The following is a 72089-nucleotide window of genomic DNA, read 5'->3' as shown; positions in this document are numbered from 1 at the left end:
GTTGCCCAGGCTGGTCTTGAAATCCTGGCTTCAAATGATCCTCCCACCTTGGCCTCCCAAAGTGCTGGGATTACAGGTGGGAGCTACCGTGCCCAGGCTTTTTTCTCCAAATTTTTTTTTAAATATGCCAAGAGAGTAGAAGTCTATGTAACTCCCCAGGTGGTCTCCTACAGAAGTCAAGATACATCTATCATGATGCTTACTGTGTTTGGTTGCAGCAAAACTGGGTTCTCCAGCAGGTTGAGCTCCATGGGTTCAAGAGGAAAGAGCTTTACTTTCTCCCCTCACTGCCTTCCAACATGTCCTGTGATCTTTCCCTTCCCTACTGCTTAAGTACATTTCATGCAGAGCCACAGATTTTCACTCACTTTCAGTGAGCAGAACAGCTTTATTTAGGGGATAGTAAAAAGGCCAGTCCAGTATAGACCAAAACCTCAATCAGTCCAGCTCCATGAATCTCCTCTCCCAGTTCAGGCTTGCCAGTGGTTTGGGGATACTGTGGGGATGGGAACAGGGCCCAGCTCATTCTTCCTCCCAGTTGATCTTCTGCTCCTTCTCTTTCCCTAGCTAGGTTCTCCAGAGTTGGGAAGGGGAGAGGGGATTCGAGGGACAGCAGCAGTGTCTTGCAGAGTTGGCACTCTAGTGATCTACGTGGCAAGCCCATCCTCAAAAGACTCTTTTGTGGAAGTTCTGGAGCCAGCTCCAGCTATGTACGGTGCACCAGGCTGAGACATCCTCTCTCTGACTTACAGTAGAATAGTTTGGTGGGCAGAGGGCTAGGGAATGGGTGTTGCTGACTGGTTAGGGATGCAATCATAGTGGGGTGGAAAATGGTCCTTGTGCACTGAGCCCACTTCTGAGTGGGACCACAGGACTGGTTGAGAGGTTGAGTCTTGAGTCTCGGGTCTGGGTGGAGTTATTCAGTCCATCAGAAATGCAAAAGTCTGAAAAGGCATCTCAAAAGGCCAATCATGGCTTCCACAATAGTGATGTTATTTACAGGAATAATTGGGGAAGTTACAAATCTTATGACCTCCAGACCAATGGCTGGCAATTATTTAACTACATCTACATTTTAGCAGAATTCAGGCCCCTCTTATAATCTTGAACTTGGGGCCTTTTATTAGTTTTATAAAGACATTTAGTTTTGGGAAGGGCTAACATCATTTAAACTATAAACTAAATTTCTCCCAAAGTTAGCTTGGTCCACAGCCAGGCATGACCAAGGGCCATGTAGAGGTTAAAGGCAAGATGGAGTTGGTCAAGTCAGATCTCTTTCACTGTCCTAACGTTCTCACTGTTATAATTTTTGTAAAGGCAGTTTCAAGGGGTTCAACCTGGGTCTCACTGAACTAAAATCAAGGTGTCAGTGGGGCTGTTGCTTCTGGAGGCACTAGGGGAGAACGTATCTCCTGGGCCTTCCAGCTTCTAGAGCCTGCACTCCTTGACAGTGAATCCTCCACCAGGCCCATCTCTGAAGCCAGCAGTGTTGGATTTCTCCAGCCATTCTTCTGTCGTCACATCCCCCTCTCTGACAACAGCCAGGAATGGTTCTCCAATGGGATTAGATTGGGTCCACCTGAAAAATCCCAGCTACTCCATCTTAAACTCCTTAACGCAAATCACATCTGCAAAGTCCCTTTTTTCATGTGAGATGGTATATTCACAGGTTCCAGGGACTAGAACATGGACATCTTTGTGGAGAGGGACGATACTTTTCTGTCTACCACAACCCATTGCTTGCACGAACCCTCCTGCAAATTTTTTGTTTTATGTAGGCTGGAGGAGGGCAATGGAGGTGAACACTGATGGAATGGACTCTGCCATGTTTCAGTAAATTCTTCAGGGGCTTGTCTGCAGCTCTCCTTAGAAAGTGGGGCACATATTGTCTGTCACCTTCAGCCTTAAGGCTTTTAAACCAGTATTCCAAACATCCAGAAGTCACATTCCATGCATGAACTATGTGTGTGTTCCTCTCCTGCTCCAGGCTATGAGATCCTTAAGGGCAGGGTCTGTTTCTCATAGTGCCTACAGCTAGCGAGCCTTCTGGAAAAGTTTGTTGCTCTAGGACACAAAAGAGGGTAAAAAGGTTATCTAATTTATTGCTTAAAGGAATTAAGGATATATGACACTGGTCAAAACCCTGCTAAGTAAAGTATATTTATTTAAAAGAATAGGTGGACTTTACACAAACATTAGGCCACATTAACTTGCCAAGAAGGGACAGGGACTTGTGACCCTCCTGGACTGATGACGCTATCCTTGTTATTTAAATTAACATGCCAAGTGTGGGACAACACCTGACAGAATTCCAGCCACCCTTTGCAGAGAAGTTTTTCTGCACAGTGCACATCAATTTGCTAGGGACACACTTTTGGACTCCTGGTGTGGCCTACAGCATTAAATCCCATTTCTCCTCTTAAACAACAGCAAAGTTTACTGCAGGTAGATTATTTTCAGTGCTGCCTTCAGGGTCCTGGGAAGGTTGGAAACCCTTTACATACTGTTAACTCGCAATGGAATTGGGCATCAGAGCACTCAGACAAACTCACGCTCACCCTCCTATTGTCAGTTTTGGACACACTCGAGTTATAGAGTCATTTAAACAACTCTGACTGCTCCCTCTCATTTATGTTTGGCCCCCAGGCAACCTGAAATTCCTGCTGTGAATTCTAAACAAAGCCCATGGAGGATGAGAAGTATGGGCTGGGGGCCAGATGGGGATGGAGTCAGCCTTTCACATTCTACCTTCCTTATTTTAAATGCTGTGAATTCTGGAAATTTTGTCACACTCAGGTTTAAAACACAGTGAAGGCCAGGCATGGTGGCTCACGCCTGTAATCCCAGCACTGTGGGAGGCCGAGGCGGGCGGATCACTTGAGGTCAGGAGTTCAAGACGAGCCTGGCCAACATGGTGAAACCCTGTCTCTACTAAAATACAAAAATTAGCCGGGCATGGTGGCTAATCCAGCTACTGTAATCCCAGCTACTCCGGAAGCTGAGGCAGGAGAATCACTTGAACCCGGGAGGCAGAGGTTGCAGTGAGTCGAGATCATGCCACTGCACTGCAGCCTGGGTGACAGAGTGAGACTCCATTTCAAAAAACAAAACAAAACAAAACACAGTGAAAATCTCCAAATAATTCTGCGTGTGTGTGTGTATTTATTTATGCCATTTTTCCTCTTTATTTGGTGTACTATGATGAATAATGGCTTCCAAAGATATCAGACCCTAATCTCTGGAACCTTACATGTTATCTTATATGGTTTAAAAAAAAATGACTTTGCAGGTGTAATTAGGCTAATGATCTTGAGATGGGAAGATGATTGCACCAGATTTTCACAGTGAGCTCTAAATGCAGTCACATGTATTAGAAGAGGGAGGGAGAGGGAGATTTGGTTGCCACAGAAGAGGAGGCAGTGTGACCATGAGGCAGAGACTGGAGTGATGTGGCCACAAGCCAAGATGCCAGGAGCCCTCAGAAGCAGGAAGAGGCAAGGAATGGATTCCCCACTGCAGTTTGCAGAGGAAGCTTGTCCCTGCCAGCATTTTGATTTCAGCCCAGAAACACTGGTTTTGAACATCTGGCTAGCAGAATTGTCAGATAATAAATCTCTGTGTTTTAAGGCATCAAATTTGTGGTAATCTGTGTCAGCAGCCTTAGTAAAGGAATGTATATAGCTGAGAACTCACCAAACACATCATTCATTCAGTCAACAAATACTTACCCTAGGGCAGGTACATTAGAACCAGGGGCAGGCAGGAGAAGGCTAGGGAATGCTCACAGTCCCCATCCCACCATCACAGGCAAAATGTTCCAAAAGTGTGCATTTTTCTGCAAAGAAATTTTATAGTTTGCATCAGGCTCTAAAGGGTCCACGCCCTCTGAAAGTGGAGACCCCTTGATGTAAATCTCAGTGGTCAAAGTTTCTTAATTGGCTAAGCGACTCCCCGGTGTGAAACCTTGAAGACACTGTTGGTAAGAGAAGGAAGTTAATGGCATGATGTAAAAGGGCATTCTCTATCTCTCTTGGTATAGACAAAGAGATAGTAATTTAAATATGGAATCATATTGTTTACATCCGAGAGATCATTTATTTACACAAATATTCACTGAGCACTTGCTATGTGCTGTCTGCTACTCTCAGGCATTGGGGATACAGTGGGGGAACAAAAAGGATCAAAAAGTCCTGCCCTCAGGAAGTGGACATTCTAATTAAGAGCATAGACAAAAAAACAAATCGATATATGATAACTCAGGTGGCACTGAGTTGGGGGCAAAGGGGATAGAAGCTAGTGGTAGGCCTTGGGGGCATGCTGTCTTTACAGAATAGTCAAAGGAGGTTCCCTGCAAAGGTGACATGTGGGCAGAAACCTGAGGAAGGCAAGGGAATGAGCCATAAGGATCCACCGGGAAGAGTTCCAGACAGAAGGAAAAGCTCGTGCGAAGGCCTAGAGAGAAGAGCTTGGTTGCTAGGGGGACAGCAAGTAGGCAAATTGATTAAAACTAGTTGCTGATTTAGTTCAGCTGGTAAACAGACTAGCAATAAGCAGAAGGAAATCATTCCAATTGAAGAGATTTTTTTGGCTGGGCATGGTGGCTCATGCCTGTAATCCCAACATTTTGGGAGGCTGAGACAGGAGGATCCCTTGAGGCCTGGAGTTCAAGATCAACCTGGGCAACATAGTAAGAACCCGTCTCTGCAAAAAAATTTAAAACATAGCCAAGCATGGTGGCATGCACCTGTAGTCCCAACTACTTGGGAGGCTGAAGCAAGAGGATCGCTTGAGCGCACGAGTTTGAGGCTGCAGTGAGCCATGATCGTGCTACTGTACTCCAGCCTGGGTAACAGAGTGACACCTTGTCTCTAAAAAAAAACAAATTAAAATTAAGATGGACTTTTTTCCTGGTGATATTAGATATCAGTGACACTCATTAGAGGGTGACTTATCACCCAAAGGAAGAAAGGGAAGTTCTGTTGAATTATTTAGACTTTTTCTTAGGGAAGGAAGAAACACACACACACACACACACACACACACACACACACAGAATGTTGACAGGGAAAGTGAACTAAAGCAAACCAGAATCCAAAATGGGATGTGGACTTCTAGGTAGAGGTGAAGCAATAACGAATAGGCTCCAATAAAAGAGGTGAGATAGGGTGTTGGGTGTTTTGTCAGATATTTTTGTTTTGTTTTCAGTATTTTGTAACTGAGCCTCTGGACCATGTTTCCAACTTCCCTATTAAACAGCAATACACAGATAATAAGCAATTGTTCATGTTCAAGAGTTTCAGATAGACACAGGCTCTTGAAGTTTAGCTGAGGAACGTGACATGGAAAAAAGGCCTCTAAGTCTGGCAAGTTGGCCTTTGGAAGACCAATTCCAATGATCCAGAGAAGAGCGTGAAAAACATTGATCCCTCGAGGGCCTGGACCAGCAGAAATGAGATTTCTAGGGCCCTGGTCTCTGAAATGCTGTTAGGATGCCGTGCCCAGCAATTTGAAGGTAATAAAACTCTGATTCAATTCCACAAATGGAGACAACTGAGAGTCAGTAAAGGGTGGTTATTCAGAGCTTTGTGCTTGGAGGGAGAACAGACCTGGGCTGGGAGTGACTCTTCGTACCTTAGTGTCTGTGGTGGGATGGGGAGTGTTCCCCTAAAAATTCACGTCCACCCAGAATCTTAGAATGTGATCCTATTTGGAAACAGGGACTTTGTAGATGTCATTAGGTAAGATGAGGCCACATTGAATTAGGGTGGGCCCTAAATCCAATGACTACTGTCTTTATCCAAGAAAAGAGAGGGAAATTCAGATACGGAGACACAGACACAGACAAGGAGAGGGACACAAAATGACTGAGGTGGAAACTGGAGTGATGCAGCCACGAACCAAGGAACACCAAGGATTGATAACAACCACCAGAAGGTTCGAAGAGGCAAGGAGGGACGCTCCCTTCAGCCTTCAGAGAGAATGTGGCCCCACCAACACCTGGATTTTGAACTTCCAGCCTCCAGACTGTGGGAGAACACATTTCTGTTGTTTTATGCCAGCAAGTGTGCAGCAGTTTGCTATGGCAACCCCGGGAAACTAATACAAGATCTTCATTTGTCAGTTGCAGAAGAGAAGCTGACACCTTGTGCCCACCCTGTACCCAGCAAGATGCTCAGAATCATCTGTGAGGGCAGCTCAGCTCTGCGTTAGTCCTTAGTTCATGGAGCGTTGTGGCAGTGACTGACAGGCATGTGGTACAGGGGTCAGCCCATGGTGGGCACTCGGGAAACAGTAACCAAAAAGCCCACAACAGCAACGTGGCTGATTTAGCTGGTTCATTTGGGGTCCAGCAGGCTTCCATTCTGGTGGGAGACTCTGACGATAAACAAACAAATTATACAGCTATGATGTGGGATCAGGTAGTGATCAGTGCTATGAAGGAAAATTACCCAGCATAAGGAGATAGAGAGGGATGGAGAGCAGGGACTCCATGCTGTTTTTAAATGGGGTGGTTGAGAAGGTGACATTTGAACAAGGACCTGAACACCAAGTGGGTGGCACACGGTAAGACCTCCATCTTACCATGAGCTACTATCATTCACATTATTACTTTGTTCGTTCTTTTGAAACAGGCAGATGTGATGTAGAAAATGTAGTTCAGCCTGGGCGTGGTGGCTCACGCCTGTAATCCTAGCACTTTGGGAGACTGAGGAGGGTGGATCACTTGAGGTCAGGAGTTTGAGACCAGCCTGGCCAACATAGTGAAACCTCGTCTTTACTAAAAATACAAAAAATTAGCTGGGCATGGTGGCAGGCACCTGTAGTTCCAGCTATGTGGAAGGCTGAGGGAGGAGAATCGCTTGAACCCGGGAGGCAGAGGTTGCAGTTAGCCGAGATTGTGCCATTGCAATCCAGCCTGGGCTACAAGAGTGAAACCCTGTCTCAAAAAAAGAGAAAAGAAAATGTGGTTCAAACCCAGCCTCTGTGAATAAACAATATGGCCTTCCCTGAGTCTCCTGGAAACAGAGGGTGGCGACCAAAAGGAAGAGGAGCAGCCATCCCAGTTCGCCCAGGACTCAAGACTTTCAGGGCCAGACGGAGACAGTCCGAGGCCAACAGCTGCAGTGGGTTGCCCTGGCACTGTTGCCCCAGCAGGCACTAAGAGGGGTAGACAAGATGGCCCATGTGGATAACTGCCCCCTACACTGCCCCAGGCACACAAGTGCCCAAGGGATGCTTTTTGAGTCTGCGTGGAGTGGATGCCTGTGTAGAGGAAGTGGGGATATTTGCCCATGCCTGCTGGGTCTGTCTGTTTTCTGACCCCAGACCAGAAGAGGCTACTGCAGAGCTCGGAAGGCTCTCTATTTTGCTCTGGGAAACAGCCCCTCAGAAGGAAGCTGGAGATGGAAGACCACCATTGCCAGCACCCTCTGGCATCCTCTTTCTGCTCAGCGGTATCCTTATCATCCCTGGAGAGCATCCCAAATAGCTGATGCTGGGAAAGTTACGAGACGTCCCAGAGCCTCACGTTACTCATCTGCAAAAAGAGATAATGATACCCATTTGATGTGGTTTGGCTGTGTCCCCACCCAAATCTTGCCTTGAATCGTAGCTCCCACAATTCCCACGTATCATGGGAGGGGCCTGGTGGGAGGTAATTGAATCATGGGGACGGGTCTTTCCCATGCTGTTCTCATGATAATGAATAAGTCTCACAAGAGTTGATGGTTTTATAAAGGGGAGTTCCCCTGCACATGCTCTCTTGCCTGCCACCATGTAAGACATCCCTTTGCTCTTCCTTCATCTTCTGCCATGATTGTGAGGCCTCCCCCAGCCATGTGGAACTGTGACTCCATTATACCTCTATCCTTTATACGTTACCCAGTCTCTGGTATGTCTTTATTAGCTGCATAAAAACAGACTAATTCACCATCTGATTTGGTCTGGGGTGGCTTGGGTAAAATAAATTATTCGCTTAACACATTTTTTTTTTTTTGAGACAGAGTCTCGCTCTGTTGCCCAGGCTGGAGTGCAATCACGTGATCTTGACTCACTGCAACCTCTGCCTCCCAGTTTCAAGTGATTCTCCTGCTTCAGCCTCCCAAGTAGCTGAGATTACAGGCTTCTGCCACCACGCCCAGCTAATTTTTGTACTTTTAGTAGAGACGGGGTTTCACCGTGTTGACCAGGCTGGTCTCAAACTCCTAACCTCAAGTGATCTATCCATAGCCTCAGCCTCCCAAAGTGCTGAGATTACAGACATGAGCCACTGCGCCTGGCCTACTTAACAAATATCTATCAAACAGCCACAATGTGCCAGGAATTAATTATACCAACTATATGTATTCTTTGTATCCACATAGGTTGAACAAAATACACATATTCTTACCCTCAAGTACAAGACAGTCTAGTGGAGAGGGCAAATTCAAACAAGTAAATTACAAACCAGAATAAGTGCAATGAAGGAAAAAATGAGAAGAGGGAGGGTCTACTTTGGGTTGAGTGCAGGAAAAGCCTCTCTGAGAACTAAAAGGTGAGAAGAAACCAGCTTTTGCTCTTTTTTAATAGGAACCCATGAAATATGCCGGTTTATGGAGGAATGATGACTTCTTTGTAATACTGATTTTTCCCATCTAAGAGTGGGCCAGCTTTCCCATTAATTCAGATTTATTTCATGCTAACAGGAGTCTGTTTTCTGGCTTTTGTGTGTCATGTTTTAATTTTTGTTTTTAGTAGTGTACTATTTCACTCACGTAAAAGAAAAGAAATAGGATGAGCAATCAGGGACTCCCACCACCAATGGGCACCCTCGCAGGGCCCTCCTAGATAGCCAAGATCTTTCCTCCTGCCTCTATCCCATGGGGGAAGTCACACCCTGAAGATTTATGATTTTTTTGTCTTCATTTATAATTTTATACATTTCTATGAATAGCAGAATAATATATTGTTCACTTTTGCTTTTTGTTTTTTAAGACTTTTTTAAAGGGTAGTTTTAGGTTCATGGCAAAATTGAGAGGAAGGTACACAGACATCTGATATACCACTGCCCCACACATGCATAGCTTCCTCCCCCATTATCAACATCCCCCGCCAGAGTGGTACATTTGTTACAGTTAGCTAATTGACACTGGCACGTGGTTATCACCCAAAGTTCCTTGTAATACATTAGGGCTCACTCTTGGTGTTGTACACTCTCTGCGTTTGGACAAACGTGCAATGACACGTATCCGCCATTACAGTATCCTACATCTTATAGTTTCACTACCCTAAAAAAAATCCCCTGGGCTCCTCCTATCATCCCTCCCTCCACCCTAGGCTCTGGCAACCACTGATCTTTTTTTTTTTTTTAATATTATTTATTCCTACATTGGAACAGGAGTCACCATCAACATTTCCTTTCTTTCTCCTTCCTTCCTTCCTTTCTCTCTCTCTCTTTCTCTCTCTTTCCTTTTCTTTCCTTCCTTCCTTCCTTCCTTATTTCTTTCTTTCTTGACAGAGTCTTGCTCTGTTGCCCAGGCTAGAGTGCAGTGATGCAATCTTGGCTCACTGCAACCTTCACCTTCTGGGTTCAAGAGATTCTCCTGCCTCAGCCTCCTGAGTAGCTGGGACTACAGGCACACATCACCATGGCCAGCTAATTTTTTAAATTTTTAGTAGACATGGGATTTCACCATGTTGGCCAGGCTGGTCTCAAACTCCTAACCTCAAGTAGCCTGCCCAGCTCAGGTTCACAAAGTGCTGGGATTACAAGCGTGAGCCACTGTGCCTGACAACCACTGATCTTCTGTCTCTATAGGATTGCCTTTTCTAGAATGTCGTATAGTTGGAATCACACAGTATGTAGCCTTTTGAGATTGGCTCTTTTCACTGGTAATATATATTGAAGTTTCCTCCCTGTCTTTTCATGGCTTGATGGGTCATTATTTTTTAGTGCTGAACAATATTCCATTGTCTGGATGTACTACAGTTTATCCATTTACATACTGAAAGACATCTTGGTTGCTTCCAAGGTTAGATAATTATAAACAAAGCCGCTGTGAGCATCTATACATAGGTTTTTCACATAAGTTTTCAACTCCTTTGGATAAATACTAAGGAGCATGATGGTTGGATCATATGGTAAGAGTATGTTTCGTTTTGTAAATAACCACAGAACTGTCTTCCAAAGTGGCCGTACCATTCCCACTAGTAATGAACGAGATTTCCCATTACTCCACACCTTCGCCAGCATTTGGTGTTGTCAGTGTTCTGGATTTCAGTCGTGCTAGGTACATAGTGATATCTCATTGTTGTTTTAATTTGCATTTTCCTGCTGTGGAGCAACTTTTTATATGCTTATTTGCCATCTGTATATTTTCTTTGGCAAGGTGTCTGTTAAAGTCTTGGCCCATTTTTTAATTGGGTTGTTTGTTTTCTTATTGTTGAGTTTTAAGAGTTCTTTGCAAATTTTGGCTAGCAGTCCATTATTGGATATGTCTTTTGCAAATATTTTCTCACAGTCTGTGACTTGTCTTTTTATTCTCTTGACAGTGTCTTTTGCAGAGCAGAAAGTTTTAATTTTAATAAAGTCCAGCTCATCAATTATTTCTTTCATGGATTGTACCTTTGGTGTCATATCTAAAAAGTCACTGCCAGGCCGGGCACAGTGGTTCATGCCTGTAATCCCAGCATTTAGGAGGACGGGAGAATCACTTGAACCCAAGAGTTTGAGACCAGCCTGGGCAACATAGTGAGACCCTGTCTCTAAAAAGTAAAAATAAATTAGCTGGGCTTGGTGGCACAGGCCTGTGATCCCAGTTATTTGGGAAGCTGAGGCAGGAGGATCACTTTAGCCCAGGAGTTCAACACTGCAGTGAGCTGTGATCACACCACACACTACTGCACTCCAGCCTGGGTGACAGAGAACCTACTGAAAAAAAAATCATTTTCAAACCTATAGTAATCTAGATTTTCTCCTATGCTATCTTCTAGTTTATAGTTTTGTGTTTTATATTTAGGTCTGTGATCCATTTTAAGTTAATTTTTGTGAAGAATATATTAAGGTCTGTGTTTAGTTTCATTTTTGCATGTAGGTTTCCATTATTCCAGCAATATTTGTTTAAAAGACTGTCTTTTTTCCATTGTATTGCCTTTGCTCCTTTGTCAAAGGTCAGTTGACTGTATTTATGTGGGTTTGTTTCTAGGCTATCTATTCTGTTTCACTGATCTATTTATCTATTTTCTTACCAATACCACTGTCTTAACTACTGTAGGGTTTTTTTGTTGTTGTTTTTTTGTTTGTTTGTTTGTTTGTTTGTTTGTTTTGAGACAGTCTCACTCTATCCCCCAGGCTGGAGTGCAGTGCAGTGGCACGATCTTGGCTTACTGCAACCTCCATCTCCTGGGTTCAAGCGATTCTCATGCCTCAGCTACCCAAGTAGCTGGAATTACAGGTGTGTGCCACCGCACCCGGCTAATTTTTGTATTTTTAGTAGAGACAGGGTTTCACCATGTTGACAAGCTGGTCTCCAACTCATGACTTCAGGTAATCTGCCCACCTTGGCCTCCTAAAATGCTGGGATTACAGGTGTGAGCCACCGAGCCCGGCCACTACTGTAGCTTAATAGTAAGTCTTGAGGTCAGGTAATGTCAGTCTTCCAGCTTTACTCTTCTCCTTCGATGTTGTGTTGTCTATTCTCGGTCCTTTACCTCTCCACATAAGCTTTAGAATCAGTTTGTAAATATCTACAAAATAACTTGCCTGGAATTTGATTGGGATTGCATTGAATATATAGTTTAAGTTGTGAAGAACTGACATCTTGACGTTATTGAGTCTCCTTATTCATAATCATGGAATATCTTTCCATTTATTTAGTACCTTGATTTCTTTCATCATAATTTTTTTAGTTTTCTTCATATAGACCTTGTTCATATTGTGTTAGATTTATACCTGGGTTGTTTACTTTTGGTGGTGTTAATATAAATGGTGTCATGGTTTTCTGTGTTTTTACTTTTGTTTTTTTTTTGTTTTTTTTTTTTTGAGACAGGTTCTTGCTCTGTCACCCAGGCTGCAGTGCAGTGGTGCCATCACAGCTCACTGCAACCTTGACTCCTGGGCTCAAGTGATCCTCCTGCCTCAGCCTCCCAAAGTACCGGGATTATAGGCATAAGCCACCATGCCCAGCCAGTATCATGTTTTAAATTTTAAGTTCTACTTGTTCATTGCTAGTATTTAGGAAAGTGATTGACTTTTAGATATTAACCTTGTATCCTGCAACCTTGCTGTAATTGCTTATTAGTTCCAGGATTTTGTTGTTGTTGTTGTTATTGTTGATTCTTTTAATTGTTTTACATAGACAATCAAGTCATCTGCAAACAAAGAGATATTTATTTCTTCCTTTCCAACCAGTAAACCTTTTATTTACTTTTCTAGTCTTATTGCATTACGTAGAATTTCTAGTATGATGTTGAAAAAGAGTGGTGAGAGGGGGCACTCTTGCCTTGTTCCTGATTTTAGTGGGAAAGTTTCCATTTTTTCACGATGAAGTATGATGTCATGTAGGTGTTTTGTAGATATTCTTTTCAAGTCGAGAAAGTTCTCCTCTATTCCTAGTTTACTGAGAGTTGCTTTTTTATTTATCATGAATAGACATTGGATTATGCCATATGCTTTTTCTGTGTCTATACGATCATGCGATTTTTCTTCTTTAGCCTGTTGATGTGATGGATTAAATTAATTTTTAAATGTTGAATCAGCCTTGCAGACCTGGAATACATCCCACTTGGTTGTGGTATATAATTCTTTTTTATACATTGCTGGATTTGACTTGCTAATATTTTGTTGAGGATTTTTGCATTTATGTTGATGAGAGATATTGGTTTGTAGTTTTATTGTAATGTCTTTATCCTGCGTTGGTATTAAGGTGATGCTGGTCTCATAGAATGAGTTAGGAAGTATTCCCTCTGCTTCTTCCTTCTGAAAGAAATTGTAAAGAATTGGTTTAATTTCTTCCTTAAATATTTTGTAGAATTCACCACTGAATCCATCTGGGCCCAGTGCTTTCTGTTTTGGAAGCTTATTAATTATTGATTCCATTTCTTTAATAGATATAGGCCTAGTTACATTGCCTATTTCTTCTTGTGTGAGTTTGGGCAGATTCAAGGAATTTGTCTATTTCATTTAGATAATCAAATTTGTGGACATAGAATTTCTCATATTATTGCCTTATTATCCATTTGATGTCCATGGAATTTGTAGCTATGTCCCCTCTTTTGTTTCTGATATTAGTAAATTGTGTCTTCTCTCTTTTTTCTTGGTTAGCCTGGCTAGTGGCTTATTGATTTTATTAATCTTTTCTAAGAACCAGCTTTTGGAGTCATTGATTTTCTCCAATGACTTTCTGATTTTTGCTCTAATTATTATTATTATTTCTTTTCTCCTGCTTGCTTCATATTTAATTTTCTTTTCTTTTTCTAGCATCCTGAGGTAGAAGCTTAAAGTATTTACTTTAGATCTTTTTTCTTCTTCTTCTTTTTGTTTATTTTTTTTGAGATGGAGTCTTGCTCTGTTGCCCAGGCTGAAGTGCAATGGTGTGATCTCAGCTCACTGCAACCTCCGCCTCCCAGGTTCAGGTGATTCTCCTGCCTCAGCCTCCGAGTAGCTGGGATTACAGGTGCCCACCACCACGCCCGGCTAATTTTTGTATTTTTAGTAGAGATGAGGTTTCACTATGTTGGCCAGGCTGGTCTCGAACTCCTGACCTCAGGCAACCTACCTGCCTTGGCCCCCCAAAGTGCTGGGATTACAAGTGTGAGCCACCACGCCTGGCCAATCTTTCTTCTTTTCTAATATGTTCCTTCAATGCTAGAAATTTTCCTCCAAGAACTGCTTTTGCTGCATCCCACAAATTTCGGCAAATTGTATTTTAATTTTTATTTAATTAAAAATATTTTAATTTTTGTTGAGATGACTTTTTTGACCCCTCTGTTGTTTAGAAGTGTTATATTTAATCTCCATGTCTTTTAGGATTTTCCAGTTATCTCTCTTATTGATTTCTAGTTTAATTCCATTGTGACCTGAGAGCAGACATTGTATGATTTCTATTTTTTTAAAAAAAATTGTTAAAGTGTGTTTTATGGCCCTGAATATGACCTATCTTGGTGAATGTTCCATATGATCTTGAGATGAATGTGATCTTGAGATGAATGTGCTGTTGTCAGATGAAGCAGTCTATAGATGTTCATCAAACCCAGTTGATTGATGGTGTTGTTGAGTTCAATTATGTCCTTACTGATTTTCTGCCTACTGGATCTGTGCATTTCTGATAGAGGGGTGAAGTCTGGAACTATACTAGTGGATTCATCTATTTTCAATGATTCCTGTAGTTCTATCAGTTTTTGCCTCATGTATTTTAACGTTCTATTGTTAGACACACACACATTAAGGAATGGTATGTCTTCTTGGAGAATTGACCCCTTTATCATTACTAATGCCCTTCTCTGTCCCTGACAACTTTCCTTGCTTTGAAGTCTGCTCTGTCTGAAATTAATGGAGCTACCTCTGCTTTCTTTTGATGAGTGTTACCATGTTATATCTTTCTCGATCCATTTATTTTTAATCTCTATGTGTCTTTATGGGCTTTCTGTAGATAACACATAGTTGGGTCTTTTATGTTTGTTTGTTTTTGAGACAGGGTCTCACTCTGTTATCCAGGCTAGAGTGCAGTGGTGTGATCATGGCTCAATGCAGTCTTGAACTCCCGGGCTCAGGTGACTCTCCATCTCAGCCACTAATCTAAGCTAACTTTTTGTATTTTTCATAGAAATAGAGTCTCGCCATGTTGCCTAGGCTGGTCTTGAACTCCTGGACTCAAGCTATCCTCCCTCCTTGGGCTCTCAAAGTGGGGTTATGTTTTTTGATCCACTCTGACAATCTTTGTCTTTTAATTGCATCAGTTACACCATTGACATTTGAAGTGATTATTGATATAGCCAGATTAATATCTACCTTATTTGTTACTGGTTTTTATTTGTTGTTCTTGTACATTATTTTATTTTTGCCTTCCACTCTTTGTCTGCCTTTTGTGGTTTAACTGAGCATCTTCTATCATTCCATTTTTTTCTCCATTCTTAGCATATGAATTCTACCTAATTTTCTTTTACTTTTTTATAGTGATTGCCCTAGAGTTTGCAGTATACATTTACAACAGATACAAGCCCACTTTCAAATAATACTATACCATTATATTTAATATATGTATAAAATATCACATGTTATATAGAAGAGGAAAGTAGAGTGACATATTAAGTCACTATACATTGATATAGTGTTGTTTGAAAGTGGGCCTGGATTTGTTGTAAATGTACACTGCAAACTCTAGGGCAATCATTATAAAAAGTAAAAGAAAAATAAGTAGAATAATAACACAATTGCCATTTCCCCATACCACTGGTTGTGTGATTACCTTAAAATAACAAAATAGGCCAGGCACAGTGGCTCACACTTATAATGCCAATACTTTCAGAGGCTGTGGCAAGAGACTCACTTGAGGCCAAGAGTTTGAGACCAACCTGGACAACACAGTGCAACCCTGTCTCTATGGAAAAAAAAAATTAGCTGGGCATGGTGATATGCACCTGTAGTCCTAGCTACTCAGAAGGCTGAGGCAAGAGCATAGCTTGAGTCCAGGAGTTTGAGGCTGCAGTGAGCTGTAATTACAACATTGCACTCCAGCCTGAGCAACAGAGCAAGACCCTGACCCTAAAAAAAAAAAAACTTAAAAAAAATCCTAATTCCACCTTTTCACTCGTTATATCATTGTCATTCATTTTACTTACATATAAATATACATAAACACTCACATTACATAAGATATAAGCATACATAACCAAATACATTGTTGCTATTATTTTGAACAAACTGTTATCTGTTAGATAATTTAAGAATAAGAAAAATAAAAGTTTTTATTTTACCTTCACATATTCTTTCTTTGATGCTCTTCTTTTATGTGGCTCTGAATTCTGACCTGTATTATTTTCCTTATTCTGTAAAACTTCTTTTAACATTTCTTGTAAGGCAGATCTACTAGCAACAAATTCCCTCAATTTTTGTCTGCCTGAGAAAGTCTTTATTTCTCCTTTACTTTTGAAAGTTAATGTCAAGGTTACAGAATTCTGGGTTGGTGGGATTTTTTCTTTCAACACTGAATATGTCACTTCACTTTCTTCTTGCTTGCATAGTTGCTGAGGAGGTAGAATGTAATTCTTACCTTTGCTCTTTCTGCATGTAAAATGTTTTCCCCTCTGTCTTCTTTCAGGTTTTTTCTTTATCTTTAATTTTCTGTAGTTGGAAAATTATGTACCTAGGTTTAGAGTTTTGTTTTGTTTGGGCGTTTATCCTGCATTGTGTTCTCTCAGCTTCCTGAATCTGTGTAACCATTATGTATGTTAGACCTTTTGTAGTTTTCCCGCAGTTTTTGAATAGTCTAAGATTTTCTTTGCTTTCTGTTGTTATTGTTGTCTTTTTGTTTGTTTGTTTTGGTCTGTTCTCTTTGCTTTTCAGTCCTGGAGATTTCTTTTTTCTTTTCTCTTTCTTTTCTTTTTTTTTTTTTTTTTTGAGGCGGAGTCTCGCTCTGTCGCCAGGCTAGAGTGCAGTGGTGCGATCTCGGTTCACTGCAACCTCCGCCTCTCTTGTTCAACTGCCTGAGTAGCTGAGACTACAGGCACGTGTCACCACACCCAGCTAATATTTTTGTATTTTTAGTAGAGACGGAGTTTCACCATGTTGGCCAGGATGGTCTCGATCTCTTGACCTTGTGATCCGCCCGCCTCGGCCTCCCAAAGTGCTGGGATTACAGGCGTGAGCCACCGCGCCTGGCCGGAGATTTCTACTGATACATTCTCAAGCTCGGAAATTCTTTCTTCCGCCATGTCCGGTTTACTAATAAGCCCATCAAAAGCATTCTTCATTCGTTACAGTGTTTTAGATCTCTAACATTGCTTTTTTATTATTTCTTAGGCTTCTCATCTCTCTGCTTACACTGTCCATCTGTTTTTGCATACTGTGTACTTTTGCATTAGAACCATTGGCATATTCATCATAATTATTTTAAATTCTCTGCCTGATAGTTCCAATATCTGTATTATGTCTGGTTCTGACTTACTCTGTCTCTTCAAACTGTGTTTTTATCTTTTAGCATGCTTTGGAATTTTTTCATGATAGCGAGATACAATGTCCCCAGCACTGGTTCCCATGGAGGTTTTTGCTGTAGTATGTTGTGATTCTCTGTATCCACCTGTCTGTCTCTCCAGTTCTGGGGACAGCAGTGTGCCCTGAGCTCTCATTTCTGCTACAGATCTAAGAGTTCTTGATTTTCTAGTTTCTTTAGCTTTTTGCTTGTTTGGATGGAGTGGAAAGTTCAAGTGTTCTACATTCAACACTGGAAAACAATTCTTTTTGGCTTATTTCTTCAACTTTGTATAAATTGAATCACATTGTTTGCTTTTTTTTTTTTTGAAACTTGCTTTCTTCACTCAACATCAGGGTTGAGATTCATACATGTGAATGGATGTGGCTGTGGTTACTTTATTTTCACAATAGCATTATATTACATTTTGTGACTATACTACAATTTATGCATCCATTCTTCCATTCTTGGCAAGTTGGGTTGAATGTGACTCCTGGTGCACATATGCAAGGGTTTTACTGGGTTTAGGGTATGTGCACCTTCCACCTTAAAAATAATGCCACGGCATTACCTGAGGTCAGGAGTTCAGGACCAGCCTGGCCAACATGGCAAAACCCCATCTCAACTAAAAATACAAAAATTAGCCGGGCGTGGTGGCACGCGCTTGTAATCCCAGCTCCTCAGGAGGCTGAGGCATGAGAATCGCTTGAACCCGGGAGGTGCAGGATGCAGTGAGCCGAGATCACAGCACTGTACTTTGGCCTGGGGAATAGAGCGAGACTCTGTCTCAAAAAAACAAACAAATAAACAAAAAAAGCCAAACGGTTTTCCCAAAACAACAATTTATATTCCCATTAGCAACATGTAAAAGTCCCCCTGGCTCTCTATCTTTGCCAACACTTGGTATTGCCAGATACTTTAAAAATATTCACCTGGGACAATGTGGTTATTAAATAGTAAGTAGCTCCTTGTCTTAAACTACCTTTTCCCAATATACTGAGGTTGACCATTTTTTCAAATGTTTATTGGTCATTGTATGGTCTTCTGGGAAAGACCATACAATGTTGTCCTTTAAAAGATTGAATTGTCTGTCTTTGCTTTATTGATTTGTAGGAGACTTCAGATATTTCAGATACTAATCCTTTGTTAAGTAGATGAAGCGGATCTCTTCTCTCTGTTTGTGACATATCTTTTAGTTTCTTTATAGTATTATATATTTTGATAGAAAAAGTTTACAATTTTAATGTAATCAAATTTATCACTCTATTCCTTTATGGCTTCCTCTTTTGCCTTGTTTAGGAAATCTTTCTGTATATGCTGAGGTCATATGAATATTCTTCTATAATACAATTTTTTCTATAATATGATTTTTAAACCATTTTAATGCCACGGACCCTTTGTCATGTTGGTAAAGGTATAAAATGAAACTCATAGAATTACAAAAAAAACCAATTATGCTGAAATATAGTTATTAAAATATTTAAAGTGATGATATATAACACATGTGCTTCTTCTTAATGCATTGAATATCAAGATTTAGCAGAATATCTAATAACTGCTATAAATTTCCAAGTACTGAGTGCATAAATAATATTATGAGATACCTGCAATAACTATAATATGACATAAACCTATCTGTATTTTTATTAGTGGCAAAGTCACAGATACTGCAAGGCTACTATGGTCTGTTGTCCGTGATCATAATTGAATCTTTAATTTTTCAGTTTGGGGATTTGTGAAAATAAATATTAATTTTTTTCCTATCCATGATCATGAACGTACTGAATTAGGCTCAACAACCCAGTGGATGTCTGTGGAACCCAGGTTAAAATCCTTTATAGAATATATTCTAAATTTTTAAACTGTTCATCTTTCTCTTTTTTTATTTTATCAATAAGAATTTGTTTCTTTATAGTGTATATATTTATTTTTCCCCCTCTTTTTGACTAATTTATCCTTTCCCCTTTTGATCTGCAATATTAGTGCTGGCTTACATCACACTTCTATATAATGGGTCCATGTGTTTCTGGGCTCTTTATTCTATTCTGATTTAGATTTTGATCTATGTAAATACCACATTGTCTTAATTACTATTGACTGGGAAGTAAGTCTGACATCTAATAGACAAGCCTCCCTACTTTCTTTGTTGGCTCTTCTTCGTCCTTTGCTTTTTTATGCTAATTTTTTTAAAAGCTTGTCAAATTCCATGAAGAAAAGTCTATTTGAATGTTGATTGAACTGAACTGAATTTATAAACCATTTATTTATACCTTTTGATGAAATTTTATGTATTTTTTTCCATGAAAGACTTGTACCTCTTTCCCCCGACCACCACCCCGAGATGGAATCTTGCTCTGTCACCCAGGCTGGAGTGCAGTGGTGTGATCTTGGCTCACTGCAACCTTCACCTCCCCAGTTTAAGCAATTCTCCTGCCTCAGCCTCCTGAGTAGCTGGGATTACAGGTGTGTGCCACCACGCCTGGCTAATTTTTTTTTTTTTTTTTTTTTTTTTGGTATTTTTAGTAGAGACGGGGTTTCACTGTGTTGGCCAGGCTGGTCTTGAACTCCTAACCTCGTGATCCACCTGCCTTGGCCTCCCAAAGTGCTGGGATTACAGGCACGAGCCACCGTGCCCAGCCATACATCTTTTGATAGATCTACTCCTAGGTTTGTTCTCTCTCTGTCTCGCTCTTTCTCTCTGCCTCTCTCTTTCTCTCTGCCCACTTTTCCCCTACTTATTTGCTGCTGTTGCAACTGGAAACTGTTTTTTAAATTATATTTCTTACCTCTTTGTTGCTGGTGTATAGAAAATAAACTGCTTTTGAATATTGATCTTTTATCCCTTAAACTTACTAAACTCACTTATTAATTCTAATAATTTAGCTGTAGATTCCTTGAGTTTTTTTATGAAAATAATCTTTTTTAATTTTTAAATTATTATGATACTTTAAGTTTTAGGGTACATGTGCACAACGTGCAGGTTTGTTACATATGTATACATGTGCTATGTTGGTGTGCTGCACTCGTCATTTAGCACCTTCAGTGAATATCTGTTTTGCTTCTTTGATTCCAAGTGTTATATCTTTTGTTTCTTTTTCTTGGTTTATTGTTCTGGCTAGTACCCTCAGTACAGTATCGAATAGAAGTGGGGATTAAAAAAAAAAAAACTGTTAACCTTTAAGTATGATGTTTGTTACGGATGTTTGGTAGAAATTCTGCATTAGGTTGAAGAAATTTCTACTTCTAGTTCACTAATTTTTTAAAAAATCATGAGTGGATGTTATTAGGTCTTTTGTTTGATTTTGTTCTTGAGGGCGATAAACAGGAAAGCATGTGTATATGCCAATAGAAAAGACCCACTAAGAAAAGGGAAATTCAGGATGCAAAAGAGAGGAAATAATCCAAACACAGAAAGTCATCGAGAAGGCTGAGGGTGGATTTGTATACATTTCTTTAATGATATAAAGCACTTAACATAATGCCTGGTCTATTAGTTTCCTATTGCTGTAACCAATTACCTCAAACATAGTGCCTTAAATCAACACAAATTTATTATCTTACAGTTCTGGAGGTGAGAAGTCTAAAATTAGTTTCACTTGGCTAAAGTCAAGGTATAGGCAGTACTGCATTTCTCCCGGAGGTGCCACAGGAGAATATGCTTCTTACCTCTTCCAGCTTAGAGGCTGCCAACAATCCTTGGCTTGTGGCCCCGTCCTCCATCTTCAAAGCCAGTTGCACAGCATCTTCAAATCTGCTTCCATTATCACATTGACTTTTCCTTATATAAGAACCTTTGTCAATGATTAAGCCCATCAGATAATCCAGGATAGTCTCTCCATCTCAAAATCCTTAATTTGCCAAGAGCAGTAGTGCATCCCAGTAGTCCTAGCTACTCAGGAGGCTGAGGCAGGAAGATTGCTTGAGTCCAGGAGTTTGAGACTGTAGTGTGCTGTGATAATGTCTATGAACAGCCACTGCATTCCAGCCGAGGCAACATAGCAAGACCCTGTCACTAAAATAAGAAAAAAAGAATCCTTAATTCAATCACATCTGCAAAATCCTTTTTGCCATATAGGGTAATATTCGCAGGTTCCAGGGATTAGGATGTGGACATCTTTGGGGTTCATTATTCAGCCTCCCATACACAGCATACATTGGATTAAACCATATACATTGGGTTTGTAGGTCAAAAAAGGTTCAATATTGGCGATTCCATGTGATTCCACCTAAGGGTTCTCAATATATAGGAGTTACTATTAATACCAATAACAAAAGAGGAGATAATTTTACCATAAACTGCCAGCTCTGGGCCTGTCCCTGTTGTCTGAGGAACAGTGTTTTGGGCAATTTCACCTGACTGTCTGTGTTTGCTGAGCCCTGGGTTTTTAGTACTTCCTGTACTTTAGTACATCCTGTACCTTAGTACTTCCTGTGTCACTGCCCTGGAAGCATAGGTAGGTTCCTCCCCAAGGCCATTTGCCTCTCTACTATCCTGGAAGAAGCCTGCTAAAGAACTGCAGAAAGAGACCCTCCCTTCTGCCCAGCTACAGGGCTCTGTACTCCATAGCATCAACACTGTTGAGGAAAAAGCAGCTCCCAAAACTGTCCGTGTTGCAAATGTGTTTGGTGCAGTAAAAAGTCTGTGGCACTGACGCACTGTGCCATATTAAAGCCTGAAGCCAAAGGAAAAATAAAAATCGGTGATATTGAGCTTCTCTTTATTTAAAATCTGATTTTTTTTTACCATGGTTATTTTACATTTATTTTGACTTTTAAAAAATATTGCATTAAACTATTATTTATCCTGGCTACTAAGTTTTTTGGCATTCCCTTAAATTTTGCACCCAAGATTTCATTCTCCTCACCCTAATTCCCAACCTGGTCTGTGAATTGGTATTTGCAGATATTCTGTCTGATTGATGATAGTTTTGGAGGGACACTCCCGGCAAAAGTTCAAACTTTATCTGTAGAGGAAAACAAGGTGGTTAGGATTTACCGAAGTAATGAGAAGGAAAGTCACCCTCAACCTCTAAAATACCCCTTTTCCGAGTGACTCTCTTGGCTGCCAATTGCCCTCTCCAAGTGAAAAAGAATAAACTAATTTCATACCTATTCAGTCCAATAAAGCTCATTGTCCTACCTCCACCTCCAGTGATAACAGACAGGAACAGTTCATTTTCCATTGCTAAGCAACGGCAAAAACAGCGCCCGGCATCTGTGCCCGGCCTCACCGGCTGATAGGGATCACTGTCTAAAGTTCTTGTTTGCATTTTGAAGTCAACAATAATTGCGGTTCTCTATTAGTGTTCATTAAGATGGTTTATGGCTGGACTAACTCCAATCTCCACTCAGCGGTTTGAATGCGTTGTCCTCCCAGGGAAAGAAATATTTGGCAATAAAAACCCTGCGTTTATTTCCTTCCCTCATTTCCCCTTGCTGGGCTGGGAAACGATGGTCACCATCCGCAGTTCCCTGGCCGGGGAGAACAAGGCGCCTGTTGAAGGTTGTGGAAGAGAGGGGTGGAGAGGAAGCCTCTGCCCTCCTGGAACTGGCTTCCTTCCACTCCACGCTGAAAAGTAGGCCAGTGGAGCAGAAGTCTGCTGGGGGAAGTGAGCTCTTGCTGTTCACTGGGGCGGAGAGCACTACCCTATTTTCCCAACGCCAGCCCTCAAGTGTGGAAAGAACCTTCCCAGCCTCTTTCCACGGACTCAGTGCCAGGGAGAAGCACTGCCCTGGGACGTGATCGGCTCCTGCCTCCCTGGCCCGGGACTGGGTCAAACAGTGGCCTCAGTGTGATGGCAGAAAGTTCCAGGCAGCTTGAAAGGGCCGCCCTTGGATGCAATTCCCAGGTGTTGACTCACCCGCGGCGGCTGAAAGGCTGCCAGCCCCGGCCAGCAGCAGGCCGGCACCTTTACGCAACCTCTCCTCATCCCCAGCTCTGAAAATACAACCAAAAAGCAGCCTAAAGCAAGTCATAAGGATGTCGTTCTCCCTTTTAGACCCCATTCCAAGACACCCTTCCACGCTCGGCGCTTTTCAGAGCAAGCGTGGCCTGGCCGTCATGGTCCTCTCCTCGCTGGAGAGAATTTTAGGGCCATCCTGGAAAACAAGCCCGCTGGCGCCCCCTAGTGTGCCCGGGAGCCAACGCCATTCCAATTTGTGTTTCGGGGAGGCCGGGCTAGGTGAGTGGGGTTGGAGAAACGAATCCAAGGGATCAGGGCAGGAAAGTTTAATTCCATGAGGTCTGGGGCAGGTAACAGAAAATCACACTTACAGTCCTGACTCCGTTTATGACTTAAGAAATTGCTGTTCTTAACTTCTCTCTCGTGCTTTCCTCTGACTCAAATCTCTCCTGCCTGGTTGCTGGAGAGCAATAGGATCTTGGTGCCTCTATTACTGAGGGAAACTGAAGACCAGGTAGTCGAAATACCTTAACCTTATTAAGAAGTTATAGAATGACCCTGTCTTGGGGTTGGTATGTGCAGAAGCTTAATCATCGGAAATCAAGAAACTGTAAGTCCAAGATCATTTGCTTTGCTACTGTTGCTAAAACATCTTCACCCTTCTGTTGAGTACAGAGACACCCTACGGCAATGATTCCCAAGCAACTGGAAGGTTAAGAAGATCTTAACAGCAAGTTCCTTGTATCCTGGTAATTCTGTAGTTCTTTCTCTTTCCTTCTTCATTTTCTCTGAATAGCAAGGAAGAGAGAGTTCAGGTAAATGTGGGGGAAAAAATCTTTTGTCAGGATAAGCCAGGGCAGGATGGGTGCTGGAGTATGATGGGGATGTCGAGAGCCATGGAAATCTTTAAAAGAATTGGCCACCACCTGCCTAGGATAACTAGGAGGTTTGCCTACATAAAAGCTTGGGCACTTGACCAAATGGTCACTTGAAGAATCTTCCCAAGTGGCTGGGTGCGGTGGCTCATGCCTGTAATCCTAGCACTTTGGGAGGCCAAGGCAGGCAGATCACCTGAGGTCAGAAGTTCAAGACCAGCCTGACCAACGTGGAGAAACCCCATATCTACTAAAAATACAAAAATTAGCTGGGTGTGGTGGCACACACCTGTAATCCCAGCTACTCAGGAGGCTGAGGCAGGAGAATCACTTGAACCCAGGAGGCAGAGGTTGCAGTGAGCCGAGATCATGCCACTGTACTCCAGGTTGGGTGACAGCATGAGACTCCATCTCAAAAAAAAAAAAAAAAGGAATCTTCCCAAGTTGATTATCTTGATTAAACAGTCAAGAATAGGGATGGCAAATAAGTTTCACATTCCATACCAACCTTAGTCAACTGAAAAGCCCAAAGCATAGTATTGAGAGTGTTCCTGAAAGTTCAATTTGAGGCAAAGCATTTTGATTGATTTGTAATGTCTGCCATGAGCACACAACAGATGGGTGGTGGCATACATACAGCTAGGCAGGAAGATAAAAGAGGGTATTACATGCCAGAAAGCCACACCATTGTGCCCTTTTCTTTCTTTTTTTGTTGCTTGTTTGTTTGAGAAAAGTTCTTACTCTGTGAGGCTGGAGTGCAGTAGTGTGATCATAGCTTACTGTAGCCTCGAACTCCTGGGCTTAATTGATCCTCCTGCCTGAGCCTACAGAGTAGCTGGAACTACAGGTGTGTGCCACCATACTGAGCGAATTTTTTACGTTTTGTAGAGACAAGGTCTCACTATGTTGCCCAGGCTGGTATCAAACTCCTGCACTCAAGTGATCCTCCTGCCTGAGCCTCCTAAAGTGCTGGGATTACAGGTGAGAACCACTGCACTCGGCCCCCATTGTGCCTTTTGATGCTACTGTTTGATAATTCTTGTATTTGAGGACTGTACTGACATTGTGGCTTTTCCAGCTTCCTGTATTAGGGTTGAGGGAACTTACTTTTCCCATCTTCCCCTTTCTTTCTTTTTTTTTTAAATTATACTTTAAGTTCTAGGGTACATGTGCACAACATGCAGGTTTATTACATATGTATACATGTGCCATGTTGGTGTGCTGCACCCATTAACTTGTCATTTACATTGGGTATATCTCCTAACGCCATCCCTCCCCTCTCCGCCCACCCCACAACAGGCCCCAGTGTGTGATGTTCCCCTTCCTGTGTCCAAGTGTTCTCATTGTTCAATTCCCACTTATGAGTGAGAACATGTGGTGTTTTGTTTTTTGTCCTTGCGATAGTTTGCTGAGAATGATGGTTTCCAGCTTCATCCATGTCCCTACAAAGGACATGAACTCATCCTTTTTTATGGCTGCATAGTATTCCATGGTGTATATGTGCCACATTTTCTTAATCCAGTCTATCATTGATGGATATTTGGGTTGGTTCCAAGTCTTTGCTACTGTGAATAGTGCTGCAATAACCAACAAACCATCTTCCCCTTTCCTAGTTTATAGAGCGTCTTGGCTGACCTGACAGCTGATGTGGGATAGCAACAGGTAGAGGTGAGAATGCACCTGATTCTCACCTTTCCTGAGATTATATGGAGTGATGGCTCAATCCCCAAGTACAAATTGAATGTTGACGGTACAGCCAAGAGACTGGTAAGTGCTACAGCTATTCAGAGAAAGAAAGGAGGGTACAAAAAGTTTCTAATACACCTCTCCTTAGTTAATCACTCGACGAGAAGCAGTTGGAGAACAGCAGCACAACACAATCCCTCCAGAAGCAGAAGCAGGAGAGGTGGGCGGAAGTGAAGCCATCCTTTCCCTCTGACCCTGCAGACCCTCGCGCAGCCACGGATCAGAAGCAGGAGGCTGCTGAGGGCCTGGCTCAGCTCTGAAGCTGTGCAGCATGTCCAAGGGGCTCTCCTGGCCTGCCACAGAGCACCGAGGAGTCCTCATGGGTCCCTTCCAAAGTGTATTTTGAACCATTCTGATTCTCTTCACTGCCACTATCCCCATTCCAGTCACAGTCAGAGTCACCTCTCCAGGACAATGCACTGGCCTCCTAACATCCCTCCCTGCCTCTTACCTCCACCTCCCACCCATCACTCCACCCTCTCGTCTGGAGCCCACTCTCCAAATAGCAGGCAGCAGCATGGCCTTCCTGAACACAAGTGACTCCAGCATCACACACATCACCCTCCCCTGGTTTCCCCTTTTTCTCCTAAATCCTGCATGATGGAGCCACAGCTTCCCTCTCTGGCCCGTCCTGCCCCATCCCCTCTCCCCTGAGCGCTCACCCTTTGGCCACAGTGGCCTTTATGCAGCCCCTCAAAGTGAATACTCCTTCTTCCCAGGACCCTTACGCAGACCCTTCATTCCTAAATCTCTTGCCCTCCTTCTCTGTTCCCTCTTTAGTTTGCTGACACCATCTATTTCTCCATCTCTCAGCTTGAGTGTCACCTCAGGAAACTCAGGCTAGTTTCGGTTCCTTTTGTTATAGGTGCACATAGTGCCTTATACTCACCTTAGGGGCACCTATTACAATTGTAGCCAATTATTTGTAAAATATTTGCATAACATCCATTCCCTGCTAGATGAAAGGGCTTGTGAGAGGACATCTGGGACTTTCTTATTTCCTGCAGTGTCTCAAGGGCTTAGTGTGGCCCCTAACACAGTTTCTGGTGTGTATTGGAAGGTTAGTATTCATTGAACAAATTACGAAATGAAGGGAGAGAGGGGTGGATGATGGATAAACGGATGGGTGAATGGGACTTTCCGAGATTGGAGTTGGCTGCTGCCTTGCCAGTCATAGCGGAAGAGAGAATGCCTGTTCAGTTGGTGTCATCAGGCAAGGTGGGGGCAGGCAGGGGAGGGGGTTGACCATGGATACAGCAAGGGCAGTTGAAGGTCGCCGTGTCATTTCCCGGGAATCTGAGGTTTGCCTTTCCAAGACTTCCAGGGACACATGTCTAGAATCCCATTTCCAAAAATATTTCAAAAAGAAAAATCCACATGAGAACTTAATAGATCAGAGGGAAGGAAGTCAAACTTTGAGCATACAATCATGTTGCTGGGAAAGCCATTTAAAAATAGGTCACATTTCTGTGCTTTTGTGGCTGCTTTGGAGCCATTCTAGCCTGCCACAGCAACCTAATTGCCAAACAATATGTTGCTTTGCTGTGGGACCATCTGAAATTTAAGAAAGCAGACAAGTCTAGCAGTTTCATAAGGCTATTTTTTTAAATAAGGCAGACTCCAAAGCCTACTACCCACTAATTGGTCATGTAAATTACTACCTTCTGTATCAGTTGCAACACAAGGGAAAAAAGAACGTAATATTGTTTTCACTCCCTAGGACCTATTCAGGCGTCTTAGGCCTGTGCTGCCAATATTTTTGGTAGGAGGGTTAGGGATCAGGGCTTGAATTACTCAGCATTGGGGAAAAGCCCCATGGGGTCTTCCAAAGACTAACCTTGAGGACAGGTTCAAGGATTCATCCGTGGTTTCCCAGACTCCCTGCCGAGGTCTGGGTCTCTTCTCTGGGTAAGGGAATGCACTCTGCATTGGTTTCTCATTTGATCATACCAGGGGATATGGGTTCCATTATGCTATCAAGGTCCATTCAAAGGTTGGCTGATGGACGTGAAGAACAGAGAACGGGGACATGATATCTGCAGCCACTCCCTGCAGGACTCATGCGGACAGGGAGAATCCTATTCTAGGTTACTGAGAAGGACAGTGTGGCTGAGAGAGGTGCCCTACTCCATGTCCCCACAGCAGCCTGCAGCTCCCACCCTGCACGGTGCTCAACAGTCCCAGACGGGCAGCTCTGTCAACAAAGGGACCATATCTCCCTCATTAGAGCTGTGCCCCCATGCCTAGCACAGTGTCCAGCTTCTAGACACCAATGAATAGGTGTTTGCTGATGAAGGAAAAATACATGAAGCTTCATGGATGTAGATATGAGCTGAATGCCAATCAGAAATTTCTAATTGTTAGACCTACCCGGCGATGGAGTGGGGCTGTCTTGAAAAGTACCAGTTCAGGTAATCAGTATAAATCTGAGTGCCACTGGGGCAGCCCTAAAGCATTTGACAGCAGGAGACAGCACCACATCAGTGCTGGGTCCTTGGACTCTGGGGTCACACACACCTGGTGTGAGTCCTGGATCTGCTGCTTACGATTTCAAGGCATTTTGCCACAAAGTCTGCATCTGTAAAATGGGAGGTTGAGTCCCTCTAGAGAAAAGCCTGAGAAGGATGTGAGTGCAGGCAGTTTATTCGGGAGGTGATCCAGGGAGCAGGAGGGAAGCGGTGGTGAGAGTGAAACAGACAAGGAGGAGAAGCCCACAGAGCGGGGGCTATGAAGCCCTGCCAGCCAAGTGGGCCTGTCCCGTCGGGGGGCCTTGGAGAAATTGCGAGGAACGTGCCTGGGAATTGTCCATCTGAAGGGTGAAAGGCTTGACATGTCTCTCCCACCGCCTATCCCCATCCTTTGACGCAAACTCCTTGCTCCTCCAGGCTGCACCTACTGTGGGGATGAAGCCCCTTCCTCCGTCCTGAAATTCAAGGGCACTGGAGATGGGGAGGTGTCCATCCTGGCAACAGCTGAGGTCAGAAGAAGGTGGAGGGAATGTGGCTTGGGCACATCTGCCTTGAAGATTTCCATTGTTATAGGATGGAATGAGAGCTCCACGAGGGAGGGACTGGTCAAGACCATATAAATATATTTTGAATTAATACATAAGGACGGAATAAAATAATATTCTAAAATGCTTAATAATATACTGAAAATAAAATATCAAATGTTATTGTTATAATTATTAATTTCTCTTTATTAATAGACAGTGATGCTTTTCAAGAGGAATGGGAGTTGTTTGGGATAAATTTATAATATTTAGGCTTGTGTCTTTGCTTGGAAGATGCATTGTTTTGGAGAAGGTCAAAGTAGTTCTGGCCTTGAGCTACAGAATGAAAACTCGAGTTAGGCCAGACGTCTGGGTACACTGGAGCTTCTCTTTTGGCTTTTAGTGAAGCCACTGCCTTTAATACTCTCCGACATGTGGCTTGATAGTTTTCTGAGTTGACCTGACAGTTTTAAAGCAGGAACAATGGGAATGTGTCAGAGAGAATTACCTGACAACCCCAGATGTCCTAAAATGGTGGTCGAACTGGGGACTTATGGAAAAAAAGTGCAAAAAGTTGTGAAGATGCCCCCATGCCATCAAACTCAAACCCTACCCCAAGATGCAAAAAGAAAAAGTGGCAGAAATGTTTTTTATCCTGTAAATCCGCTCCTTGAACCATCTGAGCCAGCTTCAGCTACGTTCACAATCACATAGCTCCTGAATGAAGGTAGAGTCCCAGAACAGAAAGAAATGCAGAGGTGAGTGACAAGAGGTAAGGACTTCTTGTTTTCTTGCTAGACAAGGCCCAATGTGTAGAGCTGCTTTTTGAAAATCTTTGGTCTTGACCTGGATACATGACTAAAATAAATCTCTTCCCCACCTTGCCTTAGAGAAGAAGGCACGCGATGTCCCCTGGGGAAGCCCGTGTACCCAGGATATGATGAAAAGAGAAAACAAAAAGCAATGGCTTAGAAGGAATGGATGGGACTGCCCATAAACACCTTGGTATGGCTTCCTTAGCTTTAGAATTCCCAGATGATACAGATTCCTTCCCTCAGGGAGGGTGCCTTGGATATGAGCCCATTCTAGCAGTCACTTTCTGGTTTCTGCAATTGCCCAGCTAGTGTTTGCACACTACATGTGTCAACACCCTACTGTGTGGCCTCCCTGAAGACGGCAGATTCCAATTTTCAGGCATTTGATTTCAGGCCTGGAGAGATGGGTGCCAGAAGCCAGCTGTCTATTTTCCTGTGACGTAGGGTGTACGGTCCCAGCCACTGACCAAAACAAACACACCTGGCTCACAGTGGCAAGATGCAGCAAAAGAAGGCGTTTTAAAAATACATTCGTATGAGCTGCCTTGTCAATACTAACACATTCAGGAAGCTGAAAGTGGCTCCCGAGACGGCTATGTCAAGTCTAGCATTCAAATATTTAGTGGCTGAGTAATTACTGTAATAATTAATTTCCGTTGCTTAATCTAGCAATCAGGCATGTCACTTTACACATGGGAAAATGTTGGTCCCTGTAGGAATGTGTGTGTGTGTGTGTGTATAAAATACAGCCCAGCAATTGCTATTTAGTTAAGACGTGGAGATCAGTTTGTGGAATAAATGAGATGCTTTTAGTTTTCTTTGTAGTCATAGCTTTGGGAGAAAAGCAGAAAGGAGAATAAAGAGAACCAAAAATTAAATGCCCCAAACTTCAAATGCCATCTTTATGATAACTTTTCCAAAGTCGGGTTTGATCAAATGTTATAATTCGAAGCTTTGTAAATGAAAATCTGAAAGCAGCTGATCTTACCCAAATCCTGCCCTGGGCTTTCTAGAGCTGAACTGCTCAGTAGAAATATAACATCACTTAAAAATATACTCAAGAGAAAAATACTAATCGGATACTTTACATTCTTTTTTTCTTATGAGTCTTTGACATCTGATATCTACTTTGCACTTACAGCAGTAAGTGCAATTCAGTTAAAAATTCAGTTCCGTGGTCTTGCCACATTTCAAACGCTCAACAGAGATGTAACTAGAAGCCTCTCTATTGGCCAGTGCAGAGATACAGGACAATGGACAGATTCACCTCTGTGAAGCCTTCACTCAAACAGAGATGATGACGTTGTCATACAAGAAATTGACAATGTGGTTTTGTGTATCCAAGGATGATTTGACTCAATTTAAGCATTTATTGGGCACCTTGATAGGCTGAAGTAGGCATCACATCTTTCCCATCCTTAAACCTTCCTTTTGCGTTAATTTTTGTGTGTGTTGGTTTTTATCTTCCCAGGGTGGAGTGCATAAGGACCCAGTACATGTTGGGTGAATGCCCAGCCCCATGCGTTGGGGAATACAGAGAAAGCCTTGAGATTGACTCTGAACTTAAGGACTTGCCATCAGGAAGAAGAGGCTGTATCAACACAAAATGATCGGAGAACATCATGTTAAATATGCTGAAATGGAAGGGAGGTCAATGCCAGTTGTATTTACTAGAGATACATTCTAGGAAACAATGAGGTCCTGAAAGTCTGGCTTGGGTTTGGGCAGGGCCAGAAGCAAGTCACTGGGGAAGAGGAAATGCATTCTGGGGGCCCAGTGAGCATCCACCCTCCTCCATACTCTAAGCCTGACACAGGCCAGCATTTGTGTTGCTCTAAGGCCAGCCAAAAGTCCAAGCCATTGTGCCTCAAGGGCTACCAGATTCTCCTAATGTCTAAAAGCCTCCATTTCCCCTTTTTGTCTTTTAGACTTTCCTTTCCTCACCCCCTACTGTAGTCATCAGTGCTGTGTCCCGAGGATTTCTAGTCCCCCACCTTGTGGTAGGGTTGCACTTCCTGGTCCGCACGTGATGGGTGGGGCATGTGACTGGTTCTGACCAATGATAGAGTAGAAGTGAAGTGAGTCCTTCCGGGCCACAGCATTTAACTGTCAGTGTGGGAGCATCCAAGGCTCTTTCAAAAACTGGCTGGCTGGGCTTGGTGGGTCACTCCTGTAATCCCAGCACTTTGGGAGGCCAAGACGGGCAGAGGGCAGATCACTTGAGGTCAGGAATTCAAGGCCGGCCTGGGCAACATGGTGAAACCCTGTCTCTACTAAAAATACAAAAAAAAAAAAAAAATTAGCCGGGCATGGTGGCGGGTGCCTGCAGTCCCAGCTACTCCTGAGGCTGAGGCAGGAGAATGGCGTGAACCCAGGAGGCGGAGCTTGCAGTAAGCAGAGATTGCGCCACTGCACTCCAGCCTGGGCAACAGAGCGAGACTCCATCTCAAAATTAATAATAATAAAAATAAAAATAAAATAAAATACAAAAATTAGCCAGGTGGCGTGACGGCAGGCGCCTGTAGTCCCTGCTACCCAGCAGGCTGAGGCAGGAGAATCGCTCGAACCCAGGAGGCAGAAGTTGCAGTGAGCTGAGACTGCGCCACTGCACTCCAGCCTGGGCGACAGACAGAGACTCGGTCTCAATAATAATAATAAAAACAAACAAACAAAAACAACAACAAAAAAAAAAGAAAAGAAAAGAAAAGAAAAGAAAAGAAAGAACCGGCTTGAGGCGGTTCAAGCCAGTTCTTGAAGTAACTGCAATGATTAGAGCCTTTCTGCCCATGCAAAATGGACGTCTTGGGAGTCAGGAACAACACATCATTGTTGCTTTACAGTATCTCATTCCTGAGATGTGACCGAGCCCATCCTCGCTGATATAGCCCCTCCGTCCAGAGAGCACATACTCTTCTTGGGGTAGGTGTGTTTGGAAGAGGGTCGGGAAAGTAATGTCTCTCAACAGACATTCAGAATCAAGGATTGCCTTTCCCCTCTGCTAAGAAGAACCCCCTCCATGGTCATCAGAGATGTTAGTGGCCCCTTCCCAGAAATGGAGGCTTAGGACAAACCTACCTCAGTGCTCATGCTGCTGTTCTGCCCGTCCCAGGGAAGGCAGGCAGAGCCACTGGGAGGCAAAATGGGAAGGAGATGCAGAGACCTGTCCCAGAGAGAGAGCAAGAAGAGGACAGCGGTCTGGCCCACTGGTGGGAAGAAAACTAAAGGCTTGGAGCCAATGAGTGTCTTGATTGATTATGAACCTGCTGCCCAGACTTCCCTCTACCCTGACAGCCCTAAAGTTGCCTCCCAGGCACCCCCCCTTCCTTTGCTTCACCCCTTCCAGACTGTCCTCCAGTCTGATTTTTACCTCGACAGGTCTTGTACATTCAGTCAGCGACAGGTCTTATACACTCTCACATTCAGTTAATAAGCATGCACTGAAGGCTTGCCTCCTATGCGCTCATCTATAGGATAAATAACAGCAGGGTGTGTAGTCCTGCCCCTAAAGCGTTCCATCTGTTGGAGGGGAGAGACAAGGAAAGCTAAAATTCCTGAAATCAGTTTTATGTGCCAGGATAGATAGGCAGAGGGGTTAGAGGAGTCCTTCACCCAGCCTGAGAAGTCAAGGAGGGCGTCCCAGCAGTGGTTGAGACAACAGCTGCTGGACAGAGTTCAGGGAGAGACACTCCAGGTGAACACAGCAAGGAGAGTAAATGTGCAAAGGAATGAAGCTGAGAAAGCTGAGCTGGGCCCGTTTGGAGAGTGTGACGTGACTGGGATGAGTGGCACAGGAGGTGTGTGGGTACACAGTCAGATATGAGGCTGGAAGGGAGGGAGCATGGCCAGGTCACCAACGGCCTGGCGGTCACCGTGGCAATGGTGATGCACAGAAGCCAGCGAAGAGCTGTTGCAGAGATTTAAGTAAAGGGATCCCTGAATCAGCCTTGCATGTAGTTGGGGAGGGGAAAGAAGTTAGGTGTGATCTAGCTAGGCAGGAAGAGACTTTCTGTTTGTATTTGTGTGTTTGGGTGTTTGTTGGTGTTAAGCAGAATTCTCTGACAGCACAGGTGCTATGAAAAGACGGGCTCTGGAATAAAGCACAGAATGAGGGAGCAGGGCAGTGGATGACAGAATTTTTTTTTACAAATTGGTTTGCAATTCAATTTTGTGCACATGACTTTTTGTCTGGATGAGGGGCCAGGGAGCAGAGAGCAGGTGGGATGGTGAAGGGAGAGAACCACAAGACACACGAGCCTAAAGAGACAGAGGCCAGCTAAGGTGCAGGCACATAACTAATAAATAGCCTGAAGTGAGGAAGGCTGAAGGGCTCTGAAGATACGGACGTCCACTGTGAAATTTAAAAATGATCAGCGGCACCGCACTGCAGTGTAACCCCACTCCCAGTCCACTGCCCACCAATCCTCACCAGATGTACCTTCCCTTCTGTGTTGATATGGGTCAGAAAGAGGGAACAATCATGAAGCATGAGATGCAAAGTGGAGCCAGAGAAGTCAGGAGAAGTAAGAAATGGGGGTCTGGGGTGATAAGAATCAAGGAAGGTCCCACCACTGAGGACTTTTGGAGATGGAGCAGGGTTTCTATCCCATGTTCAATGGGGCTCAAGCCAAATTCCTTTAAAGTAATAAAGGAAATAATGAGCTCGGAGGTCAATAGCCACTTAGGCTATAATAATACTCTGGGAAAATACAAGGTAAAATATTGTCTACATTTACTTTTAAACAGTATAGATATAGGTGGTATATGTGTGTGTAAGTTAACTTTAAGTGATACACAGGGCAGGAAGGTGGAGCAATTAGTAAACATAGGAAGACCCAGGCTTCAAACATTGCTTTCCAAGACTTCCCCAGAGGGTTTGTTCATTAAGAACTATGAAAAAGATTTTTTTGTTGTTGTTGATGGTGAAATGGGTGGTGCTAATGGGTAGTGGCTAGAAAGATACACACAGGGATATCTCCATGCTTGCAAGAAAGTAGCACGGGAATCTAGTGCCCTAGGTTTACAACTGTGGTCCTATTCTCTCCTCTTCCCCCGGGATCCTCCCCACAACACACTCAACAGAGGATTCTGTTACCTGATCAGATACCCGTTAGTTGATTCTGCTATCAGAATATTGTTGCATTTGCTTCAGATGAACCTAAATGAGAATATGCTGCTGTAACAAAAGCACAAGTCCCCCAGCCGAGTACTGTATAATACAGAAGTTTAAAGAAGACGGTTTGTTTCTCTCTTAAATAAGCATCTCTAGGTGAGAGATCCTGGTTGATGGAGCAGCTCTGCTCCATGCAATGATTCAGGGATCCAGGTTCCTTCCAGCTTGTTGCCCTAGTCTGCAGGGTCAGAGCTGAATTGTGACCTCTTGTCTGCAGGGTTGTTGCCCTTGTCTGCAGGGTCAGAGCTGAATTATGAGCATTTTCCTACTTGCTGGAAGAGAAAAGAAGGAAACTCAGGAGCACTCACGAAACTCAGGAGCTTACATTTTAAGTTGAAGTACAAGTTTTAAGTTGTCTTTTAAGTCGAGTAAGCTAGGCTGTCTCCCAGAAGATCACCTGGGATTTGCATATATCCCTTCTGTTCACATCCCATTGACTCAAACTTCACTAGAGATCCACCCTGGGAGGAAGAAGGTGGCTCAACAGCATCCGCCTTAGATTCTATCACCATGACATGAAAGAGCGGGGGTTAGGGTGGTGGTGGTGGTGGTGGAGGGGAGGAGTAGATTTGGAGCACTCTGCCTCAGAACTACAAGAACAGGCTGAATCTAGTTTTTGTGTCTGCTTATTAATAGCTATTGTACGTATGACAGAATTTTTGGTCTCAGAATTGCTTTCATGATAACACACGTAATGGGGACTTGGTCACTCTCAGCATGGAGTGGTCGGCATCACCAGGAGCTTGTTAGAAATGCCAGCGTCAGGCCCACTGAGTCAGAATCTGCTCTTCAGCACATGCCCAGGCTATCCGTGGGGAATCACCATCTTCCCCATCTTTATCTGGTCTTGACTGTGTCCTCTTACATGGACAACTTTCCGTTGACTTCCATGGCTAGAAGAGCCCAGCCAGCACCTGTGAAGCTGTTTGTCAAACTGACTAGGGACCCACTAGTGAGTAGTGAGATTATTTTAGCACCCAGCACTGAAAGGTAGAAAAGACACAGTACAGAATCAAAAAAGAAAACAGAGTGCATCACACTAATTAAGGTTAAGTGTCGTTTTCAGTTCTATATAGGTGTGTGTGTGTGTGTGTGTGTGCGTGCGCGCGCGGACAGGGATGTAAACAGACATCTCACTGTAGGTCACTGTCAAAAACCGGTAAGGACTGTGAATGCCACGAAGATAGAGGCTGTGACCGAGTTTTCAGAGCTGGGACACACAGCCCTTAGGTTGAACACCGCCTCTCAACAGTGTGGCCTCCGCCAATACCGACCCTCATTTCCTATCTTGCAGAACGGATTAACTCGGACCTGCCGGGTGTTGTGGCGGCTACTGGGACCGGCTGGGAATGAATCCCTGCGGCTCCTTCCCTTCCCCTTAGTCGCGCCCCTTTCTTCTTACGGACAGGAGAGTGGACTAAATGCAGATTCCCAATTCTTCGGCCTCAGTTTCCCTAAGGATCTCATGTGAGCGTTCAGGGTCCGCGTCGGCGATGCGTCCACCAGGCACGGGTCCCGCGGGGAGGGGAATGACCTACACTTGGCCTCGCGACCCTGCGGGCGCCCGGGTTCCAGGATGAGCCCCGGGCGTGGCTGGGGAGTGCGCGCGTCCCGGCTCCACCCCACCCCGGGCACCCCTGGCCCCCAGTCTCCGCCAGCGGGCGGTGCGGCAGCGCCACCGTGTGGCCGCGCGACATCAAAGCGCCGCGCCTCTGCCCGCTGGCGGGTCCCGCGCCTCGGAGCCGGAGAGCGACTTCCCCAGAGCCAGGGCGGTGCAGGAGGGCATCTGGTCCAGGTCCCCCGACACACCTCAGGATTTTCTTGCACTCCCCCCGCCCCCCGGCGGGGCTGCCAGCGTCACCAGTTACGAGTGGAGGGAGCGGAGGCAGTGCCTCCCTGCCCTCGGTGGAGGGCGGGGCCGAGGACACCTCGGCCGGGCCAGGCCTTCCCCGCCAGTCGCATCGTCCCATTCCGAGGTCCGGGTTCTGCGTCTACTCTTGGATCCGGCAGGTGCGGGAGGAATAATGGGCAGCGCCCGAGGAGGATGCCCAGACGAACGTGGATAAAGGAGACGGGCAGCAGAGAGCTTCCCGAGCTCCTGTACCCAGGCCTTGCCTTTGGGCAACAACTGCCTCGCAGGTCCCAGAGTGGCCTCGGGTCCCCGGGTCGCGATTCCAGAAATCACCTCCGGGGGCCCAGCACGGACACGCTCCAGACCCGTGAGTTCCCCAGCGCCGTGCCGGGAGGTCAGGGGCGCTGAAAGAAGGAAGAATTCAGCCACCTCTCAGCATCCCTGTTACTTCGAGGACGCGCCTCTCCGCCAACCCCATCGCGGGCTCTTGCTCGCTGAGGCTCACCCTGGGTCAGGCACTGCGCTGACCCCCTCGGAAAAGAACCTTATGAGCATTTGACAATTTAGAGAGGAGTAAAATGAGGCAGAAGAGACTAAGTAATTTGCCAAGGTCACCGATTAATAAGTAACAGACGGGAACCCAAGTCTATCTCTCAAGCCCATCGCCGTTGGATGAGACACAGCCTTCGGGTCTCTGTTGCTTCTCCACCCCCAGCCTTCTCCGAGACGAGCTTATTTATTTATTTATTTTTATTTTTTTAGATGGAGTCTTATTCTGTCGCCGAGGCTGGAGTGCAGTGGCGCGATCTCGGCTCACTGCAACCCCCGCCTCCCAGGTTCAAGCGATTCTTCCGCTTCAGCCTCCCGAGTAGCTGGGATTACAGGCGCGCACCACCAGGCCCGGCTAATTTTTGTATTTTTAGTAGAGACGGGGTTTCACCATCTTGGGAAGGCTGGTCTTGAACCCCTGACCCCGTGACCCACCTGGCCTTTCAAAGTGTTGGGATTACAGGCGTGAGCCACCGTGCCAGGCCGAGGAGCTTTTATTGAGCGGAGTCGGGGAAGGCTGGGGATTTGGGAAGAGAACTCACATCTAACCAGAGCATGGGACTTCCCACTGCGCCCTGTGGCCGCCACGCCCAGGCAGGAGCTCCAGGCTGCATCCCTGTCTGTAAAATAGGAACGCAGGAGGGTTCCTGCCGCCTGTCTGTGACGCACGTCCCCTTCCTGCAGCCTCCCATCTTGACAATTTCAACTCTCTCACACGGAGGAAGACAGGCAGGAGAGGTTTCCATCGAGAGCCTGACTTTAATTATCCTGCGGGCTGGGAGGATTCTGGGATTGCCCATGGGGATAGTGTTCATGATTAAATCCACTTAATCTGGTGCAAGTTACTTCCAACTTTCTGAATCAGCTCTCTTGTAATTACTAATAACAGCGGATGACTTTTAAAGCACTCATCAAGTCTAAGCAGAATTCAAGATGAACAAATTTAGTGTTTACAAAAATATTGCATGTGGTAACATTAGACTCGTTGTCTATATAAGGAAATTGAAACACAGGGAAGTTAAGTAAGCACAGAGAGCCAGTGGCAAAGCCAGGAGTCACACCCAACCATCCAGGCTCCAGAGGCCCCTCTAGCCGCTATGCTGCTGATGAAGACAAGACACCCAGAGCCTCTCTCCGGGTTTTCTGGAGTGCAGAGAGAACAAAGATGCACCCTCAAGGAGACACCGTTTTTGCAACTGTTCTATCATAGTCCTCAATGTGTAGAACTAGGAGATTTTCTTCATACTGTTCAACAGAAAGAAAAAAGGAACTTAAAAAGTAACTCTCTTTTGTGCCTGTTCCTGAGAGTACTCTAAGGGAGGAAGATGTTCTCTGTGCCTAGAAGTAATAACATTTCATCATACAAAGATATATAGAGACCAGTATAAAGTCCCTGTTATCACCTCCTAAACACTTCATTCTTTTTATTCCGCATGGAAATATGCTTATGTTTTGAGAAAAGATGCCCATCTTTTTACAGCTTTTAAAACAGCAAAAGCAAAGACACCAAAATTTTGTGTATTTATGTGTCTGTCCCATAGCGTGAACGGTTAGGTTGTGTGGCAGATTGTATTTTCCAAGAGTGGCCACCACAATACATCACATTCCGTATGCTCTTCTTAAAGTGTAACTGTGACATCCGTTGAACCTGGGTGGGTCTGGGCTGACTTCTCTATATCCTCTCCCCTTGAACCTCAGTGAACTTTTGTGATCAGTTGATTGTGGCAGAAGTGATGATGAGATCATAAAAATGCCATGTGCATCTGCCTTGCTGTCTTGGGACACTTGCTCCTGGAACCCAGCCGCCATGCTGTGAGGAAGCCAAGCAGCCACATGCAGCAGCCACGAAGTAGGCGCTCTGGCCACAGTCCCAGCTTAGGTCCTAGCCAACAGCCAGCATCGATCCCCAGATATGGGAGCAAGTGCGTCCCCAGGCAATTCTGGCCTCCAGCTTTTCAGACACTCCAGCCAATGCCGTATGGAACTGAGATGAGCTGTTCCTGCCTAGCTCTGCCCAAATTGAAGATTCATGAGCAGAATAAGCAATTATTGTTGATTTAAGCCACTAAGGTTGGGAGGTTTATTACTTGGCAATAAGATGACCAGAACAGATTCTCCACATTTTTTTCACTATCGTGAACTGTTCTGCAGTGAGCTTCTTTAAGCATATTGCCTTCTGTACATACCTGATGGTTCCTCTGGGGAGACTTCTAGAAGCAGAATTGCTGAGCCACAGTATAAACCTCAAAGGGGATAGAGCAGTTAAGATGAATTAACAATATCTATGTCTAACAACATGGATCCATCTTGAAAACATGTTAACTGAAGTATATGCAAGGTATAAAATGATACCGAATAGTATTATTTATGTAAAATTCTAAGAACACTCAGAAAAAGGTTGTATTTTGTTTATGGAATCGCCCATGTATGTAGTAAAGTATGCAGACATCTAGGAGAGTGATACACACAAATGGGTAAATGTGAAGCTTTAGCAGCGTCTGTAACATTTTATTACTTAAAAACAAAAACAACAAATACCTGAAGGTCCCAAGTAAATACCGCAGTGTTGACATCTGTGAAATCTAGGAGTGGGGATATATGAATATTTTTACTTAAAATTTTAACAAATATTTATTATATATGTTTGTATTAATATTATTTATAATTATGTGACTGTTTCATTATTTAAAAATGTAAAAAAATCTCAACTCAAAATTATGATCCCAGTGATTTCTTTCTCTCGTGATTTTCTTGTTCCATATGTTTGGTCATATAACTGAATAATTGAAGCAAGACCTATGGCCTCTAATCAATTGTCTGATTATTCAATTCAAATACCTCCCCCTTTTCATTGTGCACCTTTCCTTCCCACCACACTCAAGGACTCTCCCTTCAAGAAACAATCATCACTCCTTTAACTTCCCTGCCTTTACGTGAGATAGTCCCTCTGCCTGGAGTAATAACCCCAGAGATTTGGTTTCACAGATTAGTCTCACACCTCAGGTCTCATTTGATCCTCACAAGCTCCCTGTGATAGCAACAACAGTTTCCCATGTAAGGAGTATGTTATATGTGCCCGGCATTCTGTCAAATGCTTTACATGTGTTTTCTTTTTTAAGTAGTTTCTGCTATTCTTGTCCCTTTTTTGCAGACAAAGAAAAGTTGGCTTAAATGCTTGTTGCTATTATTATTGTGGTTTTTATTTTTATTTTCCCAAGATCTTGGTGGTTGAGCAAGACTCAGCCCCAGGCCTGTTGAAAGTCCACAGGCTTGGCCATTAGGCTGTTCTGTGTACTGTGAGAAAGCTGTTTTTTGTTTGTTTGTTTTTAATTTCTCAAATTACAGATAAAGAAACAGATTTTAAGAGTGTTTCTCTCTCTGTCTGCCTGATGCATTATTAATTCTTGTAGATCCATTTGAACGTCAGCCCATTTGGGAAGCTCTCCTGCCAGTCCCTCCATCAGTGGTCCACACCACATGGCACATAAGGGTGTTTGCTCTCCTGCCTTCTCCTCCGCTGCAAGTAGATGACTGCTCAGAGGCAGAGCCTAGCTGGCGTTCATTTGTATTCCCAGCACCTGTAATAGCACCGGATGAGTTAGGGACATCTAATCCTTTCAGAAATGAATCTTGATTGGCACCTGCCTTGCTTGAGTTCCTGAGCTACCTACATGCCTATTGACTCTGATGAGCAACTAATTCCACCTGTGCGCACAGGGGGCACAGTTTGTACAAAATGGCCCACAGCTGTCCTGGTTATTTCTTGGAAACAAAACCAGGAAATCCCCATTCACCTTTCCCGAAGAAACCCAGCCCAAAGCACTGTCCAGCTGGAGAACTTAGATTCCCAGATGGATACTCTGAGTGCTCCATTAAGAGCAGTAATAATTGAACAACAGTGAATGTGTATTGAGCGTCCTTGTACCAGGGACTGTGCTAAGTGATTTACATAGATCTGGTTTCGCAAATACAATGGATCATTGCTTTTTTTTTTCTTCAGTGAAAAGTTCTGGTTTCTATGTTAGCGAGCAATGCCCTAGATCAGAATTTGGAGTGGGGAGGGTGTTGAAGGAGAGATAGGATGTCCTAACATGAAAGCTTTGTCATGTTACTATCACTGGTAAGAAGACTCCTGGCAGTGAAGCTTCTCTGAGCTGAGTGTGGCATTTGTCATGCCCCGGGGGGCATGCATGCCATCTAATAATGCCATCATGCCATACTTTGTCAATATCTCTCTTCAAGCTGCATTAGGGAGTGACAGACAATATTGCGTGGGATGATCTGTGTTGTGACATTAGATACTGACAAAGTCTCTTTGATTAAGCTAGCGAATATGGCTTTCTCGTGAAGTTTTAAAAGAATATTGGGATGGCAGTGTTTCTTTTCTTTCAGTACCATGTTCAATTTACTCATTTAGACCCTCCTGTTGTGTTGTGGAAGCCATAAAGCCATACAGGGACAGCTGAAACCAGGGATCTGGGTGGCCCCTGGGCTCTGTGTTTCAGTTCCTTCTCTCATGAATGTGTTTGTGTCATTCTCTCCTGCTCAGCATCCTCCAAACATAGGAAATGTGGTGGTGTAGAGGCCGGATAGCACATCACATGTGACAGTTTTGCTAAAAGGTTGAGATTAGTTGTAAAGTGTCTTTATCAAGTCTGTTCTTTGTGACAAATAGTTTACCTGGTTCTGTGAAAGGCTCAAAGGTGTGGTCTCTGCCCTCAGAGAATTTATTCAGCTGGGCATGGTGACTCGCACCTGTAATCCCAGCACATCGGGGGCCAAGGCAGGCAGATCACGTGAGCTCAGGAGTTTGAGACCAGCTTGGGCAACATAATGAAACCCCACTTCTTTTTTTTTTTTTATACTTTAAGTTCTAGGGTACATGTGCACAACATGCAGCTTTGTTACATATGTATACATGTGCCATGTTGGTGTGCTGCACCCATTAACTCATCATTTACATTAGTTATATCTCCTAATGCTATCCCTCCCCACTCCCCCCACTCCACGACAGGCCCCAGTGTGTGATGTTCCCCTTCCTGTGTCCAAGTGTTCCCATTGTTCAATTCCCACCTATGAGTGAGAACATGCGGTGTTTGGTTTTCTGTCCTTGTGATAGTTTGCTCAGAGTGATGGGTGAAACCCCATTTCTACAAAAAATACAAAAATATTGCCAGGTGTGGTGGTGTGCACCTGTGGTCCTAGCTACTTAGGAGGCTGAGTGGGGAGGATCACTTAAGCCCAGTAGGTGGAGGTTGCAGTGAGCTGAGATTGAGCCATTGCACTCCAGCCAGGGAGACAGAGTGAGACCCTGTCTCAAAGAAAAAAAAAAATTACTCCTTGACTACCTAGGCAAAATAAAAACCTGTGAAAAACTTACAAAACAATTGAGTTCAGTGTATGTATGTCTTATGCCCAAGTTCAAATGCCCATGAGTAGAAATTAGAGGAAAATTATGGTCAAGATGAGAAAAAACCATCCCCCAAAAGGCAAAGAAAGAATCTGATCTGACTGTCATGAAAATTCAACTCTTGATCTCCCAGGACTTGATTATCCATGGTCATAGGAATCAGCCCTTGAATAGGACAGTTCAACTGGGGTCTAAGTGGAAGGCCAGCTGGAGTAAAAGGTGTGTGGGAAAGGGGTGCTCCTCTCCTCTTAGATGTCCCAAAGTCAGTGACTTGGCAGATCTTAGGTGTTCCTTGCTTGGGGCTGATGCTAAAATTAGTGAAGTGGTCCCAAGACTTTTTACTCCAGGCAAAACACTGGAGAGATTGTTAGGAAATTACACTGTTATTTCTACTGAAGAAGCATTTGACAAAATTCAACATCCTTTTATGATAAAAATGCTAAAAAAAAAAACTAGGGATAGGAAGGAACTTTCTCAACCCTTTAAAAGATATCTATGAAAACCCCACAGCTAACATCATACGTAATAGTGAAAGACTGCTTTCCCCTTAAGACCAGGAACAGGAGAGGGATGTCCACTTTTGCCACTCCTATTCAACATTGTATTTGAGTTCTAGCCAGGGCAATTAGGTAAGAAAAAGAAATAAAAGGTATCCAGATTGGAAACAAAGAAGAAACATATGTAATGACCTTGTATACAGATAATCCTAAGGAATCCACTAAAAATTTATTAGAACAAACAAGTTCAGCAAAGTTTCAGAGTACGAAATCAATATACAAAAATCAATTGTATTTCCATATACTAGCATTGAACAATGAAAATAAAATTGAGAAAACAATTCCATTTGAATAGTGTAAAAAGGAATAAAATACTCAAAAATAAATGAAAGAAGTAGGTTGGGCAAGGTGGCTCACGCCTGTAATCCCAGCACTTTGGGAGGCTGAGGTGGGTGGATCACTTGAGGCCAGGAGTTCGAGACCAGCCTGGCCAACGTGGCAAAACTCTGTCTCTACTAAAAATACAAAAATTAGCAAGGCGTGGTGGCTCACTCCTGTAATCCCAGCACTTTGGGAGGCTGGGGTGGGTGGATCACTTGAAGCCAGGAGTTTGAGACCAGCCTGGCCAACGTGGCAAAACTCTGTCTCTACTAAAAATACAAAAATTAGCAAGGCGTGGTGGCACACACCTGTAGTCCCAGCTACTCAGGAAGCTGAGGTGGGAGGATTGCTTGAACCCAGGAGGCAGAGGTTGCCGTGAGCCGAGATGGCACCACTGCACTCCAGCCTGGGAGACAGAGTAAGACTCTGTCTCAAAAAAAAAAAAAAAAAAAAAAAAAAAAAAAAAAAGCAAACCTTATATCCAAAAGACTAAAAATCTAAGAATCATTGTTGGAAGAAATTGAAGGTCTAAATAAATAGAAGACTATCCCATGTTCATGGATTAGAAGAGTTAATATTGCTCAGATAGCAGTATTCCCTAAACTGATCTACAGATTGAACACATTCCCTATCAAAATCTCAGATGTCTTTTTGCAGATATTGACAAGCTGATACTAAAATTCTTAGGGAAGTGTAAGGGACTGAGAACAGCCAACACAATCTTGAAAAAGAAGAACGACATTGGAGGACTCACATTCTCTGATTTTAGAGCTAACTACAATTCTGCAGTGATCAAGAACATGTGGTACTGTCTATATGAGGATGGACAGACAGATCAGTGGAATGGAATTGGGGGTCCAGAAATAAACTCTCACATGTATGGTCAATTGATTTTCAAGATGAGTGCCTAGAAAATTCAATGGGGAAAGAGTATTCTTTTCAACAAATAGTGCTGGGACAACTGGAAGTCCACATGCAAAAGAATGAATCTGGACCCCTGCCTCACATTACATATAAACATGAACTCAAAATGGATCATAGACCTAACTGTGAGAAATAAAACTTTAATCTTAGAAGGCAAACCACTGTGATTTTTATTTTAAAATAATTCCTTAATTATGATATCAAAAGCACAGCAACAAACAGAAAAAGAGATTGTTTGGGCTTTGTCAAAATTAATATTCATGATTAAAAGGATACCATCAAGAAAGTGTAAAGACAACACACAGAATGGGAGAAAATATTTACAAATAATATATCAGTAAGGCACTTGTGTCTAAAATATATTTTAAAAACTCTTACAACTAAGTAATAAAAAGACAATTCAACTTAAAAATGGGCAAAATTTCTGAAGAGATCTTTCTCCAAAGAAGATATACAAATGACCAACAGGCAAAAATATATTACCATCATTTATCATCAGAGAAATGCAAATTAAACTACAATGAGATAATACTTCACATTCACAGGATGGCTATAATAAAAAAAATCAGACAATAAAAAGTGTTGGAAAAGATGTAGAGAAATTGGAATTATCATACACTGCGGGCAGGAATGTAAAATGGTGCAGCTGGCGAGGCGCGGTGGCTCACGCCTGTAATCTCAGCGCTTTGGGAGACTGAGGAGGGTGGATCACCTGAAGTCAGGAGTTCAAGACCAGCCTGACCAACATGACGAAACCCCATCTCTATTAAAAACACAAAAATTAGCCAGGTGTGGTGGCACGCACCTGTAGTCCCAGCTACTCAGGAGGCTGAGGCAGGAGAATGGCTTAAACCCAGGAGGCGGAGGTTCCAGTGAGCTGAGATTGCACCACTGTACTCCATCCTGGAGGAAAGAGCAAGACTCCACTTCAGATAAATAAATAAATAAATAAATAAATAAATAAATAAATAAATAAATAAAATGGTGCCGCCACTTTGGAAAAGTCTGGTAGTTTCTCAAAGAGTTAACCATTGTCACCAAGTTAACATATGACCCAACAATTTCACTCCTAGTTACATATCCAAGAAAAATGAAAAGATGTTCAGACAAAAGCTTGTACGTGAATGTTCATAGTAGTTTTATTCATAAAACAGACACAAAGAAACAAACATCAATTGATGAATAGATAAATAAAATATGGCATGGTCATATGATGGAATATTAATTCAGACATAAAAAGAAATTAATTATTGACGCATGTCACAACATGGATGAACCTAGAAAACATGCCAAATGAAGGAAGCCAGACACAAAGGACCACATATCATATGATTTCATTTGTAGCAAATGTCCAGAAAAGGCCTGACTATAAAGACAGAAAGACTGGGGTTATACAATAACTAGACAGTAGAGGTTTTCTTTTGGGGAAGATGTTCTAAAATTGATTGTGGTAATGAATGTACAACTCTGTGAATATACTGAAAATCACTGAACTGTAAAATTTAAATTGGTGAATTGCATGGTGTGTGAATAAAGCTGCTAATAAAGAAATGCTAATACAGCTGTTAAAAATATCAGTGATCCTGCAAGAGTCTAAGAATAAAAGAAGCAATGGCAAATTAAATATACACCTTAATCATAAGACCCAGTATGGTTTCAGAAATGTTGCAAAATGTCATCTTAGAAATTAGGAAATTTGGTATGATACCCATTTTGTAAATGAAGAAATGAAGTCTCAGAGAGTTTAACAACTTGCCCAAGGTTACCCACTTAGTAAATGTCAAGGCCAGGACTCAGGTACGGGACTGGCACTCCACTATAACAACTCCAGGAAAGGGAATTCTTCACTTCAAACGTAGTCTAAGGAAACTGAACAGCATTGATCTTTTTAAGGCTACGTGGAGAGTTTTGACATGGCACGATGGACCTGGGGGGCTTCTAAGAAAAGTTGTCCTCCTTTGCAGTCTGGACAGACACCTCTTCCTGCTTCGGCATTTGGTTCAGGATGAGTACAACGTATTGTGCAATGAGGCTGAAGCATCCCAGGCTTCTGCTCACGTGGCTGGAGCCCAGCCAGCGAGTCCAGCCAGAGCGGGCATGAGAAGCTCTGAGCCCATCCACACACCTGGAGCAGAGTTTGTTTGCCTCATGTGGCTGTGCTCTACTTCCAATTCACTTACTTGGCTCCAATTCACAGCCAGCCTTGGTCACCTCATGATCCCCTTGCAATTGTCTTGTGTATTTATTTACCCTCTGGCTCTGGACATGCAGTGGTTTGAGCCAAGAACGTTGGTTTTGAGTTGGAGCAGTACTGTTGGTTCAGCATCAGTAGTCAAGAGACCGTGGGTATCTCATAGCCTTTAACATTTTTTTTTTAATTTCAAGAGGTTCTTAATGTACTACAAGGCCAATTAAACCCTACACTGCCTTATCTATTAACTTTGTGTTTTATGAATTCTGTTTTATAGACTAGAAGCTCAGGCACACAGACCTTGTGCCTTCCTCTAGGTAACAAAGCAGCCACAAGTTCCGAAGCTCCTGTACTATTAACCCTACATTCCTCAGATCTAGGTCTTCTCCCTACCAACACAGTCTGAGCATGGGGTCAGGGCAATCCCCAGAGAGGGCATCCACTTGGGGAGTGTCTAAAGCTTCCAAAACACAATCTCCTATAGTCTCACTTTTAATTTTGATTTTCACCACAGTCCTGAGTTCATATCATTATTCCTATCTTGTGGATGAGGAAACTGAGGTTCAGAATGGTTTGGTGACTTGCTCAAGGTCACATGGCCAGAATTTGAACTCCAAAGTACTCAACTCTAGGCCGACATTCTTTTCCTGCTACCCCTCTCCCAGTCTTGGTTTATGATCAGAGAAAATTATTAATATTTTCCCCCCACTGTAAATGTCCCCTGCAAATTCCCATTTGTAACCTGCAGAAATCAATCTGGCTTCAAAGGATACCTGTGGGAGCCTCCAAGGAGAAAGGTACTGTGATCTTGTGGGATTGTAGGAAAGACCTCAGTCTGTTCTTTGTTTTTTTTTTTTTGTTTTTGTTTTTTTTTGGTTTCAGATGGAGTCTCACTCTGTTGCCCAGACTGGAGTGCAGTGCCACGATCTTGGCTCACTGCAAGCTCCACCTCCTGGGTTCATGCCATTCTCCTGCCTTAGCCTCCCAAGTAGCTGGGACTACAGGCGCCCGCCACCACGCCCGGCTAAGTTTTCTTTTGTATTTTTAGTAGAGACGGGGGTTTCACCATGTTAGCCAGGATGGTCTCGATTTTCTGACCTCGTGATCTACCTGCCTTGGCCTCCCAGAGTGCTGGGATTACAGGTGTGAGCCACTGCGCCCAGCCGGAAAGACCTCAGTCTTGGTGATGAGGGTTGAGGAGTTGGGGAGATAAGACCAGAAATTATGGGTGCCTTGGAAAGGCTAATAAAAGTCGCTTCTTGAAAACGAGCTCTTTCAAACCAATGTTTGCTCTCTTTTTTCATTAACTGCTTTTAAAAGTAATAAATACCCACTGTAAAAACTTAAAACCACTTGTATTCCATACCTCCATCTTCCTAGTCACCCTCCACAGAGGGAACAACTTGTCCTCTGTCTCCAGGAATATTGTAGGTCTATACAAATACACACACACACACACACACACACACACACACACACACACACTCCTCTTGTTTACACACATGAGAATTACTCTGCATACTGTCTATGACCTTATTTTATTCCCTTATCTTAAAGGCTTCCACATTAACTTACACAGATCTATCTCATTCTCTTCTATAATTGCACAGCATTTTATGATATGGATGTTCCTTAATTTGTCCAACCAGCCCTCATAGCTGGGGCCATGCAGTTTGTTTAGAAAACTGGGCTGTTATAACAACTCTAGAAAAAAAATCCTTACACATCCATTTTCAAAAACATCTCCATGATGAATTCTTAGAAGCTGAATCGATGAATTCCTAGAAGAAACTGCTGAATGCAAGAGAAAATATATTTTACTCTTGATAGAGACTGCCAAGTTGTCCGGCATCAATTTGAACTCCTACCACCAGACTGAGAGTGACTGCTTCCCCTAATCAATAAGTGGGAAATAACTCTTCAACCCCTAACAGGAAGCATCATTCGCTGAATAGTGACCTCCAAAGATACCAGATCCTAAACCCTGGAACCTCTCAATGTTACATTATATAAACTAAGGGTTTTTGCAGATGTGAATAAATTGGGAATTTTGAGATGGGGAAATTATTTGAGTAGGCCCAATGTAATCACTAGCGTCCACATAAGAGGCAGACAGAGGGAGATGTGACTACTGACAGAAGAGGAAAAAGCCATGTGATGGGGGCAAAAGGAAGGAATCGGAGAGAGAAGATGTCACATTGCTGGCTTTGAAGGTGGTAAAAGGGGCCGTGAGCCAAGGAATGCTGCTCAAGAAGTTGGAAAGGTATAGAAAAAGATTCTCCCCTAGGACCTCCAGAGGGAGCACAGCTCTGCAAAACTCACACCTTGATCTTAGCCCAGTAGGAATGTTTTGGATTTCTGGCCTCTAGAGCTTTAAAAGGATACATTTCTGTTGTTTTAAGCCACCAAGTTTGTGATAATTTGTTATGGCAGCAATAGGTACAAACACAAAAGGGTAGGTGGGAGGAAGACTGTTGTCTGCACCCCCCACCCAAACTGCCTCAATCATCTAAAGCAATTCCCTTGAGGCCCCGGCCCTGTGTCCAACACCTAGCAAGATAAAAGCCTTTCTGCTTTTTGGACCCATACTCTTGGGAAAGTGGCTTAAGCTACCATGGATTGCAAGCAGTGTATTAAACTATTCCTGCAACACACACAGATCTCCTTGAGAAGATAACAACAAATAACACTTTCTTCATCCCGCTGTGTTTCTCGCAGTCTAGTACCTCTTATAGATTTTTGCCTTTGGGGCCCTCATGTATATATAAATACGGATTTTTTTTAGCACTAGATTTGTGACTTCCTGCAGCAAAGCAATACAGACCCACTTCCCCCAAGGAGGATGTGGACGAGAGGTCCTAACTCTCTGTAAATTAGGGATAGCTCCTCTATTTAGTCTTTGGGAGCTGAATAATCTTGTTCAACTGGAGTTCTCTAGGTCTCTGGGGCAAGGAAGGTAATCACCGTTCATGAGGATTTCTGTGGACTGGCTGGGAAGAGGTGTGAGTTGGGAGGAATCAAATCTGAAATTTGATACGTGCATTCAAAGGTTTAAATGGGGTCGTGAGGGCTCCCAGAGGAGAGGAAAGGAAAGGAAGTAAATTGCTGGGCAAATAAACTCCATCTCAAATAAAGCTCTTGGGGCAGATGAATTGTGGAAGGTGGCTGTATTTTGCAAACAGATGGGGCTGCTTGATTACAGTACACCTTGGCTGTATTTATACATCAGGAATAAAAACACATAGGCACGCACAGAAACACACCTCACTCCCAGTCTCCTGGTTTTGGTATTTCAATCCCTGCTCCGGGCCAAGCAGATGAGCGTTCAGGGGACTTTGCTCCCTAAACCACCTGTTAAAATAATCCTGGGCTCCTCCACATCCCCCTCTCTGGCAAGCAGATTGGGCCATGCAGCACGATGACAGTCTAATTATCCCAACCATCAGAAACTTCTTCTGTGTCTTTAATCTACCTTGACAATGCGGTGGTTTGTCATTTCTAGGTCTCTTAATTGGCTACATGATTGACACAATGTGGGGGGCTTTTTATTTTAAGAATTGAGGAAAGCCTATGCTTCAAAATTAGCTCAGTTACATGATGCCAGAGACCTAGTTTGCACCCCACATGGGCCAGAATCTGATTTTTGCAATCACTCTGATCCTAGGTAGCTAGCAAGAATGACAGAGCCAGAAAACCCAAGCCACTTTCTATGTATATTATTTACCTTTCCCCAAATATTTCCAGAACCCTGGGTTGACCTGACATTCCCTTTTGAAAATGTTGAGATAAAGACCTGTTGAGTTGCTTGGACAGATGTGCCTTGATACCCTGTTTTGTCTGGACTTTGTATTATTCGTCAGAACTGTTGCAGCTGCAAGTGACAGAAATCTAATTAATTTCTTTTTCAGTTCATATAACTTAAAAGTCCAAGAGTTGAGCTGCTTGCAGTCCTACCTGGATTTGAGTACTTTAATGGTGTGGACAGGGCTCTGTCATTTTCATTCCAACTCTCAGTCCTGCCTTCCTTCCAGGAAGTTCTTCTTTCCATGAGGTGGGAAAAAAAGTTCTGGCAGAGCCAGGCTCCATGACCCTAATAATCCACCATCCTGGAGAAAGAACACAACCTTCTTCTCAGGGTTCCTATTAGCCTAGCACCCATGAAAGGCTCTGATTGGTCCTGCTTTGGTCCTGTGGTCTTCTCAATCATTGGAGGTCGGAGAATGGAGTTTTGTGATTGGCCAGGTCCCATTCATGTGACCAGGAGGCTGAAGAAGGCTCTGTGATTGGCAGTCCCACCAGCACCACGTGAAATAGGGGAAGTGCATTTCCCCAAGGACAGAGGGCGCCAGCCGACCAAGGAAACAGACATCCTCCACACACAAGCATATTGAAAATATTTCAGATCAATTCCCCACCTCCCCCTGAACTTTACAGAAAAGTTGTAGGAACCTGATCAGCTACTAAAAGATGGGTTTTGAAGCCCTTGAGGAAAAAAAAAGTGATAATAGAAAAAAAAAAATCGAACTTTCAGATAGCCAGCCCATACGGGCCGGTTTCTGAAGGCAATCTAGACTTCTGAGACCTGCAGAGTCAGCCGGAAACCTGTGGTATAATGAATGTGTCCTAGGGCATCCCATGTGGCAGGGATGGTGACGGGCTTGAAAAAAGGAGTATTTTGCCAAATTTGGAAAAAAAAAATCCTCCTTCTCTCCACATTTGCATAAATAAATGTGTTTTGCTCTCATTTGCTTTTCTGAGGATTCTCTGAGTTGATTCGAGGATGGTTTGTTGTGATTTAATCTATGTGGCTGCAACAGTTAATGTGTAAGCTCATTACTATATTTGTTCTCTCTTCTCCCACTGGGCAAATTTAGTTTGCCTTAATCTAACCACTTAGTGTAGTATGTGTATAGGTTAATCTTTACCACACATTCCTTTCATCCTGGTATTCTACGGCTTTTTACCTGCAGGATAAAGTATCACCTCCTCAACGTCTCAGTCTCTGCAATCTGTTCCCACTCTGTCCTTCCCATGTTATCTCCCATAGGAGCTTTTTATTCCAGGCAGTCTTGTCTTCACAGAATGATTTCTTCACCTCTGAACCTCAAGTCATTCGATCTACAGAAATGCCGGCATATTGGAGGAGGAAGGGAAACGGCTTTGGGTATCGGCTCTACTGTGTACTAGTAACCTTGGGTAATTAGGATTAGGCTGTCAGCTAAGATTAGGATCTGTTCCATAAAAGAGGAAAACCAACAAGATAGAAGTTTGTTTCTCATTCACACAAAAGAAGTCTAGAGGTGAGCAATCCAAGGCTGATAGATAGGGTGTGTTTCCATGGGATTATCAGGGACCCAAGCTCTTAATTGTCCTTCTGTCTTTCTCAGCATGTGATCTTCACCCTCAAGGTCAACTCACGACCCCAAATAACTGCTAGTCGTCATATTTGTGTTCTAGGCCAGCTGCAGGAGAAAATAAAAGAGGACTAAAGAATAAGTATCATTCAGTTGATTCCCTTTAAGCAGCCTTCTTGGATGTCCCACAAAAAATATCTGCTTGCATTTTATTGGCCGGAAGTTGTAATGTGGCTATACTTAGCTAGGGAGGCTGGGAAATGTAGTTCTTTAGCGGAGTGTCTTGAATCAAATGAGTTTTGGGTTGTTCGGGAAGAAGAGAATGAATATTATGTAGAAAAAAACCATTTTTAAAAAGTTTTATTGAGGTGTAATTCACATACCATACAATTCACTCATCTCATTTGAAGTGTACAATTCAGTGACCTGTAGTATATTCACATGGTTGTGCATCTGTTACCCAATAAACTTTATAACATTTTTCATTATTCTAAAAAGAAACCTGTGGACTCCTTAGTCATTCCCACCCCCTCGTCCTTCCCTTTCATCTCTCCATTCCCTACAGCTGTAGGCAACCACTAACCTACTTTGTGTCACTATAGATTTGCCTGCTCTGGACGTTTCACATAACTAGGATTGTGCAATATATGGTCCTTGGTGACTGGTTCTTTTCACTTTGCATGATCTCTTCAAAGTTCATGCCTGGTGTAGCATGTGTCATAAGTACTTCGCTCCTTGATATTGCCAAATAATATACCATTGTATGGATATGCCATAGTTGTTTATTCATTTATAAGTTGATGGACATTTGGGTTGTTTCTCCTTCTGGGGTATTGTGAATAATGCTGCGATGAGCATTTGTGCACAACTTTTTGTGTGGAAATGTTTTTATTTCTCTTGGTTATATAACTAGGAGTAGAATGGCTGGATCATATGGTAACTCTATGTTTAACCTTTTGAAGAACTGACAGACTTTTCCAAAAGGGCTATACCATTTTACATTCCCTCTAGCAGTGTATGAGTGTTCTAATTTCTCCATGTCCTTGCCAACATGTATTATAATCTGTCCTTTTCATTATAGTGGACGTGAAGTAGAATCTTATTGTAGTTTTTTTTTTCATTTCCCTGATGACTAATGATGTGGAGACTTTTTGACCATTTGTATATCTTCTTTGGACAAATGTCTTGCCCATTTTAAATTGGGTTGTTAATGTTTTTATTATTAAGTTGTAAGAGTTTTTTAAAATATATATTCTGAGTACAGTTTCCTTACCAGAAATATGATTTGCAGTTATTTTCTCCCATTTTCTGGGTTGTGTTTTCACTTTCTTCATTGTTGTCCCTTTAGGCACAAATATTTTTTATTTTGATGATATCCAATTGGTCTATTTATTTTTGTTACTTGTGATTTTAATATCATATCTAAGAAACCATTGTCTAACCCAAGATCATAGATATTTATACCTTTGTTTTCAGGTAGAAGATTTGTAGCCCTTATGTTTGAGTCTATTATCTATTTTGAGTTAATTTTTATATGAGGCATGAGGTATACGGTCAACTTCATTCTTTTGCATGTGGATATCCAGTTGTCCTGGCACTGTTTTTTGAATGGCCTAATCTTTCCCCTAGTGAATTGTCATGGCACCCTTGTCAAACAACTAGCCATGTCTGTCATAGTACCTTTCTCAGCTATCCTGTCTACCATATGATAGTACCACTCTGGCCTGGGCTGATTGGATCATGAAAGGGTATTGTTTCATACACTTATTGGCCATTTGTATACCTTTTGAAGAAATGTCTGTTCAAATCTTTTGCTCATTTTAAAATTAGGATTGTTTGCTTTTTTTGTTGTTGAGTTATAGGAGTTTTTTATATATTCTAGATATTAATCTCTTATTGTGTATGTGATTTGCAAATATTTTCTCCCATCCTATGGTTGCCTTTACACTCTTGATTGTATCCTTTGATGCACAGAAGTTTTAAATTTTGATGTAATCCAATTTATTATTTTCTTTTGTTTCCTGTGCTTTTGGTGTCATATCCAATAAATCATTGCCAAAGAGCTGTGTTGTCTTTTGAATGACTTTTCAATTACCAAATTTTGTTCTAGTCCTTTGGGGCCTGACCCCTCTGCTTGAGAATCTTGACTTCCTTATTTCCATGTTTATCCTTTTAATAAGTCATCATCTCCTAAGGTGACCTGGGCCTGTCTCTACTCTTTTCAGAATAAAAGATGCAGCCAAGACATTCTTCATCTACCAAATACAGATGCTATTGCTGTGTTACAGGGGAGCATTTTCTAAACCCTTCATTGAAGCTCCTAAATACACTCTAAGAACACATGCAATCAAATGAGCATGGGAAGTGCTCTCTAAGAAGTCTTCCTCTTCTAGGTCAAAAATGCACATTGGTATATTAAAGGCTCTGAGCAATCCTGTGATAAATAAATAAGTTCAGTTTTATTCAGTGGTTAAAGAAAAGCTCATTTATTCAAGGAAGACCTTTTTTCCTCAGCATACCCATATCATGACCAGAAAGGTTTTTCCTAAACACTGCTAGGAAGCTAAGTCTTACGAAAAGTGAGGGCTGAATAAGCTAATGCTCACGCAACCAGAATATTGAATAAACATTACACCTGATCTAAGGCTGGGCACGGTGGCTCATGCCTGTAATCCCAGCACTTTAGGAGGTTGAGGGGGGTGGATCACCTGAGGTCAGGAGTTCAAGACCAGCCTGGCCAACATGGTGAAACCCCATCTCTACTAAAAGTACAAAAATTAGCTGGATGTGGTGGCAGACGCCTGTAATCTCAGCTATTCGGGAGGCTGAACTGTAAGAATCACTTGAACCCAGGAGGTGGAGGTTGCAGTGAGCCAAGCTTTGCACCACTGCACTCCAACCTGGGTGACAGAGCCAGACTCTGTCTCAAAAACAAACAAACAAACAAACAAAAACCACAACATTACACCTGATCTAACAAAACATACTTTTATTTTTTGTCTCCCACCTCCCTTTAATCTTTGTTCAGTAGAGGTTGTCTTCCCCTACCTAGTCTAGCAGATCCCTTGACTTTTCTGCTCACTTTTGAATAACAAAGTGCTGCAATGACAGAAAATCTCAAACAAAGCCCAGTCGGTAATTAGAATGCCCTGTCCAAGCTATTCAACACAACTCCAATCTTGACTTGGCTCGGGCCTGCTTTAGACTGTCTCCAGCAGTGGGGGAAGCAGGGCACCACTGGCTTCTCCTCCCGTGGCCTGCCTGCTCACCTCCTTATCCACTCTTTGCTGTAGTTTGGACTTTTCTTCAACCAGAGCTGGGGGAAGGAGGAGAGGTATGGGAAAGGACTGCTCACACTTGTGTGAATGACTCTGCTCTCTCTTGGTCTGCCTAGTGACGGTCAAGATGGCTTTTATTGACAGGCACCTTTCCAGGCTCTTCCAAGAGCCTGCTGGGCCTGTCTCCTGCAGCCCCCTTGGCTCTGGCTAGTGCATCTCTGTTCAGAGGGGTGCCTTAGCTCATAGATGGGTAACAGGCAGCTCCCTCTGTTGTGCCCTTCTCTTCAGAAGACAGTGCAGTTTTGGAGACCAGCTTATCCACTCTCCCCTCTAGATGCAACCTCTGATGGTCTTGACTCTGCACTCTATCATTATGGGGACTCTCTGGCATGGCCACGTTTGGATAGGGGAGTTGCTGTCTCGTTCAAGCTCTGACCATTTCTGTGGGGTGGCAAATCCCAGTCTTGTCCTGGAGCCACATCAGAGCATTTAATCAGCCTTTGCTCCTGTTCAGGACTCCCTGGATGGGGCTAATTCCCCACCCTCTACCCAGGTCCATGTAAGATTTCTCAGGCATGAGTGAGGCCCCAGTTCTCTGAGGCTCCAACATTTCAAAGCCCTGGGTTTGGGATCAGAAGGTGGCACACAGATCTCTCTCCCTGAGGCAACAAAGAAATCTTCTCACCCCTTTCTTCACTCTAGTTTAAACCCTTGGTCGGCTGAGAGGGCCAGGAACTGAGTATCATAGCAGATTATCAGTGATGAGATCATTTCCTTTGCCAGTCAGCCTGGGAAAGTGTCATTCTCACAGTCCCTTTGAAATATCGATGCCCATCATATATGCTTGTCAGGTGAAACTGATGCTGGAAAAGTATTGTTCTAATATCTGGTACATATATAAAACCTCTAGTATTGCCTAACATAGATGTTCAGAATATGACCCTTTTCTCCCTCTCTTTCTTTCTCTTTGAATCTAAACCTTCCCACCTTTTTTGAACCAGTTTCAATAATTTCTCCTCCTGCAAGTCCTTCCAGACCAACCATCCAAGAGTGACTCTCCCTCTAGCGGCACTTGCAGATTCCCTTGTTGCTGGGACCTGCCTGAGATTCAGAGAACAACTGCTACAGTCAGACCCGCTAAGGCCCCAAAAAAGAGACGTGACTTCAGTGGGTTCACATGGCTAGCTGATATGAAAGCCCAAGACAGAACCAGGTCTCCTCACTCCCAAATGAGCCTTCAAACTGACAGCAGGCTGGTAAAGCAAACACTGAGAAAGAGGGTCACACGAATTCACCTCCTGATATTTATGGAAGCATCTTCCCTACATCTCCATTCCAACTGGAGCTGCAATTTGCCATTACCATGGTTCACTCATTTACTTTGCTGTAACAAAACACATTTATCTCCATATCCTTAAAGATGCAGAGGATACTTGACAGGGGCTGGTCCTTACAATTTATTCCAGAAGGTTATGCTCTGTGTTCCTCTGAGGTCCCCTCAGCATCTGGTTAGAGGAGTTGCTCCCCAAATCTTGATGGCCTTGCTTACCTTCAAGGCCTTGATTAGCTTATATGGCCCTGAAAGAGACTTCTGAGCTTTGGGTTCCAGGCTCCCAGCTGGAAGTGGGATGCAAATGATGTGGCAAGAAAGTTCCCCTCATCCAAGGAGAATAAAGTCACTGCATGGCATCTTACAGCTCAGAGATGAGGACAGTCCCCAAAGTGAAGTCTTTGTAAATCTAAAGATTGGAGAAAGTTTCCATCAAGGACACATTATTGAGGAAATCTCTGGCTACAGATAAAGTTTCTAAATCTGAGCAAAGTCAGAAATGTCTATATGCTGGGATAGACTGGTGACTGGTCAGTAAATATCATTCTTCTCTCCTTTCTGCTGAGAGTGAAGTATGCTTCCCTCCCTGCCTCCCTGCCTCATTGGCATTGGACTTGGCCGAGTGACTTGCCTTGACCAGTGGAATGTTAGCAGATGCGACATGAGCAGAGGTTAAATGTGCTCACCTTTATGAGTATCTGCTATCTGTCATGAGAAACACGCCTTGGTTAACCACTTATCCAAAGACAATGAGGAATTCATGTGACCCCCTGTCTCAGTGTTTGCTTTGCTGGTTTGCTCTTAGTTTGAAGGCTCATTTAGGCATGAAGAGACCTGGTTTCACCTGGGGTTTTCATATCAACTAGCTGATCTCACCAAAGTCACTCTTCTCTTGGGATCTTAGTAGGTTTGACTAAACAGTAGCAGACTTGAAACCAGTCTGGATCCAGGCTCAGACAATCTATGGCCAGCCCAGCAGAGCCAAAGCTGACCTGCAGAAATGTAAAGCAAGAAAATAAACCTATAGTAAGCCACTGCATTTTGGGGTGGTTCGTTACCTAGCATATTTGTAGAAATACCTGACTGATACTCGTGCTGAGCTAGAACTCAAAGGCCTCAGAATGGAATAGAATGGGTTCCCATGACTTGTTGCATGTCGAAGGATTTTCAAGTGAAAAAACAAGAAACTTTTATCTTGGTAATGGGTCATCCTAGTTATTGTAGGAAGAATGAAGCATTGTTCAGTGAGCAGCACAGGCCATAGTGCTGAAAAATATGAGCATGTCCAGAACCCACTGTGCTCCAGAATGCTGGACAGCTGGATAGAGACCTACATATCAAGCACTAGAGATGTGTCCTGTCCAGTTCATCAAACATTTACTAAGCACCTGCTGTGTGCATGCATGACACAGTGTGGTGGTGGAAGAAAGGTTTTTGTTGTTGTTTGTATTTTTGCTTTTGAGACAGAGGCTCACTCTGTGTCCCAGGTGGGAGTGCAGTAGAATTATCTTGGCTCACTGCAACCTCTGCCTTCTAGGTTCAAACAATTCTTGTGCCTCAGCCTCCCAAGTAGCTGGGACGACCACAGGTGCACACCACCATGCCCAGCGAATTTTTCTATTCTTAGTAGAGATGGGGTTTCGCCATGTTGGCCAGGCTGGTCTCAAACTCCTGGCCTCAAGGGATCCATCTGCTTCGGCCTCCCAAAGTGCTGGGATTACACCACACCCAGCCAAGTAAGGGTTTTTTGTTTGTTTGCTTGTTTGTTTTGTGTTTTTTTAAGGTCTTTGTCTTTTCACTATTCCTCCAAAAAGCCACTTTTATTCCTGCCTCAGTACCTTTGTTCTTACTGTTCCCTCTGCCTGGAATGATTTTAATCAAGATAATCACAGGATGGCCTTCTTACCATTCAGTTCTCAGCTCAAATATCACCTTCTTTGAGAAGTTTTCTCTGATCACTCTACCTGAAGTCACCACCCCTTGCCCAATTCATTCACCAGCACATCATCCCAGCTTATCTTCCCAGGACTTACCACCACTTGATATGTTATATACTTATTTATTTGCTTGTTTGTAGTCTTTCTCCTCCACTAAAATATAAGCTCCACAAAGATAGGATATTATGTGCCTTATTGGTATGGTTTGACTGTGTCCCCATCCAAATCTCATCTTGAATTATAGCTCCCATAACCCCACATGTTCTGGGAGGGATCTGGTGGGAGGTAATCGAATAGGGGGGTGGATCTTCTCCAGCACTCTTCTCCTGATAGTGAATAAGTCTCTTGAGATCTGATGGTTTTATAAAGGGCAGTTCCCCTGCACATGCTCTCTTCCTGCCACCATGTAAGATGTGACTTTGCTCCTCCTTCACCTTCCACCATGATTGTGAGGCCTCCCCAGCCATGTGGAACTGAGACCATTAAACCTCTTTTTCTTTATAAATTACCCAGTCTCAGGTATTTCTTCATAGCAGTATGAAAACAGACAAACATATGTATTTACTGTGGTATTCCCAGTTCCTAAAACAGTGCCTGATACACTGTAGGCATTCAGTAAATAGTCTCTTAATAAGTGATCAAGGTATTTAAAATGAAGCAAGGAGAGAGGGAAGAAAAGGTAAAGAGAAAGAAAAGGTGTGTATCCAGGAGCCAAATTATGGTAATAAAACTGCAATGGCATCTATTGGAAAGAGCTTGGACTCTAGAGTTATGCTTGCTCTACCATTAACTGCCCTATAACCTTGGGCAAGTTATTTGTATTAGTTAAGATGTAAGTTTAGCTGCTATAACAAAGAGAGCCACCATAGTAATAGCTTAAACAATATAGTTTTTTTCTTCTCTCACTTTAAAGTCCAGGGAGGCAGTCTGTGGGTGGTTTAGTGGCTCCACAATCATCAGAGACCCAGGCTCCTTCTAACTTGCTGCTCTTCCATCCTTAAATGCGTTTTCCATCTTGTGACCCAAACAAGTGCTCTGGTTCCTCATGTCTACACTCCAGTCAGCAGAGAAGGGAATAAGGGCCAGGCCCACCCCTTAAGGGCTGGGCTCAGAAATTGCACCCACCACCTCCCACTGGTTAGAACTTAGTCACCTGACTGCAAAGGAGTCTGGGAAGTGAGTCTTTTGCTGGGTAGTCATGTTCCCAGCTAAAAGCTTCTATCATCATAGAGGAGGAAAATGCATCAAAAGCTGTCTCTGCCATAATGTTAAACAGCCCCTCCCACAGCTTGTCACCCAGCCCAGTTTCCTCATTTGTAAAACATGTGCCTCACTATGTTACAAACAAATGAGATAAGTTATTGGGAAATAGGTCATAAGCTACAAAGTTCTATCCAGATATAAGCCACTAATTGTAAATGTTATAGAGGATTCCAGAGATGGGATTTTGGACTTATAGGGCAAGGAGGGATTAATTCTAGCCAGAATGATAGAGAAGGGTTTTATGGAGCAGATGCTTTTAAAGCTAGACATTGAAGTATTAATTTGCATTTGTTAAGGGAGAGAATAAAGGTGTGTGGGAATGGAAAGGTAAAAGAAAAAGTGAAATCAAAGGTAATAAGGTGGGAATTTATGTGCATGTGTAAGCCACTGAGTGGGGTATGGTTAGAGAGAGTACAAGGGCAAGGAAAAGAGATTAGACCAGAGATGGGAGGGCCTGATGCCATGAGCAAGGGTTGAGGGGAGGTTTAGATGGGGAGTGTGAAGCCAGCATAGCCTCTGAGCTGCGGTGGGATGTGCCTGTGCCTGTGGCCTTGGAGATCAGCAGGCCATTTAGGAGGCCTCTGTGGGAGTCCCAGTGAGAGGAGCAGGGGCCTGCACTAGAACTGTGAGGATAGAAAGGTAGGGATGGATCTGGGTACTATTTCACAGGCAGAATCGTGGACTTCACAGAAGACTGAATGGAGGGAAGAGTAGGTACTGACTATGGTTTTCACACAGTATCATTGATCAGAAGGGAGACCCCAGAAAGGGGCACAAATTTAGATAAAAGAATGTAAATTCAGAATGGTCTCCAATGTTAGTCTGAGTACCTCCTAGTTTTGAAACGATGAAAAAATTGGGGTCTAATGATATTGACGACGAAGAACCAAAGAATTCACCAAGTGATAAAGATATTTAATCAAAAGTACTGTTGCATCTTAAGGTATGATCTGATGTCTAGCAGCCCAGACAGGGCAATTAAAATTCAGTCTTGGGGAATAAGCTATTTTCCTTTCTGGGGGCCGAGCTTTTGTAACTCACTTTCCATACTCATGCAAGGCTGGGCAAGGCTGGGCTGTGCTCCTTTTGAGTGCATGGGGAACAATGGCACAAATCCTGCAGAGTTGGGATTGCATCTAAGGAGAGGCTGGAGGAACATTCAGATATCTCTCTTTTTTCCTCCCAAACATCCTCCTTTGGTCTGAAGACATTCAGACCTTGTCCCTCAGTCCAGCTATGAGAAAATGTATCCAAATTTTGCACGGTGACACTAATAGATTAAAAATACCATGTTGAGCTGAATTATAGCTCGAACATTAAGACAGGTCAGTAAAGTTGTGAGATTTTTTTTCCTTTCAAAATTTCCCATCACTGTCAAAAAGCTGATTATGAAAGAAATGTAAACTTTGCTTCACCATCCGCTATGGTTTGGCTCTGCATCCCCACCCAAATCTCATCTTGAATTGTACTCCCATAATTCCTACGTGTTGTGAGAGGGACCTAGTGGGAGAAAATTTGAATCACAGGGGCGGTTTCCCCCATACTGTTCGCACGGTAAAGTCTCATGAATAAGTCTGACAAGATCTGATGGTTTCACCAGGGATTTCTGCTTTTGCATCCTCCTCTCTTCACTTGCCACCACCATATAAGAAGAGCCTTTCACCTCCCGCCATGATTCTGAAGCTTCCCCAGCCATGTGGAACTGTAAGTCCAATTAAACCTCCTTTTCTTCCCAATCTTAGGTATGTCTATCAGCAGCATGAAAATGAACTAATACGCCATCTTCTTGGGAGCTGTCATTGACAGCAGAAAGTCCTGCATGGACAGAGGGACTGAAGGTTTCTCCACATTTCTGCATGGCCATTGGTTCTAACATTTCACCCTGCAAAACTGCCACTTAGTTCTGGGTAATTGATCTGATCTCATAGTAGATTCGACCTTCAGTACCTTAAGCTGTCAGGCAGAATTTACCAATCACTCTTGCCATTATTATCATTATTATTATTATTATTGGTAGTAGTAGTAGTAGCATTGTTTTCTATACATTTGGAGATCCATGTGGTCCAGTCTAAGAAGAGTGTTACATTTAGAGACCAATATACAAAAATAATAAAAATGTAACTAAAATGTTATATTTGTATCTCTTAGAGACAGCAAAGTTTGAGTCTAATTATAATCTATTACAATACTTAGTAAACTTCTCTCTCCATGCCCCCAGTACTCCCAGATGTGTTTTCTATCTCCCTTTCCCCACCATCTCTTTCCATTCCTTAGTATGGAATTAGTATGAGCTCTCTTCTAACATGAAATAATACTTCTTATTTACAAAGAGAGTGAGCAAATACAGGGTTTAATCAGCAGGTAGAACAGAGTAAATCTGGGGACAATCACACTTTAATAATTTTTCTGACCACTTAATTGTATAATTCATTATTTGTCTTATTATTTAAACTGAGTCACAATAGCCTGCTTTTATGTAGTTCTTTGTCAATTCCAAAGTGTTTTATAGCCATAACTCCTTTAATGCTCACCACAAGATAAGTATTTTGATTAGCACCCATTTTGCAGATGAGGAAACTGGGACCAAGAGAAATGAAATGAAATGAAATTTTCCAGAGTCACAGAGCTGAAAAAGAGAACCTGGATTCCAAGGCAGGTTCTATGGCTCCAAGGGAAGGGATGCCCCATTATCCCTGCACTGAACCTGGCTTCAGATTTGTCCTGCTTTTTAGGGGACCTGGGAATTCTGTCAATGGGTTTGTAGCAAATGTCTGGTGAGGCTGCAGAGCTGGGACTGGGATAACACAAGGGAGGTGCCTAGGGCGCTCTCTCTCTCTCTCTCTTTCTCTCTCTCTCTCTATACTTACCTTTGCAGCCCGTCCGCTATGTTGTGAGTAAGCCAAGTCCACTTGGAGAAACCACATGCAGGCACTCCAGCCAATTGCCACAGCTAAGGTTTCTGCCAACAGTCAGCCTCGACCTCCAGTCATGTAAGTAAACAATGATGATTCCAGCCACCAGCTTTGGCATTTTCCAGCCAAGGCCCCAAACATCATGAATTAGGGACATGCTGTTCCATTGTGCCCCCTTCAAATTCCTGATGCCCCCAAATGAGGGACAACAATAAATATAATAGCTGTTTTAAACCATTAAGTGGTAGGGTAATTTGTTTCACAGAAACAGATAACTAATAACCCATCATACTTTTATACGTGCTGCTTTTTAGTTTTTGTTTTCCAGAGTGAAGAGTCCTTGCTTGTGAAATCTGTCTTCATACGGGTCATACCCCCTTTGGAATCACTGTGTCACATGTCTTGATTTGCAGGGCAAGACTAGTTCAAGCACAGCCCTGAGGACAATTACCAGGGTACGCAAGGTTTATGGGAGAACCCCCGTGTTTGTGGGTAAGGGTGGGGGGACTTGGAAAGGAGAAAGAAAAGAAATGAAGGAGTAGGAGGGGGAAGGAGCTAGAAAAAGGAGGGGGCAGGAAGTGGAGGAGAGTGGCATATGGCTGAGGAGGCTGGTGGTCCTCACCAGGCAGCCTTAGATTACCCAATCATACTGCTTACTCATTTCCAGGGAGGCCCTGGATGACCTTCTCCCTACAGGAACTGCTGAGTCATGCACACAGCCAGACAGGGCGTGGGAAGGTGTCTGCCACTCAACCTCAAGGCTGAGGACACCAGCTGGGCATTGTCGAGTCTAAGATGGGTTGAACCGCCGCTTCCTGCCTGGGTCTGTGCTAGGCTCTGGGAATATGAGATGCCCTAAACTCCTGCCCTCAAGGAGTCAGAGTCCATTTGGGAAACTGAGTTAAAAACATTTCTGTTACTTGCTGTTTTTTCCAAGGGAGACCTCAGTTAAAATGTAGGCAGAAGTTCTGAAATACCAAGTGTGCGTGTATTGGGGTATTGGGGGTGGGGGGCAGTGTAGGGTGGAGGAACCTGCATGGATTTAATTAAAATACTGTTTTTTGTTTTGAAAGCACTTAGCTGATGCTAATTAACCATCTGGGACTGATCTGATGGTTGGCTCCAGGGACTTTAGTAACTACCATGAAAATAAATATTTCTAAACTGGGTGTGTTTCAGGTCTGATGGTTGGACTTTATTAGGACACTTTCAGGTGAAAGGGACTGAAACCAATTCAAAGTGGCTTGAGTAAAAAGGAAACTTTTTACTTAGACGTGGAGGAATCCACGTCTGGGTTCAGACACAGAGATTTCAGGCTCAGACATACTCTGTAAGACCCGGTTTCTCTCCAGGTTTAGATCTGCTTTCCACCATGTTGGCTTCACCCTCATGCTTCCCACAGTGGTCCCAGCTGCTCCAAGCTCCCCCACCATAGTGACAAGACGGCTGCACAACTCCAGCCTGCATCCTCTCTGAGTCACCCTCTTGTAGATGAGCATGCCTAGCAGAAGTCCCTGGTTAGGTCATGTGCCCAACATGGAAAGCTTCCTTCTGGCTAAGGGATAGGAATAACCATAGAAGTGGATCAGTGGAGATAAGGTGGCCAACCAAACCACATGGACTAAGAATTGGGGTGGGGTGGGGGTGGGCTTTCCACACAAAAATGGAGGCTTTCATTAAAAAAAAAATGAATAAATGCTGGGGAGTAAAATTTAAAAGGTCCCCTAATGGGCTACAGACAATGAGGCAATGGGACATTTCAAGGGCAGTGAAAGGCAGGTCAGCACCTGGGGGAAGTCACGCCAGCATGGTTCTGGAGTCAAGTTCAAATCTGCCCGCTACCACTATGGCAAAGAGGCTTCCTGATCACCAAAAAAAAGGTGCTTCCCATTCCATTATAGAGCATTTGTGACAGTCATGAAGGTGTACCACTCATATCACCTTTCAAGAAATAACTGCCATTCAGCTTCAAGGACTACAAGTAGCTTTAGAGCTGAAGCCCTCTTCTAGGGCACCCCTCAGGCAATGACCGAGCATGGCGGGATAGTGGAGCCGGCCATCTCTGCCCAGTGCAGGACTCCTCCAGTGGACAATCTTTACTCTAGATCTCACTTTGAGTAGGCTGAGGCTGTCAATTCTGCCTTGCAATCTGAGGCTTGATCCCTGAATCACTGTGTGGAAGGGCTCTCACTGACCAGGAGCTTCCACCTGGGACTGTTAGGTAAGCGAAAGAGTATCTTTTTCGTTTTTGGTAGTGTTTTTCTGCATGACAGTCATTTTTCCTTATAATTCTTACTCCTGTAAATACAGATATAAAAAATGAAAATAGTATATTCATCAGAAGTGGCAACAAAAAAAGAGCTTGGCTACCTTCAAATGACTACCCTTAACAAAACCACTGAAAAACCCTGGAAACCTAGCCACGTTCAGTGCTTTAAGTAACGTTTTTATAGACATGTATCACATATGTGGAAAGGTGCACACAACATAAATGCACAAGATCAAGGAATTATTACAAAACAAAGCACTCTGTACTCACCACCCCAGGTCAAGAAAGAGAACATTTTCCTCACCCTAGAAGTCCTCTCCTCCCCATGCCACCGCTACTCTCTCAAAATTCTCTGCAAACTTCAGATTCTAAGGTTAATAGAGGAAGCAGGTGTGTCCAGTTGCTTTTGTCAATGGACTGATAAATTGGCAAAAGTAGCAAGAAACTTCCTTTTAATGGTTTGCTTGTTTGCTTTAAGCTTAAAGATAAATTTTTATCTTTAAGATGTTTTTAAATCCCAGAATATTTTTAAGGTACTGGGTAGAGAGAGGGGAGAAAAGGCAGAAGTTAAATTTTGTTCTATCCTCGCTCTGGAGTCTGATCTTGATAAGCAAAGAATGTAATTAAAATGGTTTACAGACTATTAAACACAAACAAGAACAAAATGATGGCAGTGTGTGCAAGCCAGTAATTAAAGCTTTAGAAGAGGAAAAAGTCACCATCACTTAAAATGTTTATTTATCAAGGTTAGTAACAAATATTGACATGAAAGCTTTTTTCTTCTATTTTTTTCTTAGCATCAGGCTGTCAGCAATTAGTGGGGCATATTCCAGAATCAATATGGCCTCAGGTTTGAAACAGTAAGATCCATACATTTCTAAATTAGTTGGCATGACAGCAGACTGGCTCCAGAGAGCAGACCTGCCTGCAACATCATTCAATTAGAGCTTATTAGAAGACAAAGAGAAACAAGTCAGGAACAGCATCTCTTAAAATTGCTTTTAACCCAAAGATATTCTTAAGATAAACATGAGGGAGAGACTTCTTAATGGCAAAGGATATTATGTTTATCTTTATCATGAAAAACTTTAATCCATAAAGTAGAATGTTCCTTAAAATATGTGATTAAAAGCGTGGGCTCTGCAGTCGGACTGCCTGGATTCAAGTCATAACTCCCACTTTCTAACTGGGTGACTTTGGGCACATTGTTCAACCTTTCTGCCTCTCAGTTTCTTTATCTGCAAGATGAGAATAACAATCTTATTTACATTATAGGGTATATAAAGAGTAAATGAGATAATATATGCAAAGGTCCTGGCATGCAGTAAGAACTCACAAGGTGTTAGCTGTTGCATTAGTCAGGATAGGCTAAGTATGATGTAGTGACGTGTGGACCCCCAACTCCCAGTGGCTTTACTCAATGAACTGAATTTCTCAGTCAAGCTATGCCCCCACCATGGGTCAACAGGGTGAGGGGTAGAAGAGAGCTGTGCTTCACATGGCCTCAAGGAACCACCGCTTCGTAGCTATAACAAGAGACCTACCCATACAGCAGAAGGGGAAGAGAGCCCAGGAAACCTACCCAGGCTTCTCATTGCCACCACCCGGAAGTGACAAACCTGGCTTCCAACAATGTCTCACCATGCAGAACTAGTCTACTGAGCACCCGGGAAATGTAAGAGGCAGGTAGAATGTTTAGTGAGCACGTTATCCCCACTACATGTATCAACATCATCGTCATCATCATCAATGTTGTAGGCTCTGTGACGGTTTTTACTGCATGAAATTCAGAAAATACATTTTGACCTGTGATACGACTGAATCTCAGGAAAATTCCATCTTTCAACAGCTATTTATTGAATAACTATGGGTGAAGCAACACTGTTCTAAGTGTGGGGCGCAGAGGTGACTTGACCAGATAAGGATCCTTCTCCCATGAACCTCACAGTACAAAACAATATAACCAAACTGTTACATTGCTCCATCCTTGCTCAGAATAGAACAGATATGTTAACCAGATAAAATCCAGTAACATTCAGTTCTAGCAATGGAGGGTTAGAAGTTGGTGGGAGTGGTGTTTGCCCTGAGACCTGAATGACAAGAAGGTGCCAGCCAGAGGCACCTGGAGGTCTGCAGAGGGAGATCTGCAGGAAAAATTATCTGGGCAGAAGGCAACAAAGTGAGTTTCAAGGGTGGGAAACAAGGGCAGTGTGGCTGGAGTGTAGAGAGTGAGGAGAGGTGACAGAAGGAGGCTATAGCTGGTCTCCTAGGCCATGGGAAGAGGTTTGGAGTTTAGCTAAGGGGAGGTGGGAAGCTATTAGAGGATATTAAGTAGGGGAGAGAGACATTTGGACTTGTTTCCAAAGGTCTCTGTGGCTACTCTGCAAGGGAAGGATGGCAAAAAGTAAGAATGAAAGCAAGTGGACCAATGAGGTGGCCGATGAAGTCATTTAGGTGAGAGGGGGTGGTGACTTGGATCAGGTTAGGGGCAACAGAGAGAGGTGGTCAGATTCAGGGGACATACTGGAGGCAGGGGAGTTGACAATGGAATTGGCTATATGACCCCTGAGCCCCCCGCCAATTACCCAGTGTCTGGATCAGACAATCTAAAGATCCAATGAAATTTTCCATCCTTGGGAGAGCCATGGAAGAAGTGATGCCCCTAAACCCTTCTACTTTGCAGGGACTTCCCATAGGTTCCTGGACAAAACCTGTGAGAAGGCCTTTGCAAATCTCATTCCACAGTGAAAAACGAGTGAGATAAATGCTTGCTGAATGAATAAAGGTGCCAAGTGCAAATCTCTTACTCTCTCGGGTTTGTAGCCCCCACGCCCTCCAACTTATGTACTTGACTGCACTGTCAGATCTAGCATTTGGACCTCCCAGTGGGTTCGAATCTTCTTTAGAATCACACGCCTCTTGAAGGTTTCCATCCTGTCCAACGAAGCACTGGTTTTATCACAGGTGGGGTTCAGTCTCCCAGGCAGGCCCCCACCTGGAGGCCAGAATTCTTGGCTCTGGTCTGCACTGTCACCTGCTACGGGCCTCGGATGATCTACCTGACTTCCCTGGGACAGCTCATGCCTCAGATATTTTTAAGTGTTGGGCACAGGGCTTATGGAGACACATAAAACAGAAGTTCCTGGCCTCAAGTAGTTTACAGGGAGTTAGTGTAGATAGATGGCTCTTGACATTACTCTAGTGTAATCCTTATGATGTTTCCAGCGTTGGGAAACCTCCCTTACCCAACTTCATAAGCGGTGGTTAGTGGAGCCTGGAGTGCCTGCTGTTTACATACCTGGAAGCTGGCTCTCACACACAATTTGCCCATTGAAGCAGAAAAATACCCATAGACCCACATGTCTGTGAGTTTGTATCCAGGAGTGGTTATAAATAACTCCTCCGTCTGGGGCTTTAATAAGGATTAATGAGGTTTAATGTCTAGAAGGCCTTGCCAAGCCAGGGTCAGGCAATGGGGAATTTTTATGATTCACAGGATAAATCATGTTCATCCGGAGTGATCTCTTTGGGCCACCAGGGCAAAGGGCAGCATCATGATTCTGCCATGAGCCAAGAAAGCCAAGATGATGGTGGCTGAAGCCCAGAGCCAAGAGATGTACAGGGGGAGTGTGCTGACACCAGGGGCTGCTGGTCAGGCCGAGGCCAAGCCAGGAAGGTGGGATCAGGCCAAGGGGCGAGAGAAAAATGAGCCTCACTTTAGATGCCTCTAGAGGTTTGCTGCAGACCAGCAAGGGGTGTACTGAGGTGGGGATCAGCACAAGGTGGGGCTTGAAGTGCCTGAGAATGAGAAAATTGTACCATCCGTAAAATGGAAACAATAGGACCATCATCATAGGGTTCTCATGAGGATGAAAGCAGTGTGGCCTGCCTTTGGCTACAAGCAACAGAATTCGAACTTATTCACTCAATTAGCATTGACCTGCCTTGTTTTTCACAATGTGATGAAATCTGCAAAGATCTACTCACAACTTTCGTCCAGAGACCTATGGGAGGTCTCTGAGAGGGAGGGGGTTTAGGGGCACCCTCTGTTTCCACGGACCACTCAAGGATGGAAAGTTTCAATGCATCCTTAGATCAGCTGAGCCAGACTGGGAGTGAGGACGAGGGTTGGGGCTGAAGGCCGTTGTGACAGTGACTCTGTCATCACCCATTTTGCTTCCAAAATGACCACCCCACAATCTGACCCCTTTTCAAGACAGCTGATTGCATAAAGCAGGAGCATCTGTACCCCAGCATGGAGAAGCTCCTGCCTCTGCTCCCACCTGGAGAGAATCTCTAGAAACTACCAGAGCCAGAGCGACAGCAGGAGTTTCTAAAGAGTAAATCCTACTTTTTTTTTTTGAGACAGAGTCTTGCTCTGTCACCTAGGCTGGAGTGCAGTGGTGTGATCTCGGCTCACTACAACCTCTGCCTCCTGGGTTTAAGCGATTCTCCTGCCTCAGTCTCCCAAATAGCTTGGATTACAGGTGCCTGCCACCACTCCCGGCTAATTTTTTTGTATTTTTAGTAGAGATGGGGTTTCACCATATTGGCCAGGCTGGTCTTGAACTGATCTCAGGTGATCCACCCTCCTCGGCTTCCCAAAGTGCTGGGATTACAGGCGTGAGCCACTGCACCCAGCCTCTGGAGAGTAAATCCTAGTAGGAAACCCCTCTGCCTGAGTTGCAAGTCAAATAGTTGGGAAAAGGATATAATAGGGAAAAATACCCCAGTTTTAGAATTTTAATTTTATTAATTAATCATTAACCAATCGCCTAAACTGGGAATTAAGGAGGCTGCATTCAATCTTTAAGTAGTTTTTCATTCAGGCATTGTTTCCCCAGATATTTACATTTGACTGTCATTAGATGGGCATTTGCTCTCCAATTTGCCACGGTCCCCATCACTTTCAAGTGCCTTCCACCTGGTCTGCCTAAGTCACTGAAATTACATGCCTGTACTCTGAAATCCCTTGGTATGTGAGTCCTACCTTATCAGTGGTGGATTGGCATCAGCTCATGCTGACTCATGAGAGCTGATTGTTACATTTTCAGAATTTTCCCAGACAGTTTGCATCCTATGGTAGCTTGAAATGAGCCATGAAGGGAATATTTACACAACAGAAATTGGTGAATGCCACAAATTGGGACCTTTTATACCTCTGGGGCAAAAGGCACACTGCCACTTTAAATTTCATTTGAAAACTGGGCTAAGGGTACAAGAAGACAGGACAGAAATAAGAGAGATGCAAAGGTAAATCTATTTCTTGCTTTTGAGGAGATTAGGATCTTTTAAAATATTGAATGTAAACAATTTCAAGCTACTTCTGCTTAAAAGCCCTCCTATAATGTTCTGTACTGCACACTGGAACTCAGCTGTGGTAGCAGCACGCTGACATCACACGGAAGCGTTTCAAAAACACCAATGTATGGAGCCAGCCCCCTAGAGCTTCTGCTTTAATTAGGCTGGTCTGCAGCTGGGGCATTTGAAAGAATACTTGAAACTTTCTAGGTGTTCTTTTTTTTTTTTTTTTTTTTTTTGAGACAGAGTCTTGCTCTGTCACCCAGGCTAGAGTGTAGTGGCGTGATCTCGGCTCATTGCAACCTCCACCTCCTGGGTTCAAGCGATTCTTCTGCCTCAGCCTCCCGAGTAGCTGGGATTACAGGCATGCGCCACCATGCCCAGCTAATTTTTGTATTTTTAGTAGGGATGGGCTTTCACCATGTTGGCCAGGCTGGTCTCGAACTCCTGACCTCATGATCTGCCCTCCTTGACCTCCCAAAGTGCCAGGATTACAGGTGTGAGCCACTGTGCCCAGCCTCTAGGTGATTGTTTAGTGTAGCCAGAAGCACGTTTGGCCCAGGACTGGGAATACAATGCCTGACATCTTCACAGCACCTGTTCACAAAGCGCTCTCACAGATCTTAGGAACACAGTCAGGGCAGTGTATGGTGGAAACAACACAAGTTTGGAGCCAGATGATCTTCTGAGTTTACAGTTCCCTCATCTCTAAAATGGGGACAATCGGACCATCATCATAGGGTTCTCATGAGGATTAAAGGAACGTGGGATGCTGCTAGCAACAGAACACCCAATTAAAAAGGGTTCCTTATATAATACAGCCACTATTTTAGGGGTAGGGCATTTCCTGGGTTGGTTCGCTAGTTCAACAATATTACCAAAGGTTCAACCTCTTTCCATATTTCTGTCTTACTATCCCCAGAGTCTTTTGGCTTTGGCCTTAGGCTTGCTTCCTCACGTTCTCAAGATGGCTGTCACAGTTCCAGGCATTGTATATCTGGTGAAAGAAGGAAGTACTTCCTCCCATTTGTCTCAGTTTACTGGAGTAGAAAAACCTGCCCAGAAGCCCGCAACAATCTTCTCCTTGGGTTCCATTGGCCAAAATGGGAGTCACATATTCTAGCTGCAAGGGAGCCTGAGGAAGCAGACTTCTGGCATTTTCAGTGTTTACAATGGCAGGTGGCCCTGCAGCCAGAAGGGAAGGGGTGGGTAAGGGCTGTTGGGGAGGTATATTAAAGGACCCTGCCCAGTGCTTGCCAGGCACAGAGCTCAGTATGTGTGAGTTGTTTCTGCTCTTCATCCTCTCATCCCACCATTACAAACCCACGGCATCATCCTTTACCCCCAGTTATGGTTAAAATTACATTATTCCCAGAACTGGCCCCTTTCTGAAGACCACAGACACAGCATGGCTGCTCAGCTAATAAACACCAACAGGTGTATGACCTCTTTACACCTACAGAGACTATTACACTGGACTATAAATATTCTTAGGTGTTTGACTTCCTCTCTCCCCTTGAGTGAAGCTAAAAACTAGGGGATAACACCAGGTAGCTTCGTCTCCATAAAAGATATCCAGACCTCACTGGCCTTCCAGCATTCCAGCTATAGGACATCTTTGTAACACAGAGTCCCAGGGCAGGCTTGCCATCTGGAGAATGCCTACCTGCCAAGGTGATGATTGTGATCATTATTGAAACCCCACAGAGCAGTAATGAACCATCCTCCAGGGAGGTCACATTCCCCAATTAACAACATATAGGTCAAATCCCATTAGGGACAACTCCAGGGCACCTTTCAGAATCTTTTTCTGTGAGGAAATCAGTTCCTTTGGAAGATAGCTTGAAACCAGCCAGCTTAGGGCTGAGAACTACAATGCTATGCCACGTGCACTTTTAAACCATACTTTTAAAAGTTATAAAATAGTAGAATCACATCACAGAAAACTTGGGAAATAGAGAAAAGACAAAGCCAC

General features: G+C 43.5%; 1 long non-coding RNA gene across 1 annotated transcript; it reads left to right on the top strand.

The window, feature by feature from the left end:
- Positions 1–31650: 31650 nt before the first annotated feature.
- Positions 31651–62284, top strand: LOC129526587 (uncharacterized). The gene is made up of 4 exons (XR_008671255.2): positions 31651–31720; positions 32337–32415; positions 61233–61336; positions 62201–62284. It is a non-coding gene; the product is annotated as an uncharacterized lncRNA (long non-coding RNA).
- Positions 62285–72089: the final 9805 nt, after the last annotated feature.

Source organism: Gorilla gorilla, chromosome 15 (assembly GCF_029281585.2).
Source record: "Gorilla gorilla gorilla isolate KB3781 chromosome 15, NHGRI_mGorGor1-v2.1_pri, whole genome shotgun sequence".
Lineage (NCBI taxonomy): Eukaryota > Metazoa > Chordata > Mammalia > Primates > Hominidae > Gorilla > Gorilla gorilla.
Note: the sequence above shows the minus strand (reverse complement) of the source record. Positions and strands in the feature narration are given on the sequence as shown.